We start from the raw sequence: 72089 nt of genomic DNA on the forward strand, positions 1-72089 counted from the left end.
TTCATGTAAGGCTATTAAGTCCATACATTACTGATCTGGGACTTTCAGGGTGCTACATAACAAGGAACAAGCATATTGTAATGTTTTTAATTTTTATGTAGGAAAAACATTTGGTAGATCTGTTTTTTGATGGGGGCATAGAAATGCTGAGGCCTTTAGGTCTAAATATTATTTGCATGCAGTAGCAGTTGGCCTTCTTTATATTAGCCTTAAGAAATAAAAATAACTACATTTTAGATCTGTAAATTATGTTCATACTGTACACTGTGCATAAACATGCAGGAACCAAGCACATGTTTCTTTAGGGTATTGCTGTTAAATATTATAATCATGCAAAATTTAGTGGGATATGTGGACAGTAGCTGATTGATTTGAACAGAATCACATTTTAAACAACTTGCTAGAAATAAAAAATTCAGCTGATTAGATATAATTTTCAAATAGTCATGACTGATGGCAATGCATATGTAAACATACTTTTTTTTATTTTGAATTTGCTTATTGTTAACTGTACTTTCTTGTCAATTTCAAACACTGACAAAAAGTGATGAGAATATTATAGCCCCTTAGCAAATAGATTATTGTTTGAATTCTTGTAGCTCACTGCAATTTATTTAAATGGAATTGATACCATCAGTCAGCAGACTTGTAATGCCTAGATGTATAGAATACTCTGTTAAAACACACGGGGCAGCTACAGATCAAAGTCCCAAGAATTGTAACAGATGGCTTTCCACTAGTAATGATATATACTGTACATTTAGAAATACATACATTCATAGATTGACTTTAGCTGGAACACCGTAAGTAGACCCTGGCCTGTGATTGTTGCTTAAATGCACCCATGGGTGATGGTCAGTGATAAGTGGCCTGTTTTAATCACAAATCATCAGTAACATTCTGACTTATTTGAACTTTGAAGTGAAAGAGCAAATGTCAAAACAATAAAAAGGGCATTCATGGCAAAAAAAAAAATCTGTTTTGAGAAATGCATTGGTTTAACTTCTATTCACACTTTGAACTAGTTTGTCAAGAAGCTGGTGGAAGTTTGGGTGAAAGTGCATATCTAAATATATATTAATATTAATTAAACGGCAATGACAAAAAATTGAATACAATACAATACAATATTTATGTGCTCCTAAAATTGATAGCAAGGAGTCCCTATTATTAATAAATGAGGAGGACCATATAAATCCTTTTATAAAAATCCTCCCTAAGCCACCCCACAGCCCAGCTGCCCTTACAGTGCCAGACACTCTGACATGGTTGAGCAGGGAGAGCAGTTCAGTCATTGGGGCTGGTCTGGTTCAATCCTCCTATAGTTTGAACTACAAATGTAAACTGTAAGGCACTTGGAAATGTTAGTGAAATTTCACCAGATTGTCTCTTTTAGATTAAAACCTGTGAAATACAAATACATAGCACTGCGTATCTTATCAAATGATGATGAAATACACCAAACAAAAAATGATATGTATCCTTTAAAAGGAAACAATCATTTATTTTCTGTATTCCATCTAGGGGGGTATTTGCTAAAACTCAAATGTATCTTGTTTTTTTATTAAAACAAAATCTACCTAACTTCCATCCATGAATTTAATTCATTTGGTGTGGGAAAAGTCTTGATTAAATCTAACGAAAATTCAAATCGTATGACTTCTTTGGACTTGAGCTCCAATTCCTCAATTTTTGTTGTTTGAAAACCCTGAATTTTTTGGAACATCATATGAAACCCAGCGCAGATCACAATATCTTCAAATTGTTAAAGGGACATCTGACATTGACTTCTACATGCCCTCGACAGGTTTTAGCTGGAGTATTTGGATTTTTAGCATCTTTGGAGCATTATAAATCTATAAAAAAAATTTCTCTGAAAATGCAAGTTTCCCACTAAAAAACTCGACCAGAAAAAAAATTGAGGCTTCCGAAATAGGCCCCTTAATGTTTTCTACGGTCAGAAACAATTGTGACTTTTAAACTTAGAAAAACATATGTAGCCCATCATATAGCCATAGCTTTTTTTTAACATGCAAAATACATAAAAACATAGGAGTAGAGCTTAATGTCCGTAGCTGATTTTCTAACCTGTAAAGTAGTCACATTCAAGGGTCACATTTAATTAAATTGCCAACTGTCAACTGTAAGTTAATGGTCATTTAAGAAAAGGAACAGTGTTGTCAACCCTGCATGACCCGGCCTAAAATCACCCCTGCTTTCCGCCCATCTGGTCTGCCCATCTGCCCACTGGCTATCTGTCAGAAAAAGATCATACAATTAAGGTTCTGTCTTTTCTGGGGTTTACTGAAATTTTCTACTTCTTGTCATTGCTTCTTAACTATTCCTGGCATCCATGAACCATTCTTTTAATTCCACTCTCAAGCCTTTTATGCATTCACCCTTATTCTTGTTTTTCTTTGTTCTAACAGAAAAATGTTTCCCTAACATATAAGCATGTAGCCCTTCTGGAGACCTGCAATGTAGCAAGTATGGGGTGCCGTTTGTCCCATGTACATTATGTTGACAAAAAGTACATTCTGTCTGCAAAAATAACTTCAATATAGTTGAGGCACAAAATACATTTTACCAGGATACATATATAACTGTGGTCAGATATTTTGGTAGAAAATATACAAAAGCAGTATGTTTAGTCAAAAATGAGAACAAAATCTGATTTCTGTACAAATAGGATATCAAAGTATTGTAAACAAGCATTTTGTCTTTCACACTGTATTTTGTTTCTCAAATGTATAAAATCCATGTAACAAAACTAGTGATGTGTAAAGGTAACTACAAGATGAATTATGTAAAAAAAACTAGAACAAAATATATAATGTTGTAAGCGGCTATCATATGTGAATCCACACAATTGATATCTCACTATAATTTACCAGTTTGAAGTGACAAAATAGATGCTTATTACAGAAAGGAATATAACCTATCACAGAATCCATAATATCAACAAATTAACACAAGTTCAACAAAACCAATATCAACACAATAGTTAAGTTAGACAAAACAGATAAAACAGACAAAACAGATATTTTCAGATTATCTATTCTGTGAAACATTTCTGTCAGTCAAATTAGTGAACCAATGAGATGCAAGCATACTTCTTAACCAATAACAAGCACTCTTTAACTGAAGTCCATTTATCTATTAATTCACCTTTCAAATAGCAACAGTTATTTGGCCAATAATATTAGGTTTCACTTTTTTTTCTGATCCTGCAGCTTCTTGCCATGTTTCCACTCCCCTGAGGTTGCCATTTTCTAGCACATGCTCTCCAGAATGGATCCTAGGGGTATTAATGTGAAGCTATTAGCTGACAGCATTTTGAACCTTTCAAAAATAGTTGAGAATTGGTCCTCTACAAGCTCCAACACTGGGGTAAGTCTGACAGTGATTCTATTCATCTCTCTAGTGGTGTATACCAACATATGGGTATCTTGCTGTAAGGTGTACATCTTAAAATTTGCACAACTTGCTTTTCAGACTTATTTAGCTTCTATTTTTTACTACTTCAATTAATAATAAGCATACAATCCATAATTGACTGGCCAGCTAACTTAAAAAGGATAAAAACATGCTATTTATTTATCTCTTAATTCAGGGGTCCCTATCCCTATAGTATAGTACAGGTATTGGATCCCTTATCCGGAAACCCGATATCCAGAAAGCTCCGAATTATGGAATGGCTGTCTCCCATAGACTCCATTTTACCCAAATAATCCAAATTTTTAAAAATGATTTCCTTTTTCTCTGTAATAATAAAACAGTAGCATGTACTTGATCCCAACTAAGATATAATTAATCCTTATTGGAAGCAAAACCAACCTATTGGGTTTATTTAATGTTTAAATTAATTTCTAGTAGACTTAAGGCATGAAGACCCAAATTACGGAAAGATCCGTTATCCAGAAAACCCCAGGTCCCGAGCATTCTGGATAACAGGTCCCATACCTGTATATACCAATACTATATATCTAGCATCTAATATATCTATCCTCTCCCTCTTTCTGTCTCTCACTCTCTTCTATCTATCATTTAATATAGCAATTCTCTCTCTTTCTCTCTATCTATCTATCTATCTATCTGTCTATCTATTATCTATCTATCTATCTATCTATCATCTAATATAGCAATCCTCTCTCACTCTCATCTATTATCTATAATATTTATCATCTAATATAGCAACCTCATAGTGAAACATGCTTTACTTATCCTTTAAAGGGGTTGTTCACCTATAAATCAAGTTTTACATTAAGTAGAGGGTCATATTCTGAAACAATTTGCAATTGGTTTTCATTTTTTATTATTTGTAGTTTTTTTGCTTTATTCAACAACTCTCCAGTTTGCAATTTCAGCAATATGGTTGCTAGGGTCCAAATTACCCTAGCAACCATGCATTAATTTGAATTAGAGACAGGAATATGAATAAGTGAGGGCCAAAATAGATGAGTAATAAAAAGTAGCAATGACAAGTTTGTAGCCTTACAGGACACTTGTGTTTTAGGTGGGGTCGGTGACCCCTGTTTGAAGCTGTAAAGAGTCAGCAGAAGGCAAATAATTTAAAAACCACTTCAATTAATAATAAGCATACAATCCATAATTGACTGGCCAGCTAACTTAAAAAGGATAAAAACATGCTATTTATTTATCTCTTAATTCAGGGGTCCCTATCCCTATAGTATAGTACAGGTATAGGATCCCTTATCCGGAAACCCGATATCTAGAAAGCACCGAATTATGGAATGGCTATCTCCCATAGACTCCATTTTATACAAATAATCCAAATTTTCAAAAATGATTTCCTTTTTCTCTGTAATAATAAAACAGTAGCATGTACTTGATCCCAACTAAGATATAATTAATCCTTATTGGAAGCAAAACCAACCTATTGGGTTTATTTAATGTTTAAATTAATTTCTAGTAGACTTAAGGCATGAAGACCCAAATTACGGAAAGATCCGTTATCCGGAAAACCCCAGGTCCCGAGCATTCTGGATAACAGGTCCCATACCTGTATATACCAATACTATATATCTAGCATCTATCTATCCTCTCCCTCTTTCTCTCTCACTCTCTTCTATCTATCTATCATTTAATATAGCAATTCTCTCTCTTTCTCTCATCTATCTATCTATCTATCTATCTATCTATCTATCATCTAATATAGCAATCCTCTCTCACTCTCATCTATTATCTATCATATTTATCATCTAATATAGCAACCTCATAGTGAAACATGCTTTACTTGTCCTTTAAAGGGGTTGTTCACCTATAAATCAAGTTTTACATTAAGTAGAGAGTCATATTCTGAGACAATTTGCAATTGGTTTTCATTTTTTATTATTTGTAGTTTTTTTGCTTTATTCAACAACTCTCCAGTTTGCAATTTCAGCAATATGGTTGCTAGGGTCCAAATTACCCTAGCAACTATGCATTAATTTGAATTAGAGACAGGAATATGAATAAGTGAGGGCCAAAATAGATGAGTAATAAAAAGTAGCAATGACAAGTTTGTAGCCTTACAGGACATTTGTGTTTTAGGTGGGGTCGGTGACCCCTGTTTGAAGCTGTAAAGAGTCAGCAGAAGGCAAATAATTTAAAAACCATAAAAAAAGCAACGGAGAGCAACTGTTGCCTTAGAATAAGCCATTCTAAAACATATTAAAATTTCAATTAAAGGTGAACTTCCCCTTTAGCTCAAACAATGCACTTGCAGTCATCGAGGTTGTGAAAGTTTGTTTAGTTTTTTTAAGCTGTTAATGTTTGTCACATCTTTAGTGTTTTTGCTTTGCCATCATCTAACTATTTATTATCTATCTATTCCCCCCTACTTCATTATATATCTGTATATTTCTTTGTCTGGTGCAGTTTCTTCAGGAGCAATGGCCTGTAGAAAAACAGCAGAATGTTTTTTACTGAGGTAGCCTTTTTTGCCACCACTGTGAAAGCTTGTTTAGAGCTCCTTATTCTGTTGATGTTTGTCACAGCTTCAGTATTTGTGATTTTTACTTTCTACTTGTCTACTTTAACCCGTAGAACATCTATGTCTGTGTTTTTTTGCTTTGTTTTTTCCTTGTCTATATCTTGTCTATATGTTTATCTCTGTCTATGTATCTCTATTTTCTCTCTATTTCTCTATGTATTAACTATATTTTCTCTCTATCAAATGGTGCAGTTTTTTTTCCCAAGATCATCAGCTATCTATCATTTATAATCTCTCTCTCTCACTTGCTCTCTCTCTCTATATATGTCTTTCATCTGGAGAGTTTATTTTTGAAATCTTTTTGAAATCTTTTTGAAATCTTTTTGAAATCTTTTTGAAATCTTTTTGAAATCTTTTAATTGAGCTAGTTTCTAGCTGCATTAAGCTGCATCCTAACTCTAAGAAAACAATGCCGTTCCAGTCATAGAAGTTAATTTTTATCAGAGAATAGAAATCTATGTGATTTTTGCTTTGCCATGCAGGAGAAATAGAGAATTAGTTCTAAAAAGTCAAATCCATGTGTCTGTGTCTTTGAAAGTTATAAAATCCATAAAACAGAACCAGTGAAGTGTAAAGGCACTTTACAGAATGAATGATGTTAAAAATAATGTCTCTGATTTACCAGTTTAACATTACAAAATAGTTAAGTTAGACAAAACAGATAAAACAGACAAAACAGATATTTTTTAGATCCAGATAACTATTTTGTGAATTTCTGTCAGTCAAATTAGTGAACCAATGAGATGCAAGCATACTTCTTAACCAATAACAAGCACTCTTTAACTGAAGTCCATTTATCTATTCATTCACCTTTCAAATAGCAACAGTTATTTGGCCAATAATATTAGGTTTCATTTTTTTTCTGATCCTGCAACTTCTTGCCACTCCCCTGAGGTTGCCATTTTCTAGCACATGCTCTCCAGAATGGATCCTAGGGGTATTAATGTGAAGCTATTAGCTGACAGCATTTTGAACCTTTCAAAAATAGTTGAGAATTGGTCCTCTACAAGCTCCAACACTGGGGTAAGTCTGACAGTGATTCTATTCATCTCTCTAGTGGTGTATACCAACATATGGGTATCTTGCTGTAAGGTGTACATCTTAAAATTTGCACAACTTGCTTTTTTCAGACTTGTTTAGCTTGTTTTTTATAATTGGGAAATTTTACTGTCATCATTACATTTGCATATTCCAGCTTTTATTTGAATTATTGTTCAATAGCAGTTGCAGAATTTAAATTTGTTTTTTGATTCTTGTCTCCCCATTTAAACTGCATTTTATCTTAACTCAAACAGTACAATTCCAATTCTTAATTTATATTAGCTCTAAAAGCACTGCAGATTCTTTTATAGGGGGTTGTTAATGCTTGAGCTTAAGTTTATGTGATTATTCTCTGCATCTCTCTCTCTATATATATATATATTCCCAAATCCAAGGTGCACACCGTTTAGGTTTTTTCCCGGGTGCCATGATAAAGAATATGTAGAATATGTAGACCATAAAGCAGGCACTCACAGGGAGTATATATATATATATATATATTTATAAATCTTTATGTATATATATATATATATATATATATATATATATATATATATATATATATATATATATATATATATATATATTACTTTCTATTCATTCTACAAATATATTACTTTCTATTCCTGATCTTTCAATTCAGCTTCGTTCCTTTTCATATTCCAGTCTATTATTCAAACTAGTGCATGGTTGCTAGGGGAATTTGCACCCTAGCAACCGAATTGCTTAAAATGCAAATTGCAGAGCTGCTGAATAAAAAGTTAAATAACTCAAAAACCACAAATAATAAAAAATAAAAACAAATTACAAATTGTCTCAGAATAACACTCTACATCATATTAAAAGTTATCTCAAAGTTGAAGAAGCACACCTTTAATGCTTAAGTCTGTGTGATTTTTTTATTCGTTTTCTGCATCTATCTGTCTATCTATCATCTATATATCTATCCAGTGGAGAATTTATTTTCAAGCTATTTTAATTGAGCTTATCAAACATTGCAGTTTCAGTTTTATTTAATTATTGTTAGAACTCCAGTCTGTGATTTTTGCATTGGCATATACGTACAATAGAGAACTTGATTGAAAGTCACTGCTAGCTTTTGCCTATCACCTTGCCCATCTATTTTCTGTCTCTGTTTCTTTGTCAGTCCTTGTTTTTTCTTTTTTATCTTTTTAACTAGCTACCAAGTTTTAATTGACCTTGTTTCTTGTCTCAGCATTTAGCTTAATGGAAAACTATTGCAAAAATTAAAACTGTATATGTGCTTTATCTTCTCGAAATTAGAAACCATACATATAATCAATTAAAATTATGTCTGTGTGTGTGTGTGTGTGTGTTGCTTGGTTTTATGCCGTTTGCCTAGAAGATGAATTGGATCTCACTCTTTCAAAATAATTATATCTCTCTATAGGATTTATACTGGAGTGTGGTATTGTGCTAGTTTTTGTTTGTACTGGTGTTGGTTATGTTATTTAACTATAATTCAGTTTCTAGGCAAAATAAAACAATTAAAAGATGTATTAGACCTGTTAATTAAAATCTGTCCCAAATGCCTGCATGAAGAGAGATTGCTAAATGGGGGATACTGAAAAGTTACTTTAATATTTCAGAAACAGTACATAATTTTTGATTTTTTTTTACTTCCATGATATGAAGCTTATAAAAAAGTTTATTTGCACAAAAGTTCCTTTTTAACACAGACATTTATAAGTATACACATTTTTGAGGAATTTAAAGTCATATTTATCAAACAATCATTACAATATTTATCAAGTGGTGGTCTATTGAAATGTTTAGTTAATTTTCATCTACTAAATATTCATCAGCTAAATTTTACTTCTTTATACCCAATGCTTGATCAGTCAAAAGAGGAAAAAAGGTTTTAAAGGAGTAAAACTTGCTGTATATGAGACCCACAACCTGACCTGATTAAAGTCTGTAAGGCTGCTGCACACACTTTAATAGAGATAGTGCCCTGGTGCTAACAGTAGTATTATATAGAATTTGTGAAAAATGCTGTTGCATTCTAGGGACTTTTGCAGTAAAACAAACTTTATTAGAATCGACGTTTTGACCCTCAATGGGGTGTAAAAATGTTGATTCTAATAATAGAGTCCAACAGCATTTTCCACAAATGTGTATATATATATATATATATTTATATATACACACACACACACACACACACACACACACACACAAATGAGCATTCACACATTTTGCAGTACAATTTCAAGTTTCTTTCTCTTGTGTGCTGATTCCAAAGCAACCTTTAATCATAATGTATTACACTCTAAATACAACTAGTTATTTAAGGCGTAATTATAGCAGATGCATGTTAGATTTAACCAATAGGTATTGTGAACCGTTAGCGTACACGTTAAAGGGGTGGTTCACCTTTAAGTTAACTTTTAGTATGTCATAAAATGGCCAATTCTAAGCAACTTTTAATTTGGTTTTGATTATATATTTTTTATAGTTTTATAGTTATTTGCCTTTTTATTCTGACTCTTTGCAGCTTTCAAATGGGCGTCGCTGACCCCTTTTAAAAGCAAATACTCTGTAAGGCTACACATTAATTGTTATTGCTACGTTTTATTACTCATATTTCTATTCAGGTCCTCTCCTATTCATATTCCAGTCTCTTATTCAAATCAGTACATGGTTGCTAGGGTAATTTGGACCCTAGCAACCAGTTTGCTGAAACTGCAAACTGGAGATCTGCTGAATAAAAACTAAATAAGTTAAAAACCACAAATAATAAAAGATGAAAACCAATTGCAAATTGTCTCAGAATATCACTCTCTACATCATACTAAAAGTTATATCAATGGTGAAAAACCCCTTTAATACTTAGTACTAATTCTACTGAAAGGCTGCTGTCCCCTTTCTGACCCTGAGAAATGGAGTGAATGTGAAATAGAAACATTTTCAAGTGGGGGAGAGGTAGTAATGTGCATGTGCCTAGAACCTGATCACTGTGCCAGCAATATCTGTATATATACCTTGTCTATATCTTATTTCTCAGCCATGTGTCCTCACTCATAGCAGATTAGTAGTTTAGTTAGTATCTTAGATCACCCACAGCATTTATCCTTCAATAAATGATCATGCTCTATTCAGGCACACTGTGCAGATGAAAGAGGCAAATGCATTTTTGGTTTAACCTACAGTTAACCTTGAAAGTTATTTTACACAGTATTCTGTGTAACGGTTAATAAAGTGACACGTAGAATAATTGTTGTCCCCTTTCTGACCCTTAGCATTGAAAGGTAAAATGAAATTGTTACATTCAGTAGGGAGAGTAGCATCAATGTGCATGCTCCTAGAACTAACTGTTCATTTGGTCCTTGTTGTACTAGATTGCTGTGCCAGCAGTATCTCACTGATATGAAGCACCTTGAATATACCATATTCTTTAGTCATGTGTCAAGACTCTGACAGCAGATTAGTAGGTTAGGTACCTATGTGAGACCAAAGTTAGACAGATGCCACAGGGAGCTGATTCTCAGCCTGCAGAAAACCTGCTGAACAAGAATCAGACCTAAACTAGTGCCAGATTCCTTCCTTGCCCACAGCCTGAACCACTGGGTTAATGTGGGTGCAGGCACAGGTGGGAGATTTTGGTGCCGGAATGCATAGATGGAATTTGATTTTTTTGTTTGGAGAGGCTAAAGTTGGCTGTATACAAGGCAATATATTAAACGTAAGATTTGCACCAGTATGATAACCTGTAACTATCTCTACAATTCCCACCAACTTCAGTACAAAGTTCAGTCGGAACTGTATTTTTCAGGAATACCTTTCAATATTCCAACACTGAAATCACTGTATCCTTGACAGAAAATATGTTTAGGTGCTTTATTGCTCACTGACATAGTAACACAGTAATTTAGGTTGAATAAATACATTTACCCATCAAGTTCAACCTTTGAAACCAACCTGCTAATTCATCCAAAGAATATAGTGAAAGGCAGTGGACACTTATTAAATACAGTGATAGAGTAATGATACCCCAGCACAGTGGGTACTGATACCAGTCACTTTCATTTACAATGCCCCCCTGAACATTGGGTAACATCAATTCCATGCCAGTTTCATGTATTATGCCCCGACTCCCCAGAAAATGTAGGATAAATTCAATGCTAATTCTATGCTTATCTATAATAAGTAACACACTAAATAAGAGAATAAAATCATTACAAATTTAATGTACAATACCCAGAACACAAATAACAGAATAAATGCTTGTTTTTTATCGCCTGTAATACTTAAGAACCAAAGTTTAATCCACAGAGTGTACATCTACTTAAAACATTTCTGGTTACAGCAAGGCAAAGGGTTAATGCTGTTAAGGTGAGAGATGCTGCAAAGTTTTCAGCACTGAGGGACTGTCTAAAGTATTTGTTTGATTAAGACAATTCTTTACTGCAGTTCTTATAGAACTGTTTGGGTGGAAGGTGATGCTAATTATCCCCAGTGTCAGCTGCAGAAAAACTTCAGAGACAGGAATTCCTGCACTTTCCCGCTCCCTAATATCGATCTCCCTTGATGCTGCTGGTTCAAGCCCTGGTACTGCCATGCAGGCATTTGATTGGCTGCAGAATGGGTCAAACATTAACCTCTAGCCAATCCAAGTCCAGTGATACCAGGACTCTCATGGCAAAACATGAAGCATCTAAGCTTTTATTAGTCAAAAAATATAGCTAAACGCAGAGGTGAGAGGACATACACCACCCCTTGCAGGTTTCGCACTATAAAGTCAGGGTTAGGGAGTAGGGCATTTATTTATTTATTTATTTTTTTAAGGTGTCAAAATACAAACTCTTGCATTTTGGTGCTGAAATTCAATGCACATACATCCAGTTAGCTGATGAAGTGGTTCAAGGGTGCAAAGGGCTATACAGAGGTCTATAGAGATAATAGCACTGCATTTATATTATTATGCTTGCTTTGTTTTTCTCTTGCTGTGATGGGTTTTTAAGTCTTAAATGGGTTGTTCAGCGTGATATTCTGAGACAATTTGCAATTGGATTTAATTGTTTATTATTTGTTATTTTTAGTTATTTAGCTTTTTATTCAGCAACTCTTTGGTTTGCAATTTAAGCAAAATATTGGGTATTATAGTTTTACATTAACCTTGGTAGCAGGCAAATTGTTAAACAAAAATTACATTGCCCAACATGCAGTGGGAGAGGGAGGCAGGAACATTAAAGGAGAATTCAACCTGTGGGAAAAAAAGTTTTTTTCCCCCACAGGTTGAATTCTCCTTTTTAATCCATATCTTGCCTAGTTTTTACTTAAAGGGGTGGTTCACCTTTAAGGTAACTTTTAGTATGTTATAGAGTGGCCAACTCTAAGCAACTTTTCAATTGGTCTTCATTATTTATTTTTTATAGTTTTCTGACTCTTTCCAGCTTTCAAATGGGCGTTGATGACTCCTACTAAAAAACAAATGCTCTGTAAGGCTACATGTATTGTTTATAGCTACTTTTTATTACTCATCTTTCTACTCAGGTCTCTCCTATTTATATTCCAGTCTCTTGTTCAAATCATTGCATGGTTGCTAGGGTAATTTGGACCGTAGTTACCAGACTGCTTAAATTGCAAAACTGAAGAGCTGCTAAATAAAAAGCTAAATAACTCAAAAAAACCACAAATAATAAAAAAAAAGAAAACCAATTGCAAATGACTCAGAATATTACTCTCCACATCATTCTAAAAGTTATCTCAAAGTTGAACAACCCCTTTAAACCCAGAAACCCAGAAGGCCCAGGACAACTGTCCCCCCATTGCCAGCTCTGTATGTAAATATATATATATCCCTATGTACAGTGAATCAAACTTTTAATTGATTAATATTTGGGTCCACATTAGGACGCCTTGTACATGAACTGTGGGTCCTTTTGCTATATATATTTAACATTTTTTTTAGCCTCTAGGGTCACATCATTTAACAAAACAAGACACCGCAATTCTGCTACTGAACAGGTATGTTTATGTTACAATATGTGAACACAAAACATTTATTTGTATTTCCCCATAGAAAAAATAAAGTAGGCCCGAACTGTCAATGCAGACGTATGGGTTATGTCCAGGTTCACCTTGGAGGCAGAACAGAAGAATTGGTTTCTTGGCCCCTCCCTCAGGATATATAGGCTGGCTCCACCTCTTTTCCCCAGTTCTGTTGTAAAACTTGGTGAGGTGATGAAGAGACAGCAAGATATGAAGGAAGGTCAATAGACACAAGTAGGAATTATAGAGATAGAGAGACAGAGTAGAGAGTCCTGACACCCATACTAAAATCAGCCTGGGTGGGCCTACTAGAAAAGAATTTATTAGGAGTATAAATCCCTTTTTCTCTAGTCGGCCCTCTTGTGAAGTGTATTCTGTAGCCCTCTTTGATAATCTGGAGTACCCAACTGTCCAGAACATGTGTTTCCCAGCAGGATAGGAAGGTGGACAGGCGCCCTCCTACTATGGGTAATTGTTGGAGGCAGTCAGGCTGAAGTGGCTTTAGGGGTGGTAGGCTTTCTGTGTCTACCCTGTTGCTGCCACTGTTGTTTATTGGGCCTTGCCCCGTCTTGTGTTACTGGTAAGAAAGTAAGGGGAACAAAAGGAACAAAAATTGCGGTTGGGAGTAGACCATGTGTGTCTACCAGTAGATCTGTTGGCATTAGGGCTTAATTGGTCTTGACACCCTTTTTTTCCTGTTGGAAGGAAGGTGCTCTTTCCACCCGTAACTTCAGTGATAATTTGTTTGAGATCTGGTCCAAACAAAGCAGCTTGTTTTTAGAAGCTGTGTCCCCTGACCACTGGCGAAGCCATAGGGCCCTTCGAGCCATCACCAAATTGGCTGAAGACTTTGCCGCCAGGCGGACGATTTCAAGGGCTGAATCTGCTACGAAGGACAGGGTAGTATCTAGTCTACTGATGTGCCTGTCTAAATCCTGAGCTGAAGCCGGTGGATTTTCAGCTCTCTCTTGTGCCCATTGTTTAGCTGTGCGGGCCAGGCCTGCTGCTGCTGGTCTGAGAATAGCTGCCATTTGAGTGTAAGCTCTTTTTAGGGAAGACTCTGATTTCCTGTCCATAGGATCTCTAAAGGCCGCTTCTTCGGTTGGCAAGGTAGTTTGTTTAGAAACACTATAATCAATCTTTGGTGGTTTATCCTAAACTTTGCACTGTTCCTCTGGAACTGGATAAGTATCATAAAATCTTTTATTCAAGGTAAATCGCCGGTCTGGTTGTGACCATTCAGTGTCAATAGTTTGGGTGATTGACTTGAATATGGTGAATGACCGGGATTTATTTTGGTGTGCACCTAGGACCCTATCGACTTTTGAGAAAGCCGTGGCTTCATCTTTTATCTCTAATGTCTCCATCATCTCTCTAAGGAGCTTCCTGGAAATATTCTGGTTTGGCAAATGTAGGTTGCTCTGATTCTGAATCACTGATTGAGTCAGAAGTCACCCCCTCTGATTCTGGTAACATTGAATCATGAAAGGAAATGGCATCAACATTAGATGAGGGCCTTCCTCACTATCAGACATGTCAGGTGGAAGGTATTGAGCCTTACGTTTGGTGGCTCTTTGTGGTTATGGTAGGAGTTGGAACACTGTCTTTATCTACTCTTAAGAAGTCTCCTACCTGAGGAGGGAGTTGTGGTATTACATGAGAAAAATGGTTGCATAGTTATTGGATCATTAGAAATGGACTCCTCATTTCCTTGTAGCTCCAGTATGGCTGAGTTAGTGTCAAGATTAATATCCTGTGGAAATAGGGTTGGTGGCTCAAGAGGCTTACAGTCAGTGCAGTATAAAGATTCTGACTTTCTCAGAGTATGCCTAAATTTTCTGCATTTAACCAATTTTGCTGGCTTCTTAGTTGATTTCTTTACAGAGTTTGCAGCCTGCATTTACGACTTCTTAAGTTCCTAAGCGAGTCTGCTCTTTCCATAGTAGAGGTAGCAATTGTATAGTTGCACAGTTTTGGTGTAATAAAGGCTGTGTGTAAACGCCTTGCACGCTGGCCATGAGAGCTCAGTGTGCTGACTGCTCCTGTTGTGATGCGCAACTAGAAATGGTGCTGCGCTATGATGTAATGACTTTGCGTAACGTTGCGTTCCGTCTTTCACGCCAAAACAGAAGCGGTCACCTAAAAGGAAGATGGTGGATTCTGGTTGCACAGAGCGCGCTTACCAGACATAGTGCCTTGCGCTGTATTGGAAAGTTCGCCACACTGAATGAGCGATTCTGCTTACCTAGGGACACAGCACTTTAGTAATAAAGGCTCTGGATACCGTGAACAGACTCAAAGTAGCTCTCCATGCTGCCCATGGGGATTAACCCCATGTGTACCTGAGACAATTCTCACTGGGCTCTGTGGTAGCACTGCATACCTAGCCCTGGGGAGTAATAATTAGTCTGATCTACTCCACCTACTGTTAATTGCCAGTAAGGAGGAAGAATCCTGACACAATGGGAGACAGCTCTGCATGCCTCCATAATGTGTGTATAAGGCTGTCACTAACTGCAAAATGCCAGCCAGGAGGGATCAGCTTGAATCGGTGGGAGACAGAACTGCATGCCTCCATATCAAATGTTGTAAAAAAATATAAATAAATAAAACTAGAAGAAGAATTTCTGTCCTTCACCTCCAAGACAGGACAAAGAACTGGGGAACAGAGGTGGAGCCAGCCTATATATCCTGAGGGAGGGGCCAAGAAACCAATTCTTCTGTCCTGCCTCCAGAGGTGAACCTGGACATAACCCATACGTCTGCACTGACAGGAGGGCCGACTAGAGAGAAATATAGATATATATTGTGTGTGTGTGTGTATATACCACAATGAAAAGACTGCACCAGTCAGGTCTTGAAAAAAAGTGAAAAACATTTTTTTTCAACATTTCGGTTCCTCACTTGAGCTGTCCAGCTAAACGTTGCAAAAAATTTTTTTCACACACACAGACACACTCTCTCTCTATATAACTTTTAGAATTCACTTATAACAACTTCACTTATTGGCTAACTGTGATCTCGTGTTATAGGGTCTGCCAACAAAACAAATCAAAATTAATTTAGGCATACATGTCTGGCCTGCACTGTATCTGTCACACACATGTATAGTTATCTTTAAATTGTTCTATTCATTACAATAAACAGCACAAACTAAAGAGCAGAGGTGAGACTCCACTTCTTTTCTGGCTGATCAACAGATATTGTCTAACAGTAAGCTTGATTGGCAGGTGACACCTTCTCCTCTCTTCCTATCTGTGACTAAAGGGTTTCCATATTAAAAACTCCATATTAAAAGTCTAATTGTGGGTCAGCCCAAAGACTGATAGAAATTAAAACAATCTAGTGCTAAGGGAAGTTGGAGTTAGTAAGCAAACATTAGTGCAGTATAAAATCAGGAACTGCTTAGGGCATTTTATGAACACTTGGCAAATTGGCAACTGGGCAGTAGCCAATGATGACAAATCAGACGTGCATTTATTTTCTATCTGAAGCTGGCTGAGAATGGCTTATCACTGAGTGGTTGCAAATTTAACCAGTGTTTATAAATGAGCACCATATTTCTGCTTAAGTAATGTGTAAGTAATGATTTTTCTCTGCAGATGATTATTACTTTGAATGGATTTGATGATGTTTTTTCGCTCCAAAACTTTTTATTTGTGAAACTTGAAAATTTGAAAAAAAAAATAGATTTTGTGAAAATTTAATATTTGGTTGCAGATTTAATTAGATCTCTTCTCGTAACCACCAGAAAATAGCCCCTTAATAAAATAACTTTTTTTTTTTTTAGACATTTCAACTTCCAACAAAACCCAGCCAAGTTAATTCTACTATTAATCAGGTATGTGTGTATTGAATACCAACAAAATGTTAATTTCCCCACTGTCAAAAAATATACATACCCATTAGCTAAATATTTTTTACAGGAATACAAAATTACACTATTTAAAGAACCTGTTGGTTGAAAACTATGGGCAAAGTCTTTAAATTAGGCTAACCAGATCACTTGAAATTTTAGCAACATGTCTAGAAAATCCAGCTTCACTGACTGTAGTTTAATTTGAATGAAGCAGTGCAGCCCTGCAACATGCAAATTTTAAAAGTACTGAAGTGTCCAAAAATGCACTGCCCACTTGGTTCAAGATAATAGTGCAACTTTCCTCATACAAAGGTCACCACTTTCCTGATATGATACTTTACGTAAAAGAGAAATGAGGAGAGCACTCAGTAAGCATGAAAATGCTGTGGTTACTTGTTTAATGCCAACCACCCAGGGCCGGCCTTAGGCCAATTGGACCAATTGGGCCCGCACCTCTGGGGGCCCCGCACTGCCCCTTTCCTTTCTATTTTGTGCCTGTATGCCCTTATTTTCCTAAATACTTGCTGTTCAGTAGCCAGCAACACTTTGTCTAGGGGCCCCGCCAACATGGTCCCAATTGGGCCCCACATTTGATAGGACCAGCCCTGCAAAAACCCCCAATATAATATGTGTACTGGTGGTTACTTAAACAAGTAAAAACAGCACTTTCATGCTTACTGAGTGCTCTCCTCATTTTTTCTTTTACTAAAAGTATCTGGTAAATTGTTATGCTTTATAAATAAATCACTATAATCTCACGATACTCAGGGCCACCATCAGAAATTATTGAGCCCCATACAAGTTATTCATCAGGGGCTCCCCCTGAACACAAGCACATAGTACCAAAGGTTTTGGCCATGCCCCTTGTATGGCAATACACAAATGATTAGCAAACAGTTACCTAGGTAGATTTTGCTTGCATAAAAGTATGAACTTCACAAATGTTTTTTTTTTTTTAACTATGACAACTTATGATAAAAACTGAAAACTAATATTAAAGTGGTTGTTCACCTTCCCAAACATTTTTTTCAGTTCAGTTGTTTTCGGATTGTTCAATTTAGAAACAGTTTGTAGGGTCGGCGACCCCCCCTCCCGAGCTGCTTTAGAACGTGAAAAATTACACCTTAAACTTTGGGAAAAAACAAGTGACACATACAAAAAAGAAAGTAATTGGAAAAAAGTCATTATTTCTGGTGATCTCTCTGAAAACAACTAGTTGTTTGAAGGTGAACGACCCCTTTAATTGCCATGCGTCCTATTGGTTTATGCCATTAGCCCTATGCTACTTTAGCCTAATAAGTAGCATTTCAATGAATATAAAAAAATCTGTTTTCTCTTTTGAGAAACGGATTTCAGTGCAGAATTCTGCTGGAGTAGCACTATTAAACTGATTCATTTGGAAAAAAATTATTTTTTCCCATGACAGCATCCCTTTAAGCAATATGGCTTGCAGTTTGGCTATGGTTTTTCCGCACCTTATAACTATTGTTAAATGAAACTGGTGAAGTGATTTCCTTTGTGCGATACCTAATAATGTTAACCTATACGGTTTTATGGCAACTCTTTTCTCTACTTTTCTCCCTTTTGCTCCTCCAAATTTCTATTACTTTCGATTACCTATTTTTTTTATTTGTGTTTGCTTACTTTGTGAAAATAAATAAAAACATTTGTTTATAAAAAAAAAGTTACATATCCTTGCTCTCTCTTTCTCTGTTGGATAACGGGTTTGTTAATATCTGTTTTTTTTGTTTTTTTTTTAGATGGAACCTATTTTGAAATCCTAGATTGTAAACAACTTGCAGACGAAGAGGTTGCATTTATAAAAAACTGAAACCCAGCCACATCCTCGCATTTGCCACGGGAAGTGGAAATATACCCGCTCTAGGATTTTCTCCAAGGCCACGAATATCGTTCATTCATGATGAGGATCGTGTTTATCAATTGCACACACATGCAACAATGAGCTTCAGTTGTTTGTCAATGCCAAAACAACCAAGGATAATAATTTTTATATTTCTTATTGACTGCTCTTATGAATGGGGCAGTATTTAGCACTGTCTAATTAAAAATTTAAAGCACAGTCATTGGTCTGTAGCCTATCAAGCAATTGTATCCCATTCAGAACTGTTAAAAAGAAATATGAAAAATTATTATCTTTTGTTGTATATTTTCTGTTCATTTAAGGAGGAACTATCATGAATTCTGAATAGATAAAAAATAGTTTATGTAAAAAGGACTTAATTTTCTACCATTGTGAAGATAACAGATGAAGATCACTGCATCAAGAGCAGCATTCCTTCCTCACTTCTGGCAAGCTGCCAAAATCATTGTTTCTCCAAGTTATTTAACCAGTAGTAGGAGTGCTTATGCTAACAAATACTGTCTCTTTTTTCATCCATTCCTCGTGAAGTCATCAGTAAGTACTGTATGTGTTATAATCATTGTGCAAGGCACAGTGCTGCCGTGCATTCAAGGGAGTGTGCATGAGAATGTAAACACAGGAATATTGTTTACAGCACAGTGGGGTCTTCTTTTCACTATGCCCTACACAATATTAATAAGATATACAGCCTTTACTATTGACTTTACATGGATTCTCTGCAAAGCATGGCTGACAAAAAGAGACAGGGTTTGTTAGTACAAGCACTCCAATTATTAGAAGAGTAATAGAGTGTTGCAACAATGATTTTGACAGCCTGCCAGAAGTGAGGAAGGAACATTGCAGAAAGCTATGAATTCAGTGAGCTTCACAACAATACAAAATTAAAAAACATGTTTAAGGAATGATTTCTTTTTACAGAAACTATTAAGGTAAATGGTCCATGGGGAGTTTAATCACCAACCATAAATCTCTGCTTCTGCAGGTGATAATTTCCTCCAAATGCTTTCCCACTTGTAATAAAGTAAATCGCTGGTGGTCAAACCAAGAGTCGCTTTGGTCTTGCGACTTTAGAAGACTAAAGGAACACATGCTTCAGTCATCGATTCACCATGCTGTTGGTTAGCATTTGTAGGAGATTTAGTTGCCTGCAGAGATTCATTACTAGTGATTAAACTCCTTGTGGGCCATTCGGTTATACTTGGCACTAAAAATTCATAATAGTTCCCCTTTAATGTTTAGTGTGTGTCACAGGCAGTTTTCATTGTTTCTACACTGCAAGAAAATGGTTGTTTTTTTTATTTGCTTGCACTTCAAGAAATACTGTACACTTGTTTTCATATTTGCGTGCACTGCAAGAAATAAACTTGTGTGTGTTCATATTTACTTGCCACTGCAAGAAATACACTTGTTTCTTCACATTTGCTTAAACTTGTTTTTCATAGTTACTTGCACTGCAAGAAATAAACTTTTGTGTTTTTATATTGCTTGCACTGCAAGAAATATACTTGTTTTTTTCATATTTGCTTGAACTACAAAAAATACTCGTCTTTTTATAGTTTCTTACCCTAAACAGATATGACAGCATCTTAGTCAGTTATACATTTCAGTGTTACATAGGTCAATATGTCAAATCAAGGCATTTACTATAGAATATCTTATTCATGATTAAAGGCTTCCAACCATTACACATTTTCAGAGTTGTAAGAAAACTAAGATGCTAAGAAAAAACAATTAATGAACATATTACTAATATATTTTGTGTCTTGTTTTTTTGCTACCTGGGGGGCAGTGGTGGCCTAAGGGTTGGGGGATTTCAAAGTTTGAGATGCTGGTATGGGCAGGTGTTTTGATATCCAGGAAGACCACACCTAATCAATTTTTTGGGGCAACCTCTCTGTAGGTATTGTATGAACTGATTAATTGGTATGAACTGATTCCCTTCTTTTGGACAGGATGGTTTGATTTCCACTTCATGGCGATGAGCTTTGACTGTATAAAGAGAGGGTTGAGGAGGGTGGCTTATGTTACTTGATTCAGTGACAACGTTTTGGGAGTAACCAGAAAAATAAGTGCTAATTAAGCCCAATTTCTCCTGTCACTTTTGTTCAGAACCTCTTGATGGTAGGGCAGACAGGAGCATGAAATCTACTGGAGAATGAGAACATTTGGAACAGAAATCAGGACTATAGACTTTATCGTATTAAATCTGTATGGGTTTAAGTTCTATGTAGGTAGCACATTTGTATAATTTTGTCCCTAAAGCTAATTAAGGAGTGGTTCTTCATTAGATTAACTTTTAGTATATTATAGAATGGCTAATTCTAAGCAACTGGATTATTTTTTAAAGTTTTTGAGTTATTTGCCTTCTTCTGACAACAAATGTTGTATGAGGCTACAAATAAGCTACTTTAAATGACTCATCTTTCTATTCTGGTCCTTTCCTATTCATATTCCAGGCTCTCATTCAAATCAATGTATGGTTGCTAGAGTAACTGAGACCCTAGCAACCAGAGTGCTGAAATAGAAAACCGGATAGTTGCTGAATAAAAAGATTAGGGGCTGATTCACTAACTTCGAGTGAAGGATTCGAAGTAAAAAAACTTCGAATTTTGAAGGTTTTTTTGGGCTACTTCGACCTTCGAATCAAAGGATTCGGAGTAAAAATCTTTGACTATTCGACCATTCGATAGTCGAAGTACTGTCTCTTTAAAAAAAACTTCGACCCCCTAGTTTGGCATCTAAAAGCTACCGAAGTCAATGTTAGCCTATGGGAAGGTCCCCATAGGCTTGGCTAACTTTTTTTTGTTCGAAGGATATTCCTTCGATCGTTGGATTTGAATCCTTCGAATCTTTCGGTTCGAAGGTTTTAATCGTTCCATCAAAGGAATTATCCTTCGATCAAACTATCTGCGCTAAATCCTTTGACTTCGATGTTCGAAGTCGAAGGATTTCAATTCCTAGTCAAATATCAAGGTTAATTAACCCTCGATATTCGACCCTTAGTGAATCAGCCCCTAAATAACTCAAAAACCACAAATAATAATAAAACCAATTGCAAATCATTTCAGAATATCCCACTCTACATCATAATAAAAGTCAATTTAAAGTTGAGCAACTCCTTTAACATATCATTATGTGTTTCTAGGATGTAATTCCACAGTTCTTAGGTAAGATGGGGATGTCCTGTGACATTTTTAACTGTATCCCTTGGCCTGTTCAGGTGAGGTATCAATGTGAGTGTGGCCAAAACTGAAAGAGCCTGAAGAACATAGTATTGGGTAAGTTAAATGTGTCTTTCAGATTCTCAAAGGTGAACTCATTTCCTTGGACTATGACATGCTCCAGGTTTTTATATTGCACTGAGCTTGTATTTTGTGGTCAGGTATAGAGCATAATGAGTGAGCTGTGGGTTATGCCAAAAGGGGTATGTTACCAGAGTACTGTGATTCCACCCTAACATGAAAAGCACACAAAAGGAAATATAGACAGACTGCTATTAGGGAAATTGTGTCTGTTAGAATACACAGAAAATGCTTAGGACAATCAACAAATCTATAAAACTTGGAAGCAAGTTTGGTTGTATAAAAACCAGATGTACTGCCAAACAGAGTCTCAATGTAGGTTGACAATCCACATAGGGGCTATTAATGGCCAATCACAGCACTTATTTGGCACTCCAAAAACATTTTTCTTGCTTGTGTTGCTCCCCAACTCCTTTTTCTTCTGAATGTTGTTCACTGGTTCAAAGGGTTGGGGATCCCTGCCATAGGCAGAGGGTGATATTTTTGTTTGGGAAGGCTATACCGTCCACTGCTTGTTTCATACTCAAAACACACAAAAAAGTACATACAAGAGTCATTCATGGACAGTGGGCAAGTTTGCACCTGGGCTGCAATCCATATCAACCAATCTGTGATTAGCAATTTTATCTATCTTCAGGTTCAACACTGAAAGCAAAACTTCATTGCTATGGGTTACTGCCCAGGTGCACATGTGCCCACTGTTTATAAATAAGCAAGTGTCACCTTTATGCGTCATTATGCACCCCAGAATAAATGCAGTGCAAATTAAATGCATTATTAATTATATGTAAATATGTTAAAAAAATTATGTATTACCAAATACAGGTATGGTACCTAATATCCATAATCCTCGGGACCTGAGGTATTCTAGATAACGGAACTTAACGTAATTTGGATCTTCGAAAATCATGTAAACATTAAATAAAGCCAATAGTTTGGTTTTGCTTCCAAAAGGATTAATTATATCTTATTTGGATCAAGTACAAGCTACTGTTTTATTATTACACAGATAAAGGAAAATCATTTTTAAAAATTTGGATTATTTGTTTAATGGGAGATGCAATCTCTATGGGAGATTGCTTTTCCATTATTTCAGGGCTTTATGGGATAACGGGTTTCTGGATAACGGATCCCATACCTTTGAGAATAATTTCAACTGAACATATTACTTTAGGTTGAACAGTAATGAATCGTTACAGAGTAGTCAGCACAGCTTCCTGGCTTTTTTTTGATTTGTGGTGCAGTTTCCCCAGTGGCCACTTTTCCACAGGTATAACTTTGGTTGAAAAGATGAAACAGCACCACTCCTTTGTAAAATAAAAAGGAGTGGTGCTGTTTCATCTTGCAACTGAACAGTAATGAATGAAATCCTGGAAATGTAGTGTAATAAAATCTTGCTTTATGTAGACTAGTGCTTTAGCCAAGTTTAGAGTTCTAAAATAACCCAGATTTTAACTACATTTAATCAGGGACTCATAAAGATATTAACATACGCAAACACAGATTAAGACACAGTACAGAAATTCTGAATAAGTATAACCAGGCCTATTTAGACAGGAGCACACATAGAGATGCAAGTAATACTGGGACAGGCAGTGAAAATGAACACACATATTTGCAGGCACATAGATACACAACATATACACATTCTTAGGCAGCCCACAGACACTGCATACACAGATGCAGACGATCAGAATCTTAGACAGGCCAACACTGATTCAGAAGAGATTTGTAGTTACACATCCAGTAAATAAACCAGATCTCTCAAAATCCACACCTGATGCCCAAGTCCCCAGGTGCAGCTTCTCTGTCCTTTCCTAAGAAGCTGAAGTTGTTAAAGACAGCCAGAAATCAAATGGACCAAGCTAAATAATTTGGCCAATGACTTATGAATAGCATCTCAACCTTGATGATTTTATTGCAAACAGCTCACATTAATTATCATAAAATGTAATATACATACAGACACATGGCTGCAGCAGCACTGACACTCACTTTTTCATAACTCTGAGCTGGCACAATTATCTGAATCTCACTGGAGTTCCCGCCTCCTCCTTTCTCTCTCTGCTCTTTGCTCCCTCCACTATTTGAGATTGACAGTGGCACTCTCCAATCAACTTCATCCTGCCAGAATATACATGCTTCCTTAAAGGAGCAGCAGTCTTCACGGCATCCATCTTCCGGGTCCTCGGTAAGATGATTGGGAGATCAGCAACTCTTGTCAATTTTGGCACATGTACAGTTGTCGCAATCCCGCAGGGCCGGATTTACATAGTGGTCACCCTAGACCACTGGCATTCATGGCTCCTGTCCCCTCCCCTTTATTCTTGCAAATTTTCATCATCTGTACTGGAGCAATGGGATTGGCGCATGGGAAATTTAAAAAATGATTGATCTCCAGCGCATCCCCAGTATTTTGAACCGATGGGGGTTTGTTTGGTCAGCATGCCACCCCCTAAAATCCTGCCGCCCTAGGCCCGGGCCTAGGTGGGCCCTTTTCCCCAAATCCGGGCCTGGCAAACCAGCAAAATTGCTCCAATTGCGCATGCGCTGACATACCGAACTCCCAGTCAGTTTACGGAGGAGCCGTAAGATGGATGCCGTGAAGTCTGCTGCCAGAATGTGACAAGGGTAAGTATAAGGCATGGGGCATTTCCCCAGGGGAAGTTAGCCTGGAGGAGGGAGGGGGGTCTACGTGGGGTGGGGTTATGGGATTTTCCTACAGGGTTCCTTCTCCTTTAACTCTTGCTTAGAGAAGTACAGCCGTTTTGATGCAGGCTTATGGTTCTTGTTAGGATTTTATTTAAGCACATACCTATTTGGAAACCCTACCCTGCTGGTTTGGGAAGGCTAAGCCTCCCCAAGCCTTCATTATAATCCCATGGTTTTCACTCATACAAACTGCTGGAGGGGCACCCATATTGTGTCCCTGTATGTAGCACAGTATGAACTGTTTATCTTAGGTTGGTCCTGATAGGTTTCCCTATATCCTGCTGTCTCCTGCCTTCCCTATACTCCCTGCTTGTGCCATACTTTGCCTGCCCTATGCTCCCTGTGTGTTCATACTCTGCCTGCCCTATGTCGAGTATTGATGTCACAAAAGGATATGTCAAGGTTCCGGGAGTGTGCTTCTTCTGCCGGTTTAAATAATGTTCCCCCTCAGACTTGTAGTAAAGCTCAACCAGTAATGTAGAGAAAACCAGCACTCACTAGCACGAAGTTTACATAAAAAAGACAAAAAATAATACCAATATAGTGTAGTATTTTGTAAAAATGTTAACACACCTTTTATTGTTTAAGCGAAGTAATGAACATAGGTAATTGTTATATGCGCACTTTTTACTAAGATCATTGTGAGTGTAATTTTAACTTATTGCTAATAAAATATTTACACTATGTCAGTACCTTCTTATAGAGCTGCAAGATTTGGAGCAGATTGGTGAAACCATCAGCCCAATAACTCTCCCAATGCATCTCAGACAAGATACGCAGTTCTTAATATGACTTAGAAAACTTGTTTCCCATATGAGTGATGAGTGATATTCCTGCAGTTAGCACCAAGTATTATGTTTTGGTATGTTACCATTAATGTGGACATGGTCTTTAAAGTTCTTGTAGTTTCATGGGTGTGGTTTAAAAAAGAGGGAGTGTAGGCCAAAAGGCCAGAACAATTCATGCCCTCTGTACCACAGAAGTTGGACAACACTGTGCTCCTGATAGCAAAAACTGCACTGGCCTGGGGCAACAGTGAGCAGCAATCCTCTTCCTCTCTCCCTCCTTCTTTCTTCACAATCCCACAGCCAATACATGCTTAGTAGAGTAAAAAAGCCATGCAAGTGGCACAAAAACAGAAGCAAGTCACACAGGTACCCAGTTTTCTGTTAACAAGAGCACTAAGCCAGGGTTTCAGGTAAATTATTACAATCCCTGGGGTCCTTAATATTTTGGCAACCCCCCAGTGATTTGGGAGTGGCAATGATGGGGGGTGCTGTTAAGGACCCCATGTCGTTAAGGACCCTTCCTTTAAAGACAACTGTACTTTGGGGATCTCAAGGTAACAAAAATCTGTACAGCCAGATATTGAGTTTATATAGAAATGATTACCAAGGGGCATGTTTAAAGATTAATTTAAAAAAAATGACTACAACTTTTAATACATAAACCCATAAATATGCTGTACCCATAAGGGACTTAGGGGTAATGTTCTGTGCTGAAATCTCTGCACGATATTTTAGGTTTATCCCCCAACATTCTTCTTTACATAGTGATTTTATGGGAAATTGGTTGTGCAGGGCTGTACTTAATGCTCTGTACCCCATTAATGTTTTTTCAATCTAGGGGGCATACCATGCAATCTCTGCCTCTGGCCCACTGCTACCTTAAAGCAGGCCTGACTCTATAATATTTATTTATTTAGTTTTTGCCTTGCACTAACCCCAAAAGAATTCACAGACATTCCAATAATATCTATATTAGAGAAGTGAATCAATAACTTTAGAAGACATTTTTAACTTAAAAGCTATCAGGTTATTTAAAGAACATGTAAAGTACAATTCACTGGTTTATTCTACTGCCACAACAAAAAAGCTGATTTAGGGCTGCCTGCAGAAATATATATAAGATGCTGGGGCAGTGCTTTTCCTTGGCAGGTGTTGGTTTCTCCTAACATAAACACTAACCCAAGGATAAACACACACAAACTATTTCACTTAGATGTACCTAACATGTTGATGCTTCACATGAAATGTGCTTTACATGCTCTTTGAGACAGGGGCTCATTTATCAACACTGGACACAATTGCCCATGCACCCATGGTTACCCATGGCAACCAATTGTTGCATTCATTGTCCTACCTGCAGCTGCCTGAATAAAGCCAGACACTGATTTGTTACTATGGGTTACTGCCCATGGGCAGATTTGCCCAGTGTTGATAAATGAGCTCCTGTGTGCTTAGATATTGCCATGCAGAAATGTATTATTTTTCAAAAAAAATTATGTATTTGGGTTTAGAAAATAGTAAATTCAGATAAAATCAGTATTTCATGAATACTTCATATACTTTGAAGGTGAACTATTACATGCAAGACAACAATTCAACAAAATATGTAATTGCTATATGACATAGTCCTGCAGGTTTGCATGGGCAACTGCCCATGGCAGAAAATTAATTATTCAAAACATCAAGCCTGTGAGGTCTGTTCAGTTCATTTGCTTTTCAGCAATAAATTGCCCCACAATATTCACAGCTTTTTCATAAAGTTGTTCACAGTTGTTGAGGTTTACCAAATCCTGTGGTATTTCAGCAGTCAACATCTCTAAAAGTTCAGGGGGTGCATTAATTCTGACATCTGGTACTTCAACCTGGGTCAGGTGTACTTCTTCTATACTGTTTCTTCTTCTGAAGTGTTGTGTAAGTGCAGGTCTGTTAGATGATTGTTTTGTTCATGCAGCTGTAATGGAGTATAGTTTGACTCTGTTGAAAGGCTATGATTGTTATGGGCTTTTATGTGGTCAGACAAACATATTATTGATAAACTTTTTAAAAACCCAATGCAAGCAGAATAAATCCGTATCATTTAGTGGATCAAGCAAGCACATTTTTCTAAGTTGTAAAAAACTGATCTGAACGTGGAACTAATTAATCTGTTTATGTCTCTCCACAAGCGCTCAATCCTTTCATTGTGGAAAGGAGCTTCCTCTTATTACAGATGCTGCTGTTCTATGATGATCTGTCATAACTTGCCACACTTTTCTGATTTTTCACCACCAAGATCTGTTCTAACATGTATGGGCCATCCATGCACATGTACTGAGTTTTGAAACAAAAGATAAACTGTATCTGATTTGTTATTGGTGGAACAAGCAAAAATAAAATAAGCCTACTAAACCCATCTATCGCTCCATGGATCCACAAGCTTCCACCTAATCAGTTTATGCAATCCATCTAAGTGCCAGACATAATTCGGGCAGGGTGAATAATCACTCTCCTTGAGATGGTTGGTCTTTTTTTCACTGCAATCCCTCGGGATCAACTTCATGAAGTATTGTTCTAAGGCGATGTCTCTGAACATATATTCCACGTGCTCTTAAGTGACCATTTATGAAAACTTCACCTGCATGCATGTGACACTTTTTAATATCTTTTATCTTCCTCTTTCAATGTAGCATCATTAATGCTGGTGAATTTCTGCCATGAAATCCCAATTTGCATCCATCAGTCTATAGACCATATTTCGACTGATATCCATCGTCTTGCAATTTCAGATTATGGTCAGCCTTAACTCAAACAATCTTTTATATTATTAACTAGAACTCCCTAAAAATAAGGAAAAAATTGTTATAGATGAAGTGTTTGACTCATAAAATTGTCAATACATTGTCTATAAAAGCTATATGCAAAAGTCTGTGTAAAAATAATTAGTGTAAATGCTACAACAGGATTTACAACTAGGGATGAGTAAAATATTTTCAAAGCAAAAAAATGCCTACAGACTCTAATGTATAGTTGAAAAAAGTTGCACATTTTGAAAAATATTGCAAGAAAAACATCCATTGACTTTTGTCAATGTGTTTTCGCAAATTTTCGGTAAAACACGTCAGATTGTCCAACACTATTTACAAATGTCATTCACATAATGTAAATTTTCTACTTAGGATTACCCATTGGCACATACTACTAGAAAAGTAATTTTTTAGGAAAATTATATATTTAAATAAATCAGTGTTTTACATAGGAGTTTTATATAGGTCTAGTTTTCCTATAAGTTTTAGTATTTTTTAGAATATCCTATCACTAGCACATTTGCAATTGGTCTTCATTATTTTTTATAGAGTTGGAATTATTTGCATTCCTTTTCTGTCTCTTTTATATTTCCAATTGGGGTCATTGACCCTGAAAACCAAAAAATATTTCTCTGAGAGGCTACAATTTTATTGCTATTGTTATTTGCTATTGCTTAGCTTCCTATTAAGGCTCTCATATTTTCAAATTCCATGCATTTATTTATTTAAACCACTATGTGGTTGCTAGGGTAAGTAATAAACATAGAAACCAATTAGCCACTGAAATACCACATTGGAGAGCTACTAAAACAGAAAGCTAAATAACTGAAAACAATAAAAATGAAGACCAACTAAAAAATGTCTTTGTATACCAATGTCTACATCATACTAAAAGTTAATATAGGCTTTAGTAAGAGTAGAATCAAGTTAAGAATGTGCCTTTGTAAATAGTGGATAGGAGAGAATGAAAGACAGAATGGCTATTATTAGCAGGTTTTTAGTTGGTCTTCATTTGTATTTTTTATAGATTTTTAATTACTTGCCTTCCATTTCTGCCTCTTTTAAGCTTTTAAATGGAGTCACCAAATTACTATTGCTCTATGAAGCTCTAATTTTATTATTTTTACTTTCTATTACTTTTACTTTTTTTTTTTACTTCTACTCAAATCCCAGTCTCTCATTTTACTGCTTGGTTACTAGGAGAGCTATTTGATTACAACTACAGGACTTTAGCTGTCATTTGCATGCTCCCAATGTTCATGCTTGTGGATGCTATAGTTCAAGAAAACTGGAGTCAGATGACTAAAAGCTGCAGTTTGTATATCTGTGCAGCAAAGAGATTATAATCATACTCTCCCTGGATGTTTTATGTCTGAACTAAAACTCTGGGTGGTAAGCAAGAAATTATAACTCAATGACAGGTGGGGGCTGCCATGACCTTACAACTGTTACTTAAATAAAACTTGCCAGTGTTACAACTACTACTCCAATTTAGGAAGGGTGAAGGATATGGTTTGTGCTCAGGGTCGGACTGGTGCATTTGGGGCCCTCCAGGTTCCAAACCGTGGGGGCCCCATGCACGCAAGGAATCCTACCGCATGTGCAAAATCCTCCACAGCGTACTACACTTATTTTTCTTTTAGTTAGTTTAGGCTGATCAGGGAGGGGGTCTGGGCTGGCAGGGGCCCTTGAGAGCAGGGGCTATCATATGCACCTTTGTGGTAATAAACAGATAAAAATAGGGCTTGCTTGTGCCCGCTGATGTTGCACTCTGTTCCCCACACCAGATTTTTTAATGCAGCACAAGAAGCAGAGTGCAGCTTTCCCCAGCGCAAATATGTTTCTTATGTGAGCTCTTGGATGATTTGGTGCTCTTACACTTGTGCACCTAGAAACACAAATGACTCCATGTGAGTTATGCTATTTTTAAACATACCTCAAAATTCCTTATTACACAGTGTTATGCTGATGTATAAAGGCTGGAGTGACTGGATGTGTAACATAATAGCCAGAACACTACTTCCTGCTTTTCAGCTCTCTTGCTTTCCACTGGTTGGTTACCAGGCAGTAACCAATCAGGGATTTGAGGGGGGCACATAGGTCATAACTGTTGCTTTTGAATCTGAGCGGAATGCTGGAGATCAATTGCAAACTCACTGAACAGTTATGTCCCATGTGGCCCCCCTTATAGTCACTGACTAACTCAGAGTTAGAGAGCTGAAAAGCAGGAAGTAGTGTTCTCAGTGCCGATTCTACTTACAGCGCCGCCTGAGGCGGCTCCTCCAATGCCGCCCCTCCCTCGCCGGCAGGAACACTAATGCGAAGAGCGTAATTGTGCTCTCTCGCAATAGTAAAGCCGAATTTCCGGTTTAAAAACCGGAAATTCGGCTCTTAAAGGTACCAGGAGCGGCTTTTTGCCGCCCCTGGAAACCTCTCCTGCGTTGCCGCCTGAGGCGAGTTTCTCAACTCGCCTCATTGGCGGCGTGCCCCTGAGTGTTCTGGCTATTATGTTACACATCCAGTAACTCCAGCCTTTATACATTACATTTTTGGCTAACTAACTATATTAGATACATTTTTTATTTTGCACAGCCTATCTATTTACCCACTTTTATTTATACACTGAACTGATCCTTTAATAGAGAAGGGAAGTAATCACTTTTACAGTTATTACAATTGTTAAAGGATTCTGAGAGTGTTAGTTCAGCACATTGTCAACAGCATTTTAAACAATCCTGGTTTTAATGGTTGAATCTATGACTCTCCATTTTTTTGTTAGCCTATGGAGTATAGTTATGAAAGCATGAAACTAAAAAATATAAATATAGATGTTTTCATGAAAACTTAAAGGAGAACTGTCATGAGATATAGTAATTTCTATTTTAGGTATTACACAGTAAAGTTAACAATAAAAAATAAAACCTATAACATAATAAAACAATAGCCGTATGTCACCTCTGCAGCCTCAACCAAGCTTTTACTAATCCCATGCAGCCAAACTCAAAAGCAGCATAGTCTGCAACAAGGTGTCATCATAATCAGCTCCAAGTATGCTCCTATGTATCCCCCTGGAGGAGCCAATTACCTGATTCCCCCAACAAATACGATGTCATAAGGAGATGACCTTTATCAGAAGCCTGCCATTTGCAAGGAATTATGGGGATTGTAGTTTCAATAGGGGCAGATTTATCAAAGGTTAAGGCGAATTTTCAAAGGAAAAAACATTGGCATTTCAAGCTATTTTTTGTGTACTTCGACTAGGGAAGAGTCGAAATTCAATTTGAATTTGAAAAAAATTAAAAGATTTGAATATCGAAATTTATCATGTACTGTCTCTTTAAAAATTCGACTTTGACCATTCATCATCCAAAACCTGCCAAATTGCTGTTTTAGCCTATGAGGGGCCTCCTAGAACCTACTTGGAATCAATTGGTGGACTTTGGGAAAAACTTTGAATCGGATTTGATCGAATGCAATATTTCTTCGATTAGAACGATTGAAAATTGGCAGAATACAGACCTATTCAAAAGAAAACGGACGATTTGACCGAAAAAAAACCTTTAGCTTAATTTCGGCTGATCTTTTTGAATTCAAAGCTTTTTGAATTCAAAATTCAACTCTTGATAAATATGCCCCTTAATGTGACATTTGTTCCATTAATATGTTTAACTCTCCCCCCTCAAAAGTTGCTTATAATGGGGATCAGAGAGGAAATATGCCAGTGTGAAAGAATGCTATAAACATAGCTATAATCTCAGTCATAAAGCAGGGCAGGGATGCTTCTTTTAATGGGTGTCAGAGAGGAGCTGTGCCAATGTGAAATAATGTTGTGTTATAAACATATTTAGAATCTCAGCCATACAGCATGAAGTACGGCATACAGGCAGTGTAGGACAGGCAGAGTATAGCAAACACACAGGGAATATAGTATGTTGTGTACATAATATATTCATACTCCAGCAGTTTGTGTGAGATTTGATCAGGAGAACAATGCAGTCAATTAGAGTTTGGGTCTAAGGTGAACAGTACAGGTTTTTACAATACTGTGGGAGATTATAGGTTTGAACAATACATGCCTGAGAAAGACAAGGAGCAGTACTACTGAAAATGATCCTCTACAATCAGTTTGAAAAGTTATTTCTGTCAACCAAACCAGAGGCACAAATTCAGTTCTTCAATTATGCTCCCTGTCTGCAAACAAAGAGGTGTTGCGCACAGATATGATGTTACTAGAGGATGAGGGAGGAGAAATATGACTCAGGAAACATGGGCGGGCCTAAGTAAATATTGCTGAACTGAATAGATACAGGTATGGGACCTGTTATCCAGAATGCTCGGACCTGGAGTTTTACGGATAACGGATCTTTCTGTAATTTGGGTCTTCATGCCTTAAGTCTACTAGAAATTCATTTAAACATTAAATAAACCCAATAGGCTGGATTTGCTTAAAATACGGATTAATTATCTTAGTTGGGATCAAGGACAAGCTACTGTTTTATTATTACAGAGAAAAAGGAAATCATTTTTAAAAATTTGGATTATTTGGATAAAATTGAGTCTATGGGAGACCGTAATTCGGAGCTTTCTGGATATCGGGTTTCCGGATAAGGGATCCTATACCTGTACTACTACTTTCAGATTCTGAAAATGCTTGATCTGGAGAGCTGTTAGAAATGAGTGAGAAGAAAGTGTTTATAACACACATTTTATTGTAGTAATTAATGTTATATATCTGTGAGAAAAATGGTATGGTTTATAGTTCATGGCAGTTCTCCTTTAAACCAAGTAATACCTGTGAAAAGAATAATTCTTGGGCACATTTGCACTACAGTACCAAAGAGTCTAATGAGTGCTTTATTCAAATGTATAGGGCATGCTATAAAATCCTCACACCCACTTGCTTACATTTATCAGCTAGAAATCAGTAATCATGTACAATAACATTAAAACAAAAACCTGATCATGTGCTCTCACCTCAGAAGATGCCATATTTGAACACTGATGTGGAAGTATGCTGGAGCTGTTGAGAAAGCAGCACTAGCTGATCTAAAAGAGGTGGCTATTGATGTGTAGATCATATTACATTTAGAAGAAAGCTTTTGATTGGAAAATAAAATCATGCAGTGGATTGGTAACAGGAGACAATAGGGGTGGGGGGAAACTAATAACACGAGCCGTGATTTGTTCATTGTTAGTAAATTTTAATTGGTTTTCAAAATTCTTACAAAATGATAAAAAATAATGCTACATTGACAAAATAAATCTGATAGCACAAAACTGATAAAGTAATCTTACTACATAGTTTGTATCAGGATATTAGTTAACAAAATTAATTAGATGATATACTGTAGATATCTGAAGAACAGACACTGATGTTTATCCATTTTGTCAAACAAAAGAGATAATGTGAAAACATACATATCTTTTAAGTAAAGATGGTTGTACATAATGTATTTGGTGAAACTAAAAGCTGTATGTTCTTTTGTAAAACAACAAAAGTTGAGCAAAATGTGTTGGAAGTTGAGCAAAACATGTTTGTGCTACAAAAAAGTAATTTACACTTTTGTTACAATACAATAGATATATTATATGTACACAATTTATTTTTGCTAACTATTATCAGTTTTGTTCCACAATACATATTTAAGCAAGACTACATATATTTTGTGGCACAAAATCCATGTTCTCATTAATTCTGTCCAAATGATGCAGAAAATCCTATTAACAGATTAATTTTGCTTACAAAATGTACTTTTTGTCAACATAATGTACATGGGACAAACGGCACCCCATAAGCAAGGGGAATTTATTATTCCCTCTGCTGCTAAGTATATCTGCTGCCTAAAAATATCCTACAAAATAAATATATTTCTTCAATTCCTTCACTTACGCTCAACAATTTGCCTTCTTGATCACCGATAATTTGAAACTGGGGACAATTTGAAAAAAAAAAAACATTAAAAGGTGGTTCACCTTTAAGTTAAGTTTTGGTATGTTATAGAGTGACCAATTCTAAGCAACTTTTGCAAACTAGAGAGCTGCTGAATGAAAAGCTAAATAACTAAAAAACCACAAATAATAAAAAAATTAAAACAAATTGCAAATTGTCTCAGAATATCACTCTTTACATCATACTAAAAGTTAATTCAAAGGTGAACAACCCCTTTAATATAGAATATTTTTTATCCAAAAAATATATAAACAATCTTTATAAAGAAGTGCAATATGTTGGAAATGAAACAACTGAAATAAGTTTTATAAACAGAAGACTTTGTAAAAATTAGTGAAGATCATTTCACATATAACACATCTGCAGGATTAGCTGTTTAAAGGACAAGAAAATCCCCTGGTGGGTGCTACCATGTTGTAAGGCCACCACTGGGCACACTCTTATTAACTGCTAACCTGTAAGCACTGTCCACTGATGCTGTTCTTCAAAAACATTTCTTTAGGTGTGGCAACACCACTTTACCTGCCGCCCCAGTGACTCCTTGTGGTGGCTTACATTACATTACTTCAACTGGACTGCCACATGTGCAATACTAGCACCCCTGGGTGCCTTACTCAACCTTTCTGGACTTGTTTGATATTTAAAGCAAACATCTGGCTGCTATGGGTTACAAGGCCAGGGCAAACATTTTATTTCATAACCCCAATAGTGTGTTTAAAAAATGAGCAATGTCATTAAAGGAAAACATTACCCCCAAAATGAATATTTAAGCAACCGATAGTTTATATCATATTAAGTGAAGAATCTTACCAAATTGGTATATATATTTAAGTAAATATTGCACTTTTACATCTCTTGTCTTGAACCACCATTTCGTGATGTTCTCTGTGCTGCCTCAGAGATCACCTGACCAGAAATACTGCAGCTCTAACTGTAACAGTAAGAAGTGTGGAAGCAAAGACAGAACACTGTCTTTTAATTGACTCATGTGACCTAACATGTATGTGATTTTGTTTGGTTTGTTTGTGTACACCGTGAATCCTACGATCCCAGGGGCGGCCCTTGTTTTTTAAAATGTAAATTTTCTATTTAAGATTACCCATGGCACATACTACTAAAAAAGCATATTATTATGAAAATTGTTTATTTACATGAATCAGGGTTTTACACATGAACTTTTTAATGTTATATTTTTTATAGAGATCTACATTGTTCAGGGGTATTGTTTTACTTTAAGTATTCCTGTTACACCCTGTCTCACCATAGCATATAGTGATATTACAGACAAACACATTGTCATACATAGTTAAAAAGGAATGCAGAATATAACCATTCTATTATCAAATTACTACCATTTAGCCTGACAGTTTGGGAACCACTGGTACAAGTAGAGCTGCTAGTAACTAAGGAAAAATGGTTGATAGACAGAGCCTGAAAAAACTAAATGCAAATTGCAGCTAACATTTTCAACTCAGTTCCATGGCACATTAGTTGCATACCTTGGCTCCAAAAGACATATAAATGTTCAGATTATTTTCCAAAGAGTTTGTGAATAGTTTACAATAAACTTTGAATGCAATGGCTTTATTAACCCAATTTCTCATTCTGTTTAATTGCCAAATAGACTGAACCATGTAATTAAAAGTAATTGCTGATTTCATGATTACAGTAGATTTCGTTCTCAGGAGTAATGGACACTTACCGTACATTAGAAAGGAAAGCCATTAGAAAATCATAGTTATGAAACATTATTTGTATTTGATTATTTGGTTGAGGAAATAGGGCAAGATAAAAATCTAAATATGTAGCAATCCTTTGGCTAATTGGTGAGACTGCAGTTTTGTGGTTTCATGTTCAGTGATTAAAAAATGTATATATATATACATATATGTATATATGTATAATCCACACGTCTGCACACCAATACAACTTTATTCTTTGAAAAGATTTAATTATATTTTTTTGAACAGCAGTACTGGGAAATATAACTTAAATATAGGATATTTCTGAATAAGGGATTTTGGCTATATTTGGATCACCATACCAAATTACTCTTACATTCAATGACTACAATGGAGCAGATAAGCTTACCATGGCTGCAAAGGGGTTAAAATAGGCACTGAATTTGGGATTTACTAAAATTGAGTGTAAACCTCCCTGGAAGTAGAGGAAATATATTCTACGTCAACATCACTTAAGAACATCACTTAAGAAAACACATTATGAAAAACAAGTCAAAATGAGCGAAAATACAAAAATTTTCTTGTAAGTTTCTTACCATTTATTTATTAGAGCTAGAAAACTATAATTTGCAAACACACCTGTGAATTCTAATTTGAATGACTGTTGCCCAGTCAGCCACTTTGGTCATTCAACACTATTGTGAAAGCATCAGAGCTTCATCTGACTAACTGATTATTAGTGTGGACTGATGACTGAGAATACAAATGATGTGGATTGTGAATTCTACTGAACTTGCAGGGGCTTGAGTTAGAGAACTAGCCTCCATTTGTTACAGAAAGAATACGCCTGGCAAATAAGCAAAGTAGAACAGAAGCTGGACAGAGGACACATATGCACTTGCAGAAGAAGGCATTTAGTACTGTGTATTAAAGGACCGGTAACATCGAATTTTTCAAATAAAAAAAAATCGTTAGTATACCATGAAAAAAACCCCACCAAGACTAATTAAAATTTAAATTGCACAGCCTTTATTAAGAAATAACTTACTGAAACTCCACTTGCGCTCCTCTTCAGAAAAGGCGATCCATTGTGCAGCGCTCAATTTCTCCTCTCTGCCTTCCTTATAGGAGATAGCAGGAAGGAGAAATAGAGCACCGCACGATGGATCGTCTCCTTGTCACCTTTTCTGAAGAGGAGCACAAGCGGAGTTTCTGTAAGTTATATTTTTTTATACCTTAATAAAGGCTGTGCGATTTTAAAGTTGAATTAGTCTTGGCGGTTTATTTTCATTGTATCCTAACAATTTTTTTTAAAAAAAATTGATGTTACCGGTCCTTTAAGGTTATTGCATTGAAATGTTTATTCCAGGTATGGGTGTGGCAACAGAATCTGCAGCTACTTAAAGGGATACTGTCATGGAAAATCAGTTAATAGTGCTGCCCCAGCAGAATTCTGCACTGAAATCCAAAGAGAAAACAGATTTTTTTATATTCAATTTTGAAATCTGACATGGGGCTAGACATTTTGTCAGTTTCCCAGCTGCCCCAGTCATGTGACTTGTGCCTGTACTTTAGGATGTAATTACTTTCTGGCAGGCTGTTATTTCTCCTACTTAATGTAACTGAATCAGTCTCAGTGGGACTTGGCTTTTACTATTTAGTGCTGTTCTTAGATCTTCCAGGGAGCTGTTATCTTGTGTTAGGGAGCTGCTATCTTGTTACCTTCCCATTGTTCTGTTGTTAGGCTGCTGGGGGGGAGGGAGGGGGTGATATCATTCCAATTTGCAGTACAGCAGTAAAGAGTGATTGAAGTTTATCAGAGCACAAGTCACATGACTGGAGGAAGCTGGGAAATTGACACTATCTCTAGCCCTATGTCAGATTTCAAAATTGAATATAACAAAATCTGTTTGCTCTTTTGAAAAATGGATTTCAGTGCAGAATTCTGCTGCCGCAGCACTATAAACTGTTATGTTTTGAAAAAAACATGTTTTCCCATGACAGTATCCCTTTAAAGTGGCCATAAATGTAAGATTTGCTAATTTGGCGAGGTCACCAAACAAGCAGATCTTTTCCTGATATGGCAACTTTGTGCTAGGTGATATTAATATGATCTAATCATTATATTGATATCTAACAGGGAGGCTGATATATCGATATCTATCAGTGTAGCCATTGGCTAGGGCCCATACATGGGCAGATAAGCTGACAACTCAATCTAAAGGGGTTAAATCGGCAGCTAAAATCTGCCGGTATATAGCCAGCTATAGAGAACACCAAGCCACCAATGACAAATATCTTTTACCACCGAAGAACAGAGAAACTGAAGCTATTTCACAATACCAAGTATAGGTAAATATGTATGGGTAGATAAACGAGGTGGGGTTAATAACTGGGAATAAATAAAGGGGGAAAGTTGTGCTCACCACTGAACAAATTTATTTGGGGGTGTGGCCCCAAACACACACACACACATATATAATAAGCAAATAACCTGTAAATTGTATCCTTGTAAATGATGCTTGATTTCTATAAAAAAAAAATATCCCCTGTTGAAAAATGAGTATATTAGGGGTTCCCAGACCTCTAGGTAGCTGTGGAGCTTCTCGGTGACATATGGTATCTTTATATTTACAGCAGGGGGTATATTTTTCCTTATACATATATAATTATTTTAATATACATTTAGGGGCTGATTCATGAATGTTCGAATAATAGTCTCCAAAATTTGAATGTTCAAGATTTATTAAGAACAAAGCACTTGAAAAACTTTTGGCATCTTAAAGCCGAGTTTATGTAGAAGTCAGTGGGAGTTGTCCCAGCAAAATGTAAGGGATTTTTTTCAATTTCAGTTTTTTTTTAAGTTGGTAGACTCCTTCAAAATGATACGTAAAATGTCACTGCTCTGCATTTAAAAGATTGATTTTTCAAATTTGGGTTTTCTAATAAACGTGCATTTGAGTGTTTTCAAATGACAGAGAAACTTTAAACTTCACAAGCTTAAATTGCGATAACTAGGTTATTGTGTATATAACATGATAACAAAGCATATTTATTTTTCAAATGAAAAATCTGCAATAGGGCATTAAACATTTAAAATTTGGTCTCAAAAGACCTTTATCAAGTCTTCATCAGGAGATAAAACACTGAGCAATGCTCTAATACATTTTAGTAAAATATAGAGAAATATGTATACACATGCATACAAAATCCTCTATGTGTGTAGGTTGATGGGTTGATCCTGTACCTGTCAGCTTACATGCACAGAGGGGATGGAAGGTAGCAGATTGGCTTTTCTCTGCTGGCTTTTACACACCAGTGGAGAAAACGATCTATGTGCCATGAGCCTCTGTACTAATCACGTAAGTCGCTCTTGTCTGAGATAAGTGTGCTACTGTTTAACTCTTAGAAAAAGGAATCTTTTCTCCTCACTTTTTCTAGTCATATACATTATAACAAAACGTCTATTTCACCTGTTGGCAGCTGAAAACCATAAGTATTCAACGTGAAATATATGGTATAAACGAGATAAAATACACATAACAAAATTGTTCCCTACGGCTAAAGGCTTTTGAAAAATACATAAATTGTATATAGGAAGACAGATACAGCTTCCATTCACATAATTATTAAATGATTAATCAAATGAGAAGATAAGTTCATTTTTCATCACATTAAAATTATTATGTAACAGACTATCAAAGAGTTATTCAAATCTGACATAATTCTTCCACGTGCTAAAATATTACAAACGCAGCATTGCAAGGAGCTCAGCAGATGCAAGGGAAACTTTGTCTTTGAAATATGATCTTGGGTTCCACTTCATAAATCAAAGCCATAAATAATTTATCACAAAAACCTCATAGTATTCAAATGAAGAAGAGTTAATTGTTTTTAAATTCCTATTAAAAATACTAGATCACTTATATTCAAACACAATTCAAATGGCCAAAAACAGATCATATGTACAAACTCTACTGATGGAATACAAAGGTAATAAGAAAATGTTAAAAATATTACTTGCTGAATATTTATATTGATGTAATACACAGGTAATAAGAAAATATCAAAAGTATTACTTGTCTAAGTAGTATAGTCTATTCCAGCCTATGACCATATTGTGATGGAGTTCTCTCATTTAATTTCATTATCTGTATTTTAATGGATATACTAGGTTAATAAAGAAGCATTTGTGTGGTTATTGGAGAGTGAAGTATATGTTCATCATATTTAAGTAAAACCATTATATTTTTTTTTTCTTAGAAAGAAAATATGCTTCTTTTCTAGAGCTGTTTTTATTTGTAAGTGCCAGATGGTGCATGGAATGCCAAAGTCTTTGATCCTCATTTCATGTAAACTTTTTTTATTCATCATGTTCTGCAGTTTCAAGGAACGCCAATTATACATTTGACTCTGTGTTCAAGGTAACATCGAAAAAGAAAGCCCTTTCTGTTTTTTCCTGTATCTTGGCCTTTATTGTATGTTTAGTCTACTAACCAGATCCTCTTTTCCCAAAAGTAAACAAAACCAAACAAAACCAGTGCTAGTTATCTTATCATAAAGCCCACCATTATCCTAATGCCAAAGTTTACATTTTCAGTAATGTAACTTCTTGAAAAACTGATATGGAACATTACTTAAAATATGAAAGAATATCGATATTAAAGAAGTAGTTCACCTTTAACCTAACTTTCAGTATGATGTAGACAATGGTATTTGGAGGCAGATAGCAATTGGTCTTAATTTTTTATGATATGGTGGTTTTTTAATTATTTAGCTTTTTGTTCAGGAGCTCTTCAGTAGCAGTAGCTTGAAGAAGAGGCTGAAATATGATCTATAGGCACCTGAAAAAAATGTTCATGTGATCCAGCTGTAGGTTTGCTGTATGGCCCTGGACACACATGTGGTTTTTGCCGTGTTTTCGGCCTGGTCCATGACACGTTTTTGAAAAAATCTGACGCCGCATAAATACGCTAGTTGCATGTCCCATTGCCTAAGCTTGAAACCGCTAAGCATATTTACACAGTGCTTTTTTTAAGAACGCAGCGTGAACTGAGCCGAAAACGTAGCAAAGATCAGCATGTATGTCCAGTGCCTAAAGTTGTGAGCTTCAGGATCTATAACCTGTGCTATATGTTCAGAATCCTCTTGTGCGTGTCTGTATGGTTTGTGAAATAGAATGCAAAAGAAAGCACACACGTTGATTAATTAAAATGTTTGCGTTTTGAGACTTGTACTCGCAGAATAGGGGTTTTCCCATTTGAGTTTTTTCTTAAATAAGATACCATTCGAGTTGTGGTTGATCTTCTGCAATATAACTCTCCAGGCACCTTTTTAAACACTTTGTGGCTCTATGGGCTTTACTACTAATCTATATTAATTAAGACAATACTACTCTAAAGCTGGCCATAGATGCAAAGATCCGATCGTACGAATCATCGTACGATCGGACTTTCCCATCTCCCGACCCGCCACTAACCATTCATATCAAATTCTTACCAGTCAGATTAGTTAAAGAACAGGTCAGCAATGTTCTGCCCCTGACAGCAATCGTACGATATCTATGTCCAACCAAAGCTGGTGACAGTCTCCCACTAAAAATCGTACGATCGGCAATACACGCAGAGATATTATCGGCAGCCGACAGAAATTTTCTAACCTGTCCGATCGACCAAACGACCGATCTCCGCCGGACGAAAAATGTCGGGACTCTCCATACGCGGTCAGAAAATCGTACGAATCCTCGAATCGTACGATCAGATCTTTGCGTCTATGGCCAGCTTAAGGGCAGAGACAGACAAGAAGATTTGGGAGATTAGTCACCCGGTGACAAATTGCATCTTTTTCGGGCGACTAATCCCCCCAAACGGCCTCACCGCTAAATCTAAATTGCCGGCAGGATGGCACTCGGAGAGCTTCCTTTTCATAAGTCGCTCAGAAGTTTCCTTGTGCCCGAAGAAGAGGCAATTTGAAAATCTCCCCGAATCTTCTCATCTGTGTGCTTTCCTTTCTGCATTCGATTTTAGATTCCCTGTCTTGTATTGGCCTGGTGTGAATGATGATTTTCAAGGAAGCAGCCCCACTTCTTTCCAATAGTGGAGTGGCTCTGTATTGATATAAAATAAGTATACCTCTTTCTATCTATCTGTATGTTTTGAGTTTTGTGGATGTGTTTTATGGGTGTTTTAAAATGAATACCATAGTGGCATAACTAGATATTACTGTTCCCCACAGAAAATTTTTGAGGCCTCCAAAATGTCTAGAGGTTGACTTGTTTAAACAATATTTATTGAAATTGTACATAAATTAGGGCCTAATGGGGCCCCTATACCTCCTGGGCACCTTGCAGCCTCAGGGTCTGCTTCCTCTGTAGTTAAGCCCCTGGTCTTATGTTATAGAATGCTTCTAAAGAAAATAATTGTGGTGGCCATGGACAGAGCCAGACATCTATGCATTAAGTTTTATCTTTATAGAGTGAGTGGGTAAAGAACTGAGATGTCCACCCTTCCAGTCATGAAATCTGAACTGGCGTGAATATAAAGCAAGTCTCTATTTCCAAGTTATGGAGTGTGAATAGACATAAAACCATACACAAGCAATGGAAGACAAGTCTTTAGCTGAAATAGTAGCCCATTTTAGTATATTTTGTATCCTCAAGTCAGTACAGTAAAACACATTATTGCAATGTTTGTATAACCCTTTCACTGTCAGATGAACCCCTTTCCACTTGGAATGGATAAGAGGTGGTACAGTGACTATCTGGAGCAGACAGTCTCCAACAACAACTCTGAAATGACTGGATATCTGCTTCTCTGTAACACTATCCAGTGTGCCGTGGAGATTAGACAACAACACAGAAAGAAAAGGAAATCATAACAGCTTCCTATCAGTTCATTTCTTACTTGACTTCCTCTCATTGTTGATTCCTTTAGTCATGAAATCTCCTGCTCAGGGGTTGGGGGGAGCAGAATGGTTTTAAGTTACTAAGAAAACAATAGCATCTTTTTTGCTTAAGTTTTAACAAGACTTTCAGAAAAATGTAAGTTAACAAATAGTATTAATAAAATCCCCAGATGGAAAGATGCATGGATGTTGCTTTATGTCATGGCTGAAAATGAATATAGCAAATAAAATGTCCTCTTCCAAGGTGTTTATCAGCCAGCACTAGAGACTGAAAATCATCTACTTAAACCTCAAAGGGCTATTTAATGGTGATTGCAAATAAAACCAAAATGATTTTGAGTTCTTAAAGGACCACAGTATGATAAATCTCCAAATTCAAATTTGAATCGAGTTTGGATAATTCCCAATTCAAATTTGAGAGTTTTGACCAAAAAAAAGTTTGAAAATTCATATTCGAATTTTCACTTTGACCCTTAATAAATCCGCCCCTATTGTTCTCAGTGGTTTGGCTATCAAACTAAAGCACACTAATAATATATATATTGATCTGCATGTCTTCAGATACAATCCAACAATGCAACAAATATATTAGTATTGGAGTGCCCCCCAAGTCAACATTTTACAGGCAAAAAAATATTTTCAGAACATGCAGAACGAGCTTCCTAAATATATCCAAATGTAATCTTTGTTAACATTACTGAATTGAGTTGAAAATGCTTCATAACTAAAACATCTGCTAGCTATATACAAACAGAAATGAAACAGATGGAGTTTTTTTTTATGGTGCATTATGGTCCCACATATGGCCAAGATGTGGAGTGTCACTTCAGAAATAAATATCATATAATGCAAGTACCACAATTATAACTGAAGGCATTATGTAATTAGGCACCAGAAGTCCCGAAAGATCAAAGTTTAAATAATTAGAGAAGAGGGGAAATGAAGAAGTAATTTGAATAAATTAGCTTAGCAAATGGACCAGCAATTAATACATAAGAAAATGAACAGTAAAACAGGTAATATGCACTAAACATTACAGAATCTACTGACCAAGTGTTCACAAATAGAGAAGCAGTCCTGATAATCATACATCCTATTAGAAATTTGCATCTGTCAAACTGTATTTACTGCATGGCCTATATTTAATGGAGTGTTTTAATGCTGCTCCCAGATGTTGCTGTTGCTTATTATAAGCTTTAACAGAAGCCCATTGTAATTCTAAGCACCCCATTTGCACTGGTCTCCAATATTAGGTTATACTGTACTCACAATGAAGCATATTGGCTAGGACTTGAAAATTTCAGCAGTAGTGGAGAGAAATTGGTCCATAGTTAATAACCAGCCTAGAGCCTCTAATAAATGCAATATGGGGGTGCACTACACTTTGGCCTACCATGAAATAAAGAAATAAAATACAAAAGGAACTATAACAAATATCAACCTATTAAAATACATCCAAATATATATATATATATTTATATATATATATATATCTCCAAATCCAAGGTGCACACCGTTGACTAGGTTTTTGCCTGGGTGCCAGCATAAAGGATATATAGAACATAAAGCAGGATGCGGCACTCACAGGGTCTTGTTGCAAAGACAAAAAAATCTTTATTGGACTCAACATTTTGATCCCCCGCAGGGATCTTCATCAGGAGAAAACAGCAAACAACCAGAAAGCTCACCAACCCCCACAATATAAACCCACAGATTGTGATTTATCATCCTTGATAAAGGCCCCATAGAGGGCCGAAACATTGGATGCACAGTGATGTTATAATAAACAATTGGTGACTTAAGAAAACAGTAAGAAAGTATTTTTGAAGTACGATCGAAGTAAAATCGTATGATCGAACTATTTAACCCTTCGAATCGAATGATTTCTGTTGGTCTTTTTGAATTCGAATTTCGAAGTTTTTTCAATTCAAAATTCGACCCTTGATAAATATGCCCCTTAGTGAACAGCCCATTTAACTCAATTAGCTTATGCATTCTCTAAATCCCCTAAAACTCAGTATGAGGGCATACTGTATATCCAGTTATTTCCCTGCTCTAAACATGCTTGTTGATGTTCAGGCCATATGAAGTGACAATATTAAAATGACAATAATTAAAATGACAATTAACATTACAGATGCCTGCAAAGGTTACTGGTATATATATTTATGTGCATACAAATATAGGTATTTAGACTGGTCTCATCAAAAATGTATGCTAATTGTATAGTAATTTGGAAGGCAATAGTTTATCATGGAAACACAAAAGAAAATCTTTTTGGCACTTCAGTATAAAATTCATTTTACATAATAGAAAATTGGCACTTTATATAGACATCACTAGAGATGCAAGAGCCTCGTTTGATGAATGGCTGCCCCCAGGTTAGTATGAGTTTCCTGCCAAAAAAGCTGGTTTACTTTACACAGTGGCCCCAAACTGTAAGGCTGCATGCCCTGATATTTTCCTATATTTGTAGCAATTTCTTGAACTAAGGGACAGTGACCAAAGTATGACCTTCAAGGGCAACCCTGGGCAACGTCTGCAGGGACTGATATGAATGATGTACATCTCTGCAGAAGTAATAAATAAGTTGAAATAAATACATATAGGGGCACATTTACTAAGGGTCGAATTTAGAAGTGATAAATTTTAAAAAATTCGATAGTCAAAGTTTTTTTTGTTTGAATTTAGCTGTTTTCGATCAAATTAAAATCGTTCGTTCGATCGATTGAACGATTTTCAAAAAAAAACTTTGACTTCTAAAAACTTAACCAAATATTGGCTATAGGTTCTAGGAGGTCCTAGGAGGTCCCCATAGTCTAACATTGCAATTCGGCAGGTTTAAGGTGGCGAAGTGTGGAATTCGAAGTTTTTTAAAGAGACAGTACTTCGATTTTCGAATATTCAACATTTTTCAATTCAAATCAAATTTTGGCCTATTCGATGGTCGAAGTACCCAAAAACGACTTCGAAATTCGAAGTTTTTGAATTAGAAAATTCACTTTGAATTCACTTCAAACCTTAGTAAACCTGCCCCTTAATGATCATGGAAGATTGCACTATGTTTGCACAACGCACCCTGCCCTGCATATAGTAAATGGACCCCTGGGTTTTTCGCTCATGAAGGAAGAAATGTAAATGCTGCATAATTGTGTATTTATATTGCATAAACAGTAAATCACTTTAGCTTTTCGGGCTACTGACCATTTATTAGTCTTGTGTATCTTCAATTAACTCTCTTCCTCTTGCCTCTTTTTTTTTAGAAACTGAGTATCTCCAGGCAATACAAGGCTGTTAGTCTGTAACTATGTGCTTTAATCTTCAAAATTTAACAACCACAATTAATAATTTAGTAACTTTTTATTCAAATGAGAATAAAAAGAGATTTAAAGATGAGAGGGATCTGCTAGCAGCAAGTTAATCTTTTCTACAAGTTATGCAATTATTCTCTTTGCCAGAGTGCAAATAATTTTGTCCTACATTATTAATAGTAACAGATAAGGATCCTTTCATTTAAAATTGCTGTTGGGTGTGATCTTAATGCAGAATGAGTTTTATTAAATCAGTGGTCGCTGGCAACAGGAGGAGAATGATAAATAAACATCAGAATCTAATCCTCAGAGCATTCACTGAAGCTAAACACACATTCTTCATTACGAATAAAACGAATACAGTATGTCTACATGAAACAGCCCATCATTGACAAGCTATAATATAGATGACAGGTATTCTATGTCACATTAGCTGTTGGGGAGCTGCTATTCTTAGCACCCAAGACATTTGTTCTCGTATAGTTTAGTACTAAAACCCATTTGTCCCACTCCAGTTTTATACAATCAATATAAAATTGTTGTTGTAAAGCAATATAAATGTTATAATAAATGCTACAGACACAAAGTAACATGACATTCGGGGGCACATTTACTAAGGGTCGAATTTCGAAGTGAAAAAAACTTCGAAATTCGACAATCGAATTGCAGTAATACGATTTTCGAAGTCGAAAGTCAACGTTTTTTTTTTTTGATCGAATATGGCCATTTGCGATTGAAGTAAAATCGTTCGATCGAATGATTTGAACGATTTATTCGATCGATCGAATGATTTTCAAAAAAAAAACTTTGACTTCTAAAAACTTAGCCAAATGTTGGCTATAGGTTCCAGGAGGTCCCCATAGGCTAACAGCAATTTGTCAGGTTTAAGGTGGCGAAGTGTCGAAATCAAAGATTTTCAAATGGTCGAATATTCAAAGTTTTTCAAATCGTATTTGGCCTATTCGATGGTCGAGGTACCCAAAAATTACTTTGAAATTTGACGTTTGTGAATTTGAAAATTCACTTCGAATTCACTTCGACCCTTAGTAAATGGGCCCCCTAGTCATTTTCCTTTTTAGTTTTCCCAGAATTCTTCTAATTCCAGCCAATGCCATTCTGCTGGTATGTTTGAAGGTGTAACAAGCTGAGTGCACTGAGCTCTGCAAAGACAAAAGCTATCAGCAAGAACAGGTTGCTCATAGTCTTTTCAGAAAATGGCCTAAATGATGTCAATACCACTTATAGTTAGTTAAGATTGCACTTATATATCAATTTCCCTTTAAATATGACCTCTCGAGTTTTTTTTGTTCCTAAAAATACAGATCAAATTATAGAAAAATTAGCTTCTAACACAACGACAGAAACTTAAAACAACTTTCTACAGTCTGGTGAGACTTTATAGCAAATCTTTTCATGCCTTCTCCCCAAAGAGGGTCCAGTACTTTTTTGTGCTCAGTGAATCTATATGAGGAAATTGTTACCGTATGTTACTCTTTTTAGATTTACTTCCAAGAAGGTTGTTTTGCAAGTGATAAGAAATAAATAGCATAGCATGTATATTATTTTTATTGAGTTGCTTGCATTCCCAATGCTGTTTATTCAAACAATACATTAACTGGACAGATGGGGAGACAACAAAACTGATAGAATACAAATAAATATAATACGTACAATGATGATGAAAATTAAGTGCCAAATGTAATCTAATGTTAGACGTGGGCTTTTCTCAGCCTTCACAATCCTCTGTTGATTCCTCTGTCTACACTGACAGACACTCTGCCATCCTGGGTACATTTAGAAATCATTGTGTGTGATTGTAATACAGTTTTTACCAGCATCAAATTTCTATTTGTCTACATAGCAAATGAGAGCTGTTCTCCATAGGAAAGAATAAATCCAAAAGTTTGTTCAATCACCTTCCACCTGTGTTTAGTGATCTCTCTACAGTCAGGCCACACCAGCGGACCAAAGTACCAATGTAGAGTAGGATGGAGCACACAATCCACAGGCTCTGCTGCAAACAAATTTATTAAGTCACAACATGTTTCAGATCACATGGATCCTTTTCACTTGAAAAAGGATCCATGTGATCTAAAACATGTTGTGACTTAATAAATTTCTTTGCAGCAGAGCCTGCGGATTGTGTGCTCCATCCTATTCTACGTTGGTTCTCCATAGGAAAGAAGTGTTTTTGTCAGTGTGTAACTTTGGTGGTCTGTGCCCCACACAAATGATTTTGCCCAGGCCCAACTCATGATCTTGCATTTGTTATGGGTGACCCACAGGCCCTCTACAGAGGATGTAGACAATGGCCACAGGGTCTGCTTCCTCTGTAGTTACACCACTGGCCTTTGTGAGGAAATAGCCAAAATGTACAAATATATACAAGGGCTCATTTAGTGCACCTGATAAGAGGGCATCCACTGAGACTGGAGGGAAAGAGATTTCATAATCAGCATAAGAAGGATTTATTTGCCTTTCTAGCAACAAAGGTCTGATTTGTCAAACAATTGTTGGTAAATAGATCCAGAGAATGAAAATGTTTGGTTCAGTAGGCTGAACTGACAGTTTTCCTTCTTAGGGTCATTTTAATAAATGGGCAAAAAGGGTATTTGCTCTAAGTACCCTAGAATATGGGGATTCTACATCAACCATTTAATCTGCAATAACTTTTGAATGAAACATCAGCCACAATTGGCAAATCCAATTTAATTGGTTCTGCAACATTACTTTTTAATTTATAGTTTGTTTTCTTTCTTTTTCTTACTTTACTTTTCATTAAAATGTTTTATGGCACCTGCTAATTGCCCTTGAGCACACAACACCTGCAGGCAAGGTATAGTCAATACATTCTTAGTGTTAATAACTGTACACACGATGCAAAGAAAGTATAGATCCAATGAAATATGATTTCTTTTAACTTTACTACTTCATCAATAAATTGCTCTTCTCTACACCACAGACATACACATTGCACTTGGGTTTGTACACACATTGTTCTTAATTAAAATCCTAATAAATGTACTGAAATAAGAAGTGATTCTGAAAGAAACATTGGATGTTCCATATAGTCAGGTTCTAGCCGACAGCCTTAATATAAAGAAACAAATGTGTATAAAATTGAGTAGTTGAGCAGTACTGTCATAAGCTGTTTGGACAGAGGCTTTCCAATGGGCTCCTTGCTCAAGCCCCATGATGCTTTCCCTGTTTGCTTTCCTTTGGGACCAACATAGGGTGATGGAAGGGTTAAGTTCAATGAACATATGCCTTTTTTCAAGGTAACTTGATTTATACTATATTCTATATACATCTGTGATTTTCCAGTGCTCTGTTTGAACATACATTCCACCACCTCGCCAGAGTGATGTTATTTTTCATTTAGCAGCACTCGGCTTCTCTTTACAGGTGAGCATTTTTATAACACTCTCAGATTTGTCTGCATTTCTTAGTTACCTATTAATGTTCTAAAGTTGAATTCTTGCGGTTTAAATCTGTGTCACCAATTTAATTTGGAGCCTTTGAAAAAGCCCCATTCGGAGGCCCTAAAGCTATGCTATTGACTGCAGTCTTGGAGCAGGCCGAGGGCTGCCTAACATTTGTCATTAACAGAGAGCACTAAAATCAACAGTAGAACAAAGACCCCGCAGTTTGCCATTCGTGCTGCAAGTCAGCCCAGGTGTTTCTGATTTTCCACAGCAGCCTTTCATTCATTGGAACTCTGCTCTGGCGCACTGAGATGCTATTGTGTCGAGCCTTATTTAAACACTTTCCCCATGGAAGAAGGAAAATGCATCAATGTAACTTCTTCTTCGGTTCATTCATCCTTAACGTAATGTTTTTTAGACTCAATGTGATTTCTAATCCACATTCCAAAAGCTGAATAAATATACAGTAAGATCTTTGCTAGTGATAAAGGCTTAAGCCAGCAGAAGCTATTTAAAGGACAAATGCATGCTGCTTGTGAGTTCAGTTTTCCCCTTTACGTGGAAAGTAAAATATGAGGGCAATGTTTTACTGTGTGTGTTAAATATTCCTTTGCTGGATATTTGAATGTACAAGAACTGCCATATAAATTACCAACAATATATTCCCTACAGATTTAACCAACCTGGTGTTAAAGGGGTTGTTCACCTTTAAATTAACTTTTAGTATGCTCTAGAGAGTGATATTATGTGATCATTTGCAACTGGTTATCGATTTTTATTATTTGTGATTTCGAAGTTATTTAGCTTTTTACCCAGCAGCTCTCCAGTTTGCAATTTTGGCAATCTGGTTGCTAGGGTCCAAATTACCCTAGCAACCATGTGCTGATTTGAATAAGAGACTGGAGTATGAATAGGAGAGGGTCTGAATACAAAAATTAATAATAAAAATTAGCTATAACAATAAATTTGTAGCCTTAAAGAGCAAAAAAAGAGCATTTGTTTTTAGACAGGGTCAGTGACCCCCATTTGAAAGCTGGAGAGAGTCAGAAGAAGAAGGCAATTACAAGCAGTCCCCGGGTTACGAACGAGATAGGGTCTGTAGGTTTTTTCTTAAGTTGAATTTGTATGTAAGTTGAAACATATACATGTACTTATTAAATGCAACAAGACAGATGTTTGTCTTAACATAGTATTTTTTTTTCTTTTTCTCTTTCTCCTTCTTGTCTTATGAATTGTTTCAGATTATTAGATAATATCAACTGTTATCGATTCTTGGTATACTTACCTGTCTTATATATCGGATAAATATGTATAAACGTATGGAAGTATGTTTGGAAATTATGTATATACATGAAATTGATTGTGATGTATTCATTTTATTGTTATATTTATAAATATAAAATAAAATAAAGATTCAAATAAAAAAAAAAGAATTGATTTTTACCTTTCTGTGCTTTGCAGTAGACAACAAATGCCAGCGGTGATTGGGGCAGGTGGTTTATCAAGGCTAAATACAATAATAGTCAAAAAGTCTTTTTCACTGGGGAATTGTCCTCTACACCTGTTATTAAATTGGCGATGTCCCCGCGGATTGGATTTCTGGTGAATTTTCACTAGCGATGGCCACCTCGCCCTTTAGTAAATCTGCCTCATTGCATTTTATGCCCATAGTGCCACCAAGCTCTGCCCTCTTCCCAGGTGACCAAAGAAAAGAGCTTCTTTTTCCTGTACTGTCTGAGTTTAGCCTTTGTCATCTGCAGAGAGTGGGTGGCAATCTGTGATGCCTAGATGTCATGTATAATGGGTGTGCAGCATACTGACAGAAACAGGTGTTGCGTTTATTTATTATTTATTCTGCATAACATATCCTGCTTCTTCTGCATGAGCCTCAAACTGCCAACATTGGGTGGCAAACTCAGTGTCTTCTTTCCACTACAGAGACTGATTTCACTCTTCACATGTTCAGGCAAGTTCAACCCTGTGCAGACTGTATTACCACTACCATTGCCACTCATATCTGAAAAGATAATAGTAGCCTAGTATTGAGACTTCTATTACATTGCCCTCAATATGTTTTGTTGATTACATCCACTTTTGTCACGGAAGTGGTCAACAATTAAAACAGTACAAGTTCAGTCTGCATAAGGAGAGAGTCAAATTGAATTTTAGGGGGAAATTGGAATGATGAATTCGGGTGGCACATTGTTTTTGAATATTGCTTTACCTTTTGTATAGCTTTCAAATATACATCTAAAGAGTATATATTTCCATAAATTAGAGACCTGCCTGGGTCTGTTTTTTATGACTCGCACCCAACCTGCACCCACTTACCCAAAGCCTGTAGCCCACCCCACTGCATTGGATTGGGTACCCACATGGTGGGGACATGAAGTATAATTGAGCCCTAATCGCTTTTTGTGGGTATTACGTGGGTACCTGACCTGCTGCTGGACTCTAACTTAAATATTTGTTTTACTTGGCCTGTATTAGATACTGTTATATTTCAGCTAAGAATATATTACAGGATAAGAAAATAATATTTACTAAAGGTGTTGCATGGTGCAAAATGCAAAACACAGGCACATACAATGCACCCTACAACCTGGTGTCCTTAGGTGTGCCTCTAGAAGGGTGCAAAGAATTGTGCCTCTCTGTATGTGCCATGTCCTAGCAGTGGTGCACACTGGAAGGGCAGTACGTAGGCAGGATGTGGGCATCCTTGAGCAGGATTTTTAGACCAGCAGAAGATGCAGACCACTAATTTGGTCAGCACCAGGGAGCTAAGTATATGGGACCTAAAGGGACAAATTATAATCTGCAAATAAATTTGTTCATATAAACAGTGCTTATGGATGTCATCAGTTAAAATCAGTTTACTCACTGAGTTTGTGCATTACAAGAAATATGAGGCAATTAGTCACCTCAGTGTTTAAGGACCTGTATAAAAGCTGCGGTCTGTGTGATCATTTACCTAAAATCCTTATATTTAAACGTTACATTATTCCATGCATAAACAGTAATCTAAGCTTGAGTCTTTATCTACTCCATATAATTCTACTGAATGAAAAAAACAAAAGAGCTCCAGACAGTGCACACTGTACAGCAGACATCTGAAAGCACATATTTCCAATTCAGTTAATTTCTGCTTTCATCTTGAATTGCAGCACAAAGTCGGCACACACTGTTATCATTTATTTACATGAGGTCTGAGAAACACTTTTTTTTAGTGATTCTGGTTTAGAGAAATGCTGATGAAAATCAAATGTATAACCCAGTGATTCCCAACCAGTGGCTCATGAACAACATGTTGCTCACCAACCCCTTGGATGTTACTCCCAGTAGCCTCAATCCAGGTTCTTATTTTTGAATCCCTGGCTTGGAGACAAGTTTTGGTTGCATTAAAAACTGGTTTATGGCCAAACAGAGCCTCCTGTAGGCTATCAGTCCACATAGGGCTACAAAATAGGCAATCATATCCTTTATTTGGCATCCTCTCGGGAACTTTTTCATGCTTGTGTCGCTCCCAAACTCTTTTTACACTTGAATGTGGTTCATGGCTAAAAATGTTTTGGGACCCTGGTATAACATTAAACATGTCAGTTTGCTCTCTGGCTTAATGCTGGATATGGCTCCTCTATAGGAATGCTATTATCAAATGATTTTGCACTTGGTAACTGATACATGATTAAAATAATGGTGCAGTCTCACTAAACGCCATCATTAAGGAAAAAACATACAAAATTCTATACGATTGGTATGTTTCACCAAATTTACTCTACAAATGGGACCCAAATAATTCCAAAACGTGTTTTAGAGAATGCGGTCAGGATGCAGATAACTGGCATAATTGGTGGACATAGAAATAGGACACACCGGCACAACATGGGTAATTCCAGCAGGTAAAACCTTGCTCGTTTATTGCGGATGCAACGTTTCGGGGCGTGACCCCTTTCTCAAGCATGCTTGATGTTTTTATTTTACTGTATATTATGACATATTATTTTACTATATTTCCATTTTTTATTTTGGTACTTGTATATGTTACTTAATTCCAAGAAAAGGGGCAAACTGACCATGTCGTTAAAGGAGAACTAAGCCCCCCGATGGTGATAAGAGCCCACTGGTCCCCCTCTCCTGGCCCCTCTCCCTGCCCCCCCCTGCACAGTCTTACCCCTGAATTATGTCCCCTCTAGAACTAGTGACCGCACATGAAGAGTGAGCGCAGTGGATCTCACGGGTGCCATTTTCTTCTCTTCAGTAACCTTTGGGTCTTCTTCCTCCCCTTCTGCAATTTCCGTCTCTTTCGTGCATGTGCAATTGTCGCAAACCGGAAGATTGCTACAACTGCACATGCGCCAATACGCAGATCAATTCACAAAGAGTAGTGAGACTGTGCAGGGGAGAGACAGGGGGGGGGGCAGTGGGGACTTATCACCATGGGGGGTTTAGTTCTTCTTTAAAATAACTTAGGCGATTTCAGGGCTTCAGCAAGGGCAGCCTTTTGGGGGGGGGAAGCAACAATAACAAGTCCCGTTATTTATTGGGCTCTGAAAGACAATATTTGTTATTATTAAGTATGTTACAAAAGGAGGCCAGGCAAGTTTGGCAAATGAGCTGAGAGTTCATTTTCATAGGGTGCAAAGTGCAAAACACAGGCACAATAGGATATGTTTTCTGCACTTTTCTCCCTGCACTGCAGGTCTTTGTACTTTATTTTGGAGTGCAAAGACCCGTGTTCCCTGTGGATACAACACTGTCTGCATTTAGAAGCCAAAGACTGGTCTGGTCCATGCAGACCTGTTAAGGGATTTTAAACCTGTACAATAGATATCTAGCCATTTTTGGCCAGGTATTAGTCAGACAGGTTGTCAAAAGGGGCCCATACAAGAGTGAGTAAGCTGCCACCTCGATCTGGACGAGCCGACCTGTCAGGTATTATCAGTCTGTCTATGGCCAGCTTAAAAGAAGACATCTTAAAATTATTTCTGTTCCTTTATGTTTTATGATCAGCTGATACTAGGGTTGCCTCCTGTCTGGTTTTGCCTGTGTGGATTTTTTTCAGACAGGACTCTGGGCAGAATGACATCCAATGGCTGGCCATTGCAGTATAACATTGCTGCTGATGTCTCACACCTGACCCAAAGCATCCCAATCATGCCCCTGACATCACTTGCCCCTGCTCCGAATTAGTTAGAAGAATAGTAGAAACCCTGGCCAATCCGCTGCTTCCACTTGCTCCTATGTTTAGCCTTGTATCTAAGCATATTGTATATTGTACATGTATGAAGGTTCTGAGAGTCATTACATTGGAATCTATTTTTTTTCCCTAGTGTGTTGATGCTTAAGCCTTAACCAAATCCCATTTCTATAGCTTTCTCAAATTCCTGATACATGAACACATGCTACTGTCATTTCGCTATATATAGCAATATTTACTCAATCTACCTGAATTACTCATAAGCCCTCCTACAGTCAATGATTTACAGGTCTAAAACTGAGCAACAAATGCCTGAGAAAACTTTGTTGATCTTTTTATTATAAGGCTAAATTGACCTGTGATTCACTACATGTCTAGTTTTAAAAGAAAATAAATTCGGAGATTCTGTATAAGAGAAGGAAAGGTAGAATAACTGTGGGGTGCCAATAGATAGGCAGTGACAGTAATCACTTGCCTGATACCCCAGGCTGGTGCTACTGTTAGCAGAAAATTGTATAGTTTTTCTCAGCGAGAACAGTGGACCGATCCTCTTCTTCTACTTTGTCTTTCTTTGCTACCCTGTGCAGTAGAGTGAAAAAGACAGCTTTTAAGTTAAAGTTCGGCTTCTCACTCTACTACACATGCACTCCTGCACAAAGACATTGGCGGAAGGGAGAGGCTCGCTCCATGGTGCTTGCTGAGAAGAACCTCACAGTTTTCTGCTGATAGAAGCGCCAGCCCAGGGTATCAGGTCTAACTTTTGGCACCCCCAGTGATTTCACATATGCTTTTCCTTTAAGTTTAAAAACAGTTAAAATTTAAATTATACCATAAAGGGCATACCAGCAAGATGAACTTGCTTCCCCCCTTGCCAAATTTGAGTTACAGGGGGTCAAGGGGGAACTAGCAGAGCCGAATTTCAGTTTTAAAAAATAGAAAATTGTTTTTTTTGCCGGTCCTGGTAAACTGGCACTTACTACCGCCTGAGGCAAGGTTTTCACCTGGCAGGAGTTACCCTGTGCATTGGCAATTAAAGTCCCAAAATTACCTTTTTTGTCAACCCGCACATCATTACCCTGCGGAAAGATATTTCAAAACTTCACACAATCACAGGAATCAAGGGAGTTTATAATGAACTCCATATAAAAAATTGTACACGGGGAGGCACATTTATTAAGGTTCAAATTTCGTATTCATGTAAGTTTTTTTAAAACTGTATTAAATTCGATTATGCTCAAAATTCGAATGGGGGGTTATTTATAGAATTGAATATCTAAAACTCGGACTAATATTCCCGACCCAGAACCTCGAATTCGAGGTTTTCCCTTAAAAAAACTCGAATGTCATGAAGAATACTTATAGCGTAACCATGGTCACTGGACCGCATCCATTGACTTATACATGAACTCAGCAGGTTTCTCGGTGGCAAATAGTCGAATTCGAGCTCTTAAGAGGCCAGAGTATGATAAATCTTGAAATTCGATTTTAAACTCGAATCAAGTTTGGATAATTCACAATTCGAATTTGAGAGTTTTGACCATAAAAGAAATCAAAAATTTGAATTCGAATTTTCAATTTGACCCTTAAAAATATGCCCTTAATAGTGAAAGTGAAGTTTATTTTAATTGACAAATACAATATAACATAATTTGGAATTATTATTAAGGGTGACAGGTCCCCCCTTATAGCACAATCAGCAGGCAGGTAGCAGAAAATATTGCCATTAGGGATGCACAACATATATAGATGCTGATATAGATATAGATACCCTGAACAGCTGGTTGTACCAATAAAACATACCCTTTCCAAAATAACCATGTATGTGCCTCATCTTGTGACAATGTCTCTATAGAGCAGTATGTGCAGAGTGGCGACTGGCTTGCCATTATTTACTGCAGCTGCTGTTATGTTTTCTGAGACTTCACACTGAGTACAGCGAAGCACAGCGTACATCTGAATTAATATGCTAGATAATTACATCACTTGTTCAGTTCAATGGCTTTGAATGCATTGTTTAGGTAGGAATTGAGGATAAGTTCTGTATTGTTATCACAAGAAATGTTAGTTTATATTTACCATTTATATAGTTGGTTAAATTGTAAAAAAAAATAGCAACTGAAGCAATCCAAAAGCATAGTCTTAAAGGAGAAGGAAAGCTACAGAGACATTTTATTGCCAATAGATTAGCTGCAATAGTGCAAGCTAGAATGCTATATTTATTCTGTAGAATAAAAAACTCTAGAAGCTCTCTGTTTGTTTAGAATAGGAGCTGCAGTATTAATGTGGTGTGACATCACTTCCTGCCTGAGTCTCTCCCTGCTCTTGGCTCAGATTACAGTAGAGAAGGGAGGGGTGGGGGGAGAGGAGCAAACTAAGCATGCTCTTGCCCAGGGCAATGAGGTTTAAGCTGAAGGCAGGAAGTCTATGTGTACACAATAGAAGGAAAGAAATGCAGTGTTTCTTTTGACAGGGGACTCAGAGCAGCATTACTTTGGGGGTTTACTGGTATATTTAGATGGACCTTTCTGATAAGGCTTACTTAGTTTTAACCTTTCCTTCTCCTTTAAAATTCAGAAATAAACTATGATTGTGCCACAATACAGGACCCAGTAGATCATTCACACATGGATGCATGGTTGTTCTCTATAAGTGCCTACCTGCCCCATCTGCTTCCAATTTCTTGGAAGAGGGTAAAGGATACACTGCATAGTGGGTCTATGGAAGGTGAATTTTCGACCTTTAAAGCCTGCCATCTAAAACCTGCCGAATTGCTATTTTAGCCCATGGGGGACCTCCTAGAACCTATTTGGAGTCAATTGGTGGACTTTGAAAAACCACAGTTTTTTTTGGAAAAACTTTGAATCGAATTCAATGCAACATTCCTTTGATTCGTACGATTTGAATTCGGCCGAATACGGACCTATTCAATCGAAAACTGACCTATTCGACCAAACTAAACTTCACTTAAATTTCGGTTGGTCATTTTGAATTGGAATTTCAAAGTTTTTTCAATTTGAAATTCAACCCTTTATAAATATGCCCCTATGTGTGTAAAAGTGGTAGTGCTCCACTGGTTTTTAAGTTTCTTTTCAAGCTAACTACTATTTTTACAAAGAATTGCACACGTGGCTATACATTCATGAAACAAATGTATATCTACATGTGATTTTGCGCTATGTAACTTAAGAGTCCCAATGTGTGACTTTATTTGTGACAGGTGACATTTTTTTAAATGAAGCCCTCCCACCATAGATATTAACCCTCCACACCCTGCAACTGTTTAAAAAGCTAGGAGGCTTCACAGACAAACAGTACGTAGAGAAGCAAACCCTGCTGTTCTGCCTCTCTTTATCTGTCTCACCCAATGCCACTTTAAATGGTAAATAAAACAGATATTTTAATATTTCCATGGAACAACAACAGACACTTTTAGTGTCAACACGAGACAATCTATTCAAAGAGAAATCCAGCTGACCAACATTATTGCAGCCCTTCTATCATCAACAACTATTAATTGACGCTAAGAATTCTGAGGGGGAGGAAGTACAAACAGAGGGAAATTAAATACTACTTTGAGAATGCTAATATATTTGGGAACAGATATTAAAAAAGATGTCTTTTCTCCCACCACATTCTGGAGAACACAGTTAGTGCTGATTCTGAGATAGTTCTTAATACTCTTGCTCTTTAATTTAATCAATAGCATTTGTAAGGGGGAGGCATGTTCCCATAGGCCCAGGGGCAGGAGTAGTAATTTATTTTCCAAAGTCTATAAAAGGGGAAGGAGCACATGGTTCTGTTTTTTGGTACTCCACACTATGGAGGTGGCATATGTTGGAGAGCCTGAGGTAGGAGGCCTCAGTAAGAAGATCAACCCTAAATGTAAACCAAGTCATAGTGAAGTGATAAGGGGCACAGTGAATGAGGTAAAGAAAGGTAAAGAAAGTGGCATTATGGCAACTGTAATGGAACACTCTAGGACTATTAGACATTCAGGGCTAGTGAGTAGAGTATTTTTTGCTCCACCGAGGAGATTGTAGTGTGGAGTAGTTACCCGGGCAATACGTGCCATTCTGTTATAGACTTCAATTGTCAGAGCTTTGGGACAGTGAGTGAAAGCCTTTGGAGCACAGTCACTGTGAGGACCTGGAACACTGGGGACATACACATTTTGAACTGTCACGATCGCCGCCCGGAGCAGGTCCAAGAGCTCCGGGCGGCGCGTCCTCTCCTGCCGGCGTCGCTCCCAAGATGGCGGCGCCCATGGCCGCCACGTGGGTAAGCGGCGCCGGCGCGATGACGTCAGTGCGCCGACGTCGGCGCACGGACGTCAATGACGTCACTAAGGCGCCAAATTCAAATAAAAAGCCTGTTTAGACGCCAGAATGGCGCCCAAGTATAGGAAATCTTCCCCAAAGTATTTCCTGGGTTCCCTGTGTGCTATTTTACTAATCCTGTTCCTGATTATTATCTTTGACCCTTGCCTGGACTTTGGACTTTTGCCTTTATCTGCCTGCCCCTGAACTCTTGCCTGGATTCTGATTATTCTTCGATTAACCCTTTGGACACCGCGACCTTGCTCCCTCAAGAAGGCTTCCTCCTCGATCCTAACTACCTCCCTGGAGGGAGCTCCCGGCTCCCTGACATTATACTTGGGCCATGGATCCTACTGAGGAAGCTACGCCTGATGTCGGACGAGCGCTCCGCGGACTGGCATCCCGCATGGAGGAATATGAAGCCCAGCAGTACCACATTGCACAGGCACTCGATACCCTTCTCTCCCGAGTGCCTCCAGCGCCTCCTGCTTCCCAAGCGGCTGCAAATCCTCCCATGGCGGACGTCTCTTCTAACACAGGTTTCTCGTCCGGTGAGCCTCGTATTCCGCCTCCTCCTCGCTTCAGTGGGGACCCACAAGCCTGCAGAGGTTTTGCTACACAGTGCCAGATCCAGTTCGAGTTTCAACCCTCGCACTTCCCCAATGAACGCTCCAAGGTGGGGTATGTAATGTCTCGTTTGGTGGGCAAACCGCTTGAGTGGGCAACATCTCTTTGGGAGAAGAATTCTCCACTGACTTTTGATGCCAAGACTTTTCTGCAAACATTCCGTACTGTGTTTGATGCCCCGGGTCGGGTCACTAATGCTCCTTCTCGTCTCCTGCAACTCCGACAGGGAAACCGCAGTGTCAGTGACTATGCTATTGACTTTAGAACTTTGATGGCTGAAACTTCCTGGAATGACGATGCCTATAAGGCCGTATTCTATCAAGGTCTGTCTATTCGCATTAAAGATGATCTTGTCTCCAGGGAGTTCCCTGATCTGCTGGAAGATTTGATTGCACTATCCATTAAGGTGGACACTCGCCTCAGAGAGCATCAAGTAGAGAGGGAGCATTGTAAACGATTTCAACCCGTGTTGGCACCGCGCTTCCAGAGACCTCTCTTGCAAACTCCAGCTGCTCAAACTTCTCCTTCTCCTCCGGAGGAACCGATGCAGGTTGGAAGGGCTCGTCTCTCCGAACAAGAAAGACTCCGTAGACGAATGGCTGGCTTATGTCTGTATTGTGGCGGACAGTCTCATTTTGCGAATTCTTGTCCAGTGAAGCCCACGAGTTCTGTTCCCCGAGGTATATCTAGGGTAACTCATGTAGGGGGCACTACTCCAAAGTCTCAAGAGAATACTCACAGGTTTCTCCTTCCATTACAGATTCGCCTAGCCACTAAGACTATCGTTGGCTCTGCTTTCATTGACTCTGGAGCTGCTGGGAACTTCATGGACGCTCAATTCGCCAAACACATGGAAGTTCCCTTATTCCCATTGTCTACTCCTCTCCGTGTCATTGCCATTGACGACAGACCCCTGGAGGCTGAATTTGTCTCCATGACGACTGGGGAATTGCCTGTGCAGGTTGGGACGCTGCATAAAGAAAGACTTTCGTTCCTCATTATTTCCTGCCCATCCGTTCCAGTTGTTTTGGGTCTCCCTTGGCTGCGCCTGCATAATCCCTCCATTGATTGGACCGCAGGACAGATTACCCGTTGGAGCCCATTTTGCCAGCAACACTGTCTTCCTGCCGAACCCCTCCAGAGGGTGAATATCTCTTTGTCGGATCTGAAGTCTCTACCTCCCTTTTACAAGGAATTCGCTGATGTATTCTGTAAGAAGTCTGCAGAATTCCTTCCTCCACATCGACAATACGATTGTCCTGTCGAACTCCTGCCAGGAGCCATGCCCCCCAGAGGCCGCACTTACCCTCTCTCTCCTGCAGAGACTACCGCAATGAAAGAATACATCCAAGAAAATCTCCAGCGGGGGTTTATTCGCCCTTCTACCTCTCCTGCCGGGGCTGGATTCTTCTTCGTGGAAAAGAAGGATGGAGGCCTTCGTCCTTGCATCGACTACCGGGGTCTTAATAAGATTACGGTTAAGAACCGGTATCCCTTGCCCTTGATTGCCGAACTCTTTGACCAACTGAAGGGGGCTAAAATCTTCACTAAGTTGGATCTCCGTGGGGCGTACAACCTCATTCGCATCCGTGAGGGTGATGAATGGAAGACGGCCTTCAATACTCGTGACGGGCACTATGAATATCTCGTTATGCCCTTTGGCCTTTGCAATGCCCCTGCCGTCTTCCAGGAGTTCGTTAACGATGTGTTCCGGGATCTCCTTGGAAGGTTCGTAGTCGTGTACCTGGACGACATCCTGATCTTTTCTAAAGACCTAGAAAGCCATCGCTCCCAGGTGAAGGAGGTACTCTCTCGTTTGAGGAAGAACTCTCTCTTCGCCAAGTTGGAGAAGTGCGTCTTCGAGGTGTCTAAGATCCCCTTCCTAGGATACATTATCTCTCCTGAGGGATTTGAGATGGATCCCGTGAAAGTGTCTGCCATCCAGGAGTGGCCTCTCCCGCTGTGTACCACGGCAATCCAGAGATTTATCGGATTTGCTAATTACTATCGGCAGTTCATTCGGGGGTTCTCTTCCCGCATTGCACCTATCCTGGCCCTCATCCGGAAAGGGGGTAAACCCAGCTTGTGGCCTCCATCTGCCATTGATGCTTTTCAGTCCTTGAAAGAGGCCTTCACGTCCGCTTCTGTCCTCCGACACCCCAATCCTGAACTACCCTTCTGCATCGAAGTTGATGCTTCTGAAGTCGGAGCCGGAGCCATCCTGTCCCAGAGACACCCCGCTGATGGGAAGTTGCACCCCTGTGCTTATTTCTCCAAGAAGTTCTCGTCCGCAGAGCAGAACTACGATGTTGGGAACCGAGAACTCTTGGCTGTTAAACTCGCCCTTGAAGAATGGCGTCACCTCTTGGAGGGTTCTCTGATTCCTGTTCAGATTTACACCGATCATAAGAATCTCGAGTTCATCCAGTCCCTCAAGAGGCTAAACCCCAGACAGGCAAGGTGGGCTCTCTTCTTCTCTCGATTTAATTTTATCTTGACTTATCGCCCAGGCTCCAAGAATCGGAAGGCCGATGCCTTGTCTCGTAGCTTCACTCCGGTGGACCGCTCTCCTGAGAGACAAGAGCCAATCATCCCTCCAGTCAAGATTATTGCCTCCCTGTATCCACAGTTTGCCGACCAAATCCTGGCTGGTCAGTCTTCTGCTCCTTCAGATACTCCCATTGGAATGGCATTTGTTCCTCCTGAGCTGCGTCTGCCTATCCTGCAACAGACCCATTGCTCCAGGCAAGCCGGACATCCTGGCCCAGCTAAGACTCTTGAACTCTTACGACGCCTGGTCTGGTGGCCTGATATTCGCAAAGATGTGAAGGACTTTGTCGCTGCTTGTAATGTTTGTGCCACATCTAAGTCAAGCCACTCACGCCCCAGTGGGTTACTACAGCCTTTGCCGGTTCCTTCCCGTCCCTGGACCCACCTGTCCATGGACTTCATTGTTGAACTTCCTCCCTCTAGTGGGAACACTGTGATCTGGGTTGTCATTGATCGATTCTCCAAAATGGCCCATTTCATCCCACTGAAGAAGTTGCCCTCTGCGGTGGAGTTGTCCCAGCTATTTATCCAGTACATCTTCCGCCTGCATGGTTTCCCGGTGGAGATCGTCTCCGATAGAGGCACCCAGTTTACTGCCAAATTCTGGCGTTCCCTATGCAAAGACCTGGGAATTGTTCTTCAGTTTTCGTCTGCATACCATCCGCAGACGAATGGGGCAGCTGAACGTGTCAACCAAGCCCTGGAACAGTTCCTGAGGAACCACGTATCCCTCTGCCAGGATGACTGGTCTGATCTCCTCCCATGGGCGGAATTCGCTCATAATAATGCTTGTCATTCCTCTACAGGGAGGTCTCCGTTTCATGTCGGTGTATGGTCAGCATCCTCAAGCTTTTCCCCAAGACTTTGTGCTATCTGACGTTCCGGCTGCTGACGATTCCGCAGCCCATATGTCTGCTATTTGGGCTGCTACCAAGTTGAACCTAGAGAAGAGCGCTCTTGTTCATAAGACTTTCGCGGATCGTCGTCGAAGATCCTCTCCTCCCTACAAGGTGGGTGATAATGTCTGGCTCTCTTCCAGGAATATCCGGTTGAAGATACCATCTCCCAAGTTGGGTCCAAAATTCTTGGGTCCATTTCCCATCTTGGAGATAATCAACCCTGTGGCTGTCAGACTCCAGCTGCCACCAGAGATGAGAATCCCCAACGTGTTCCACGTGTCTCTGGTGAAACCCGCCATCACCAACCGGTTCTCTGGCGGTCAATCTCCTCCTCCTGCCATCTCTGTGGAGGGTCAACTCGAGTACGAGGTGGAGAAAATCCTAGACTCCAGGATCTCCAGAGGGTCCCTTCAGTACCTCATTCAGTGGAGGGGCTTTGGCCCTGAAGAATGCTCCTGGGAAGGTCACCGTGATGTTCACGCTCCTCGTCTGGTGAGGGAGTTCCACTCCAAATTTCCCCAGAAGCCAAATCCTGGTGGTCCGGAGGCCCCCCGTGAGGGGGGGGGTACTGTCACGATCGCCGCCCGGAGCAGGTCCAAGAGCTCCGGGCGGCGCGTCCTCTCCTGCCGGCGTCGCTCCCAAGATGGCGGCGCCCATGGCCGCCACGTGGGTAAGCGGCGCCGGCGCGATGACGTCAGTGCGCCGACGTCGGCGCACGGACGTCAATGACGTCACTAAGGCGCCAAATTCAAATAAAAAGCCTGTTTAGACGCCAGAATGGCGCCCAAGTATAGGAAATCTTCCCCAAAGTATTTCCTGGGTTCCCTGTGTGCTATTTTACTAATCCTGTTCCTGATTATTATCTTTGACCCTTGCCTGGACTTTGGACTTTTGCCTTTATCTGCCTGCCCCTGAACTCTTGCCTGGATTCTGATTATTCTTCGATTAACCCTTTGGACACCGCGACCTTGCTCCCTCAAGAAGGCTTCCTCCTCGATCCTAACTACCTCCCTGGAGGGAGCTCCCGGCTCCCTGACATGAACTTGGTGTATATTGTGCTATAGATATTTGGTATACATACATATAACTCTAAGGATGCTGTTTAGAACTACTGTAAACTTGTTGAGAGGAACAGTGCTTACAGACCTAGACATTACATCAGATAACTAAAGGAGTCCTAGCTTTTCGTTTATTTCCAGAAATTATTCCCAACCGACTTCAATTCAATTGCAATCGATTTGTGATGAAATGTGTGAACAGTTGCTTTAATTTTGATTAATCAGCCACACTTGCATCAGGTACAATGGCCCCTTGCTTCCACACTGGAATTTTGGAAAAAACATTGCATTGTGGGAGAAAAAAATTTCGCTTGAAATTCCACTTTTTTTCTGCATTTGTGGATGTAAATGACCGCTATGATCTAGTCTGTATGTAGTATGTACTGACAGTGCCGCTATAACATGGGTCATTCCCAGTCATAGGTATTGGCCCTTTACTGGGGGGGTCACAAAACTGACCTGATATTGGAGTTATAATGAAGTAACATTATTATGCTTTATATATATGGCCCCAACTTGTTTACAATGGTTATACATCATTCATATCGGTCCCTGCCCCCATGGGAGCTTACAAGCTAACATTCACTATAACAGTAACATACACACTAGGGTCAATTTTACCAGATATACGTAACTGTATATTTTTGGAGTTTGGGAGTAATGCACGTTTAAACCAGAAAATAGCCTGCTGACACATTCACATATATGTTAACATCACTATAAAATAATTCAAGCCTCCTTCGCCAAAATGTTTTTTAGAACTCCCAAAAGTTATTAAGAAAAGGAAAATGTTGTCAGTAGTGCCAAATATATTAAGCCAATAGCCATTTATCATAATGTGTTCTGACAAGAAGCAATATTATATTTGACTTTTCATATTACAGAAGTCATCTCTTGAAGGGCTCTCAAAAAAACTGTTTTTTTCTATACGCATCACATATTCTTATTAATAAAACAGTTGTAGTCATTTCATTAGTGTTAATGCCATGGGGAATACCAGTATAGTTAATGAGAAATGTGCTTTAACCTTGATCATATAATGCATAAAAACAGACATTTATATTACTGTAACTGATAATCTACAAAAAGTACACACAAATTCATACAAATGGAGCAAGGACAGGCAATGTGACATACAATTAAATCACCTGACCTGTCTGTTTTTCTGGTACAGCACTAGAATAGGATTTATTTTATGGAGCCAGAGAGGCCTGACATAGTCAATGCCATTCCTAGCAGTATATTGTTTTAAATAACAATTGTTTGTGCTCTCCTAATCTACTTTTCCAGTCTGGTGACAAGAAAATGCTATGAAAGTGATATAAACTAAGCCAGCACAAAAGGCGTAAAAGAACTGTATTGCTTATTTATGTCTGAATGTTTTTCAGTAAATTTGAGGTACAGTGCTGCAAGTTATAGACACACCCCTTCTGGAAAATCCCAGGGCCTCAAACTTTCTAAATACCAAGGCAGCCAAGTCGTATTGGACTGCATCCTGCTTACTCTCTCGCCATTAAAGGAGAACTATAAAAATATATATGGCTAAAAATGCCATATTTTATATACTGAACTTATTGCACCAGCCCAAAGTCTCAGCTTCTCACCAACTTCGAAAGTGTCTGCGACACTCACATGCTCAGTGGGCTCTGAGCAACTGTTGAGAAGGGGTCATCGCAAATTATCAAGCAGAAAATGAGGTTTGTCTGTCATATAAGCTGATGCTACAGGGCTGATTATTACATTCTGATGCTAGTTGCACTGGTTTCTGTGCTGCCATGTAGGGTAATTATCTGTATTAATTACTAAAAAGCTTTATATTGTGACATTTCTATTCTATGTGTACTGTATATTGTGAGTGGGTCCCTAAGCTCAGTAAGTGACAGCAGCACAGAGCATGTGCAGTGAATCAGAAGAAAAGAAGTTGGGGAGCTACTGGGGCATCTTTGGAGACACAGATCTTTACTGCTAAAGGGTTGTGATTGCCTTGGGCTGGTACAGAAGCACAAAAAACAATGTACAACATTTCTAGCTACTTCTTTAGTAAAGCTTTAGTTCTCCTTTAACCCCCCCCTACTACTCGGTCCACAATACCCTTTCCAGCTCCCCTGCTCATTGCACCCAGAGCACAAGCCTCATCTGCCCACCTCTAGGTTATGACCTGGATCCCTTTCTTGTATTTGCAGTATTTAAGTCCCTTTGTAAGCTCTTTCGAGCAGGGCCCTCTTTACCTTGCATTCAGGTAGCTGTTGTATTTGTGTATGTAATCTGCATGTTTAGTGTATGCAGAATATGTTGGTGCTTTATAATTGTGAGTGTAATTATAATAATTATACCACACTCTGTCCTGTTGGGCCTTGCTGCCAATCACTGCAAACAGCAATCCTTCAGAAAAAGCTAGCATAAGTATCATTAATAGAAACTGTAATGATGTTCTCCTACCTGATCGATTATGTCAAGCAAATGAGGTTGTCTGTGTCATAATATCTGTTTTCAGATAACATGCTTCAGTGAAAGTGCTATAGAATTACTCACTTTGCACAATTATTACTTGCAACTTAAGGGAACATGTTAGGTGCATGTTACTTTTTATGAAGGAAGGTGCATTGACTGCAAGTGGAATAAAATGGTTCCTCTGAGTCAGGTAGGGACTGCAACACTAGAAGATCAGCAGTAGTGCTTTTTAAGAGGGAAGTGAAATGATTAGAGGAGTCTGGCAGATTCTCAATGTCCCATTTATGAGGTTATTCTGTTAAAGACAGTAAGACTAGTCTACTATTGTGCACACCTATTCAAGCAGGCACACATATGAAACAGGCTTAATTGAAGCATCTGGCAATCATAGCCATGCTGTTTGCCTGTTAAAATAAACAGTGTCCTGCGTTCATCAGTAGGCGCCGAACGCAGGAAAAATGCAGCATGTTGCGTCTGAACCTGCGTTCGGCGCCTACACGCGCCTGAGTGAGTACAGCCCCATTTCAAATAATGACTTGCGTCTATTCCTGCGCTCCCCTGCGGCTGAACGCCAAAAAACGGAACGCAGGGGAGCGCAGGTCGGAACGGCCGTGTGTAAGAGCCCTTAAGGCCAGAGATTCTTAATCTGCTGTATATGTCCAGACCCCAAAATGGGTCCCCATGCTGTTTAAGGTGGGCCTCTGTCATCCTAACTAGTAATATAATATCTGGAGTCCATGCAGTAAATAAATACTTTCTCATGCAGGTGTTTTAGCGAAACCTTAATATTTTATATGCTGCCCATCTATTATTCAATGAGGTTTTTGTAATTCGTTGCCATGGATGTTGGCTGAAAGATAAATACTGTAAGCCAGCCAGCCAAACATCAGAAGGAGGCCAGGACAAACATGTCATTTTCTCTTAATCTAAAAGCCAGCAATCTAAATAAAGTGAAGTGTATCCAATTGTCTTCTGGTTCAATTTCATTGGTAAAGGTAAAATGATTTTATGTACACTCATTCATAGCCGGCTCCCAGGTGAGACAGAGCAAGCTTGGAGGATATCTTGTGTGCAGTGCCACTTACTTGGATTACATTACATTGGATTGCACTTAGCTTTATAGGTTGTCAAACTATAACTATAAAAAAATAACATGCTAGTTGTAATTTGCACAATGTTAGGAATTAAGTGTGGCAGATTTTTTATTTAAGATGGTGGGAATAAGTGCTTAGTGAATAAACTGGCACAAATGTTGCTTGTGACAGCTCCTCAGTGGACACTGCAAAAGTGGGGCCAAGTGCATTGCAGGCAAGAGAATATTGCATCTGTGGCAGTATTTCTGCCCTTTGTGTCCATTACAATGCAATCCATATGGTGATTGCCCCTGCTACAACTTGTACAAATGCACATTGATGCCACATCTGGTAAAATACCCAGAGCAGCTCTGAACCCAAATGCTCCTTGTATTTACATGCATTTTTAAAGAGCATCTTGTGAATAAGACACATGTATGAGGTTCCAAGGGGATGCGGCAGTAGCTTGTACTTAGTAATGTGATAGATACACTGCACACCCGGAATTCACTCACTCAGTAGTGGTGCTGGTTCTCCATTGACCCGGCACCTTCCCACAGCAACAGCAACTTTTTATTCACGGATTTGCACACACACAATTCTCTGCAGTGGGGAAAGTGCGCCTTTTTTATTTATTTATATCTCCACCAATATCAATATTTCAGGGGGTACAACCTCCCTTCATCAGGATATAATTCTAAATGTGACAAAACACCTTTATAGGCATATTCCCGCCTATTCCCTCTTACTCACTTAATCACATGTGACCCATATTTTAATTAAGTTGCCTTTGGGTCATGTTGACGGACTTTTGCTGCACAAATATGGCAACCCCCTCATAGAGGAGGCTTTAACATGAGGCTCTGATCAGCAGTGAGGGATGATTAGCCTCACCTGGAGTTGAATGGTGTGGCTCAATTAGGGTTGCTCTCTGCCCTGTTCTGAGAGAGAAAGGAAAGCCACTAAGGCTGTATTTCAGTAAGGATTTTATTGCTGGACACTAAATTCCACAAGGAGGCAAGTTCCCTGTTAGCAAGGACTGGCTACAAGCTACTGACCTAAAGTACTTGGGGAGTGAGCTGCAGCTGCTTCAAAGAGAAAGCACATGGAATCTCCAAAGGAACTTTTATTTGCTTGTTGGATTTAACTTGCCCAAGTGGGGCTGTGGGTCCTTTGGGAATAAAGATTTTCCTTTACCAGCAAGGCTGGAACTATTTTGCTTTACTGCCTCCTTAGAGGTTATGAACTTTCATTTTTGTGATCAACGCTGCGACTTCATCCGACATTTCTATCTCTTACCTTATTTCCATCGCATGTGCTTTGTCGCATGCGTTTTGTCGCAGCACGTCGGATCGCGCCAAAAACTTCCATGCACTCCTACCCTTACATAAAATCACATGCAAAGATCAGCTGGAAACCCAGTGTACTGTCTCTTATCTGTGTGAAAGGAGCTGCTGCTACAACCTAAAAAAGCATACCGCCTCTTCTATACCCAGGTACACAGTAAAACTTTATACAGCATTCAAAAAGACAATCAACTCCGGGATTTTTGTGCCAAACAAAAACATTACATTTACATAGTTACATAGTTAAATCGGGTTGAAAAAAGACAAAGTCCATCAAATTCAACCCCTCCAAATGAAAACCCAGCATCCATACATACACCTCTCACTACTTGCATGTGAGCATATACAGCCAATGTGACGTTCTTGTCCACTTTTGTACCCAGAGTGGACTGAAACATCACATATGCTCACATAAATATAATGCTTTTGTTTTGCACAAAGATCCAGGAGTTGATTGTCTTTTTGAAAGCTACAGTATATATATATATATATATATATATATAATTTCTGTGACTTTTCCCATGTAAGATGAAGAACTACATTTTATTTAACTAATTTTCACTGTTTAAACATTGAATAATCAGCCTTACCACCCTGTAGTGTACATCAAAAATATGACTTGTATGCAAATTTGTTTTACAACTGTTCATGATAAGATTTCATCAAAATAAATCCCAATATTGTAACCAGTACATAAAGATTACCACTCTGCTTTCTTTCAAATGTACTCTTTGTGATCCACAGGGAGTCCGCTGAATTATAGGGCCTACAGCTTATATTAAACCAGTCTCATTCGCCTCGCAGGAACATAAAGTACCATATGAAGGAATATTGTTCTAGGAATTTATGATTGCAGATAAAGCTTTGTTTTATAATGAATGCCTGGGTGTATGTAAGAAGTTGGAGACTGAGAACTTTTCCATACTCTTTATGGAAAAATAAACATACAGCTAGGGTTATTTGGTATTATGACAAGGATTTGCAACAACTGAAATGCATGGTAAGACTTTATTCATTCTTTCTGGTGAGCTGCTGATTTAATACAATGGGAAGATGAGTGTAATTCCAAATGAATTGCATATTCAAAGAAAAGAAAAGTTAAGATGCATGGTATATAAAATCAACTAATATTCATATATTGTTGCTAGGGGAAAAAACATAAAAATATGTGGCTGCTGATCATAAGAATCGTTTGTAGTTATAGTGTCAGACAGAAGTGTCACCTCAGGGCCCCCTGGGCCCCCCATTCCTGTGACTAAAATTGTTCTAAACCTAACCCAACCCTCGTCCTTTTCATTGTGCCTCGTACCTTTACTTGCAGCTGCCTGGCCACCACGATTGGGGTAGGGCAGGGAGTGGAGAGTAGGTCTGGGTTGGCAGGGCCAACAAGGTCTGGGGCTCACTGGGTTTTTTTCCCAGTCTCCCGTCAGCCCAGTCCAACCCTGTGTAGCTACCACAGAAATGGGGCAAAAAGGGTTGAACTGGGTTAGATCCATGACAAACCAAACATTTTTTTTCTTTATTTGTTATATTGTTGTGCTTATATTGATCTCAACTGTTCTTATTTATGGAAACACAACATAAAATGTTATGGGCAATCACCTTCCATGAAAATTGCACTTATTGTAAAACCATTAGCAATCTCTGTAGTAATACAGATACATTTTCTGAGGTCTAGTAACTCATAGAAACCAACCTGTAGTTAGCGTTACACTGCCCTGCAGACGGGATAGTGAAATCAAACATCTGGCTGGTATGGCTATTTATTAACCAAGGTAATAAATGACAATACCACTAATCTATACGCTCCCAGGAAAATTAAAGCGTTCAGAACTAGAGAAGATGCATTAAGTTCTGCCCATGGGGATTCAGTTAGAAGGTTGCTTGTAGCAAAATGTGGAATAGGATAAACTGAACCTGGCCAAAAATACTGTTCAATAAAAGCTGACAACTTGGCAACTTACTGGCCTGCTTACTATTTAGATTACATATAAAAATACAACCAATAACCGATACAAGATCTAAAGAGCTTACATTCATTTTTTTTGTTGGCTCTGTTGATTTATAATGTGTAAAATATATTTTAGGGCAGAGACACACGCTGCGCTGCCTCCCCTGCCTTCCTGCTGGCGATTTATACTCTAGCCGGCGGGAAGGCACTCGGAGCGCTTCATTTTCCGAAGTCGCCCGAAGTTGCCTCACGAGGAAACTTCAGGCGAAGCTGGCGCGAAGGCAGGGGAAGCAGTTCGGGGAGATTAGTCGCCCCGAAGAAGAGGAGATTTGTTGCCGGGCGACTAATCTCCTCAAATTGCAGCGTGTGTCTCTGCCCTTAATTATTTTACTTACTCCTACCTGCCACTTAACTGGGTAAGGACAATCAAATCAATTGCCCTTTTGAAAATTCTATTTTCCATGTTGTGTTTCTCAGAATAAGATTCTACTTGTCCAGCACTGATATATAATGACAGCCTTCCTGAAACTTCCCGCAAGTTAGTATAAGCAAACAGACCTCCCCAACTATAAAAAAAATGAGTAAAGAGTGAAGGATTATATGTTGCAAAGGTTTTATTGAGAAAATGTCTAATTAGGGCAGCTAAATGTGTGCCTTCATTAGTGTACGCCATCATTTGTTTCTGGAGGATGTAATCTACTCAGACACTAAACAGATTTACCTGTTGATCCTGTCAGATGTGATGTCTGATATTTATTTTCTCTCTCATTAACTTGGTTCAATGAAATAAAATCCTCCACCCTCGAGGGTAAGTTAGTACTTTGCTTGTGAAACATTAAATCTTGTTGAAAGACCATAAAACTACTTTTGCGCATAAGCCACCATCTGCTGCCTTCACAATTCTGTATCCATGGCTATGGCTGGTCTTTATGTGTAGAACATACCCATCACTGACAGATGCAACATTACATTA

At 38.2% G+C, this 72089-nt stretch overlaps 2 long non-coding RNA genes across 2 annotated transcripts; both read left to right on the forward strand.

Annotated features, from left to right (window-relative positions):
- The first annotated feature begins 2492 nt into the window (after positions 1-2492).
- LOC121397089 lies at positions 2493-13005 on the forward strand. Its single transcript, XR_005963439.1, has 3 exons — positions 2493-3261; positions 6890-7018; positions 12972-13005. It is a non-coding gene; the product is annotated as an uncharacterized LOC121397089 (long non-coding RNA).
- LOC121397088 lies at positions 13000-18728 on the forward strand. Its single transcript, XR_005963438.1, has 3 exons — positions 13000-13027; positions 16842-16892; positions 18671-18728. It is a non-coding gene; the product is annotated as an uncharacterized LOC121397088 (long non-coding RNA).
- Positions 18729-72089: the final 53361 nt, after the last annotated feature.

This window comes from Xenopus laevis, chromosome 8L (genome assembly GCF_017654675.1).
Source record: "Xenopus laevis strain J_2021 chromosome 8L, Xenopus_laevis_v10.1, whole genome shotgun sequence".
Lineage (NCBI taxonomy): Eukaryota > Metazoa > Chordata > Amphibia > Anura > Pipidae > Xenopus > Xenopus laevis.